The sequence below is a fragment of the Leiobunum rupestre genome, chromosome 1 (assembly GCF_980474605.1).
Source record: "Leiobunum rupestre chromosome 1, qqLeiRupe1.1.hap1, whole genome shotgun sequence".
Taxonomy (NCBI): Eukaryota; Metazoa; Arthropoda; class Arachnida; order Opiliones; family Sclerosomatidae; genus Leiobunum; species Leiobunum rupestre.
This window is the reverse complement of record NC_143384.1, coordinates 66257691-66321151: the sequence shown is the minus strand read 5'-3', so window position 1 is coordinate 66321151 and position 63461 is coordinate 66257691. Positions and strand designations below refer to the sequence as shown.

Below are 63461 nucleotides of genomic sequence, written 5' to 3'. Positions count from 1 at the left end.
CTATGGCCAATGATTGAGGAGTCTGTTAATCATGTGACCACAAAGAGATAATCACGCTGAAAATGCAGCATGTACAACGGCAAGCCTGCTTTTATTTCTATTCGGATAAAGCAAGAGACTCGGGCTCTATAGTTTCATGCGTGGTGCCTTTGATGATTGATCGCTAGATTGTTTTGAAAGCGGAAATGGCGGCACCCAAATTTCAGCGTTAATGAATTTAATTTAATTTTTAATTAATTATTAAGGTTCGTTAAAAAAAATTCTCACATGTATTTTCTTCTTAAGAGTGTAAATTAAACTTTATGCGCTGGAAAACTTGGAACCAAACTTTTCCTTTAACTTCAGTGAAAGGTTTTGTATATTCTGTTAACTATTCTTTGAATATTAATGGCCTACGTTTACTTAACACACATGTTTTAATCATTGCAGGACAGGTAGCCCAAGTGCACCAATAGGTTTTGACTTCGATTTAGTTTCTCAGAAAATTTAAAGCATAAGGTTAAAGCAAATTAACGTAACTGTAGCGCTACCGGAGTCGTTGTCTGATGAGCACCTTCTCTAAGCAAAACGACACATGTCAAGTTATATTAATATTTGAATTTAACCTTCTCTGAATATTTCACAAATTCTTAAAACCATTTGGGTGCTGTAATGCATCTGCATTTCTTCGTCGTTAAAGAAACAATAATTCAATACTCCTAGTATACTCGCTAATGCTCTAGGTTATAAGCACACGGCAGCAGTCGCGTAGGCAAGAGAGCATGTTACTATCGATGTAAAATATTTTCATTTTTTAAATGTGGAACGTTAATTTTTACAAAATGTACCTGGTGCGGCAGTCGGTGGAGGAACTGTCGCGATGAAAGTGGAGTTGACGGCTTGCCACCGTAAGTGCCATCGAGCCCGTTGAGAGGTGCTTGTTTGAAATTTCAAAGTCGCTACGTTGGAAGACGACACGACGGGATCCGGAACGCGCAAACCGCAAAACCTTCCAAGCGTTGGCCCTTGCTCGTCTGGCCCATCGAGTACCTGAAATATATTTCCTCTACTTGAATATCATTCATTATGTAAGGTTTCATTTAGCACTCATTAAATGTAAAAGTTGGCGTTATGAAATCTTATAAATTTTTCGAACTGTTAAAACAATGAAACTTAATTTACGTACACCCCACTATTTGGAGACAGGTTGTATTTTTCTACATTGGGAAATTTACACTGGTAAAAGTCTTCAAATTCCATGCGTCAATTTAAGACTCTGGTATGGTTGACAGATTTAATCAAGATGACGCTGTTGAATCGTACGATGCATTGTTTTAAAATGGCACCCTTTTTATTTTTAAATCATGTCGCATTTCCATATAGATACAGGACACCACTTAAGATTTCACGGTTATTTCTATTGTTTCGTAGATAAACCAGGATTCTAATATTTCATATTCAAAAAATATTTGTGTTCATTGGACGTTTTTTTTCAAATCTCCAAATAATTTCCTTTTCTAGTTGCTAAATTAGGTTAATTTAAATGGACTTATTCGGCCTTACCTTAGTAACCTTTCATCTAATATCAACTTAGGAATAGACCTATGACGCACATCAAATATGGCTGCGGAAGAGGCTTGCAACGGTGGCGCCACTTGGTAGCACAAAAGTTATTAAACACAAAATTTATAAATTTCAAATAAAGTTAGGCGCAGTTTAGTCTATCACAGTTCGTCGTGCTGCTTAAGCCAGAATATTTTTCAGCAAAGATATTAATAAAAAATAAAATTGTTGTTGGATATGAATTTGATTAAGTCTTGTCAGCGTTTCGAAAATGTAGGGTATGCATACGATTTTCCAATTATCAATTATTTACTCTAAGCCTAACTTCCGATAGTTAATCTGGAGCGGAAGATTTAAGTTTTAAGGTTTTCATTAAAAGCATTTCTGTTTAACCTGGTGGCGCCACTATCGCTAGTCGATTGCAGAAGCCATATTAAAATCGTGGTATAGCACATTTTTATTGCTTAAAACTTTCGCGTAATATAAGAAAAAAATTAAAGTGCGTTACCTCCAAGAAAAATTTGCAGTTTTCTCCTGTTCCCGGACCGTCGTTAATTTCGAACACTAAAAACGTCACTGAAACATAGAGAAGAGGATCCACCGTGATTGTCCATTTGTAGACGCCTCCGTTCAATGTTCTCAAAGGGTAAGTCGGTGAGGCTACTTCACCAGTGTTTCCCACCAAGTCCATTCCGTGTCCTTCAAATGACACAAACAAAATTCTTAGAAAAATCTGTCATTATTCTATGTTTCTTCAATATCATCATGAATGTTAAAGAACGAAGTATTGTTGATAGACAAAATTAATATAATATCTCAAATGGTTTAAAAATATTTCTTTATATCATCAGAAATAATTAATTATGAAGATTTGTACTCCGAGTCTCCGACTATGGTGAAGATGGGGCTAGACCACATTAGGGGATTTTCCTGCTTTTATTTTATAACGACGTCACCTGTTAATTGGACTATGCCAACGAGCGTGCGTCACAAGGTAGCGGTTAAGCCCCTTAATGCTGTATGGCGTCACATACAAGCCGTAAAGCCCCTTAATGCTGTGAGGCATCACATGAAAGTGGTTAAGCCCAATAATCTTGTGTGGCGTCACATAGAAGCGGTTTAGCCTCTTGATGCTGTATACCATCACATAGAAGTGGTAATACCATTTAAAGCTGTGTGACGTAAATTTCAGCATAGTCGGCTTAAATTTTTTTGTTATTTTTGGTTAACACATTTTAAAGGTCCAGTTCAGCATTTGCCAGAAATCTATCTGTTTTATAAATAATTGAAAACCTATCAATATTGTGAGAACAATGGTTTTTTTGTTTAAGAATTTATACACGCCATTTAGAATATACGCGTTTTTCAAAATGATTTTTTAAAGCTTTTCTTTGTTAATTGCCTGCCAGCACATTTTATTACAACGAAATGAATTGTTGTGAGTGTAAAGCATCTCTTTTTCGTAGAAGTTGTAATACAGAGAGCTAGGACATACAGGGCTATAAGTCACTCATGACTTGGCCATTAATCGAAATTTGTATATTTTGGAAGAAAGATTAAAAAAACTTGAAACTTGACTTGTAAAAGCGTCCTATTTTAAGACGCGTGCTGCTTTATATTTCAATATAGAACGCTCGTTCAAATTAGCACGCACCTCCTGAAAGAAAAATACTCGAGCGCTATCAACTTCAGTCTTAAAAATGAAGCTAATATAAACACGTAATTATTTTATTAAGTTACTCGCGCATGCGTGAAGGGGGGAAATAAAAAGCAAGTTGCATTTATGGAAAAGGATATGAATTTAATTTTATTTTTAATTCCTAGTATTATTCAACAAAACTAACAATGCATAATAAGTAAAAAATTTGTTTTAACTACCAAAATATTCCAAATAAAGAATTTTACAAGGAAAAGATTGCATCTTTTTTTCTAGTTGTTATATAAGGACCGAGTTGTTCTAGATCTTAGCTTCTTTTAACAACTGTAACCGTCCATGTAACTTTTTGCGACAAGTCCCATTTAAAATTGAATAAAATCAAATATCTATTAGTTCCTGATAAAACCAATGGCAATTGCAGCCTCATGCCGTTGAATAATAAAAATACGTTTATAAAACATGAAGGGATTTTATTTCCTAACTTGGAAGCCCATGTAAATAAGGTGTTCTGAGTTATATAATTATTTCATTGGAAATTAATTTTTAGGGAGTGTCATTGGGAGATCCACAAATGACTGGTCGATTTCACAGTAAAATACATAAATCCATTTTCTAAAACTACACGTAGATACATTATTATTAGTTAAGAATTGCGACACAAATATTGTAAATTATAAAAATCTTGAAATAACCCTTATTATGAAATTTTATAGACAGGCACCGAATACAAAAGTCATGTTATAGGTAGAAGTAGAAAATAAATGAAATTACTTAGAATGAAATTGGCTCGAAAGCCACCCGCAGATCCCGAATCGTCAGAACGGAACTTGAGCCAAATGACGTTGGCAGCACTGATATTGGTAGGGGCATTGGTTCCGCAATATCTGCCGAGTGATTTTCCAGAAGAGTCTCGTTCGTGTATCTCCAAGTAGTCTCCGTTGCAATTTTCACTCTCCTCCAAATCGAAATAGCTGAAAATATTGGTATTAGAGCTTTGAGTTGTAGACCCAATTCATTTTCTTTAATAAATGAGTTGAGTTCAGTAGTTCAGCATGGTTGGTAGCGGAGCAAAAGTTATAAAATATTAATGAAATGGTTTATCATATTTTACTTTACATCTTATGAGAACCGATCTATAAGATTTCTTTTAATTATTTACCAGCTCACATAAGGAATAATGAACTTAGTTCACGACCTAGTTATTAATCCTAACTATGAACTAAATTTCCGTAGCAGTGGTTAAGAATTTTCTGTAGACTTTCATAACGATAACCTCAAATATTCTAAGTCCCAAATTTATTACTAAACACACATCGTGATAAAATAATTACTCCTTACGCGCAAAATTTATTTTTGTTAAGAAACAGAGTTCACAACACGAATTAAATAAACAGGTTGTGTATATTTGAACGCACCAGAATTCGGAAATTTCAGGATGTACACTATCGGGGATGGTCGTTGTTATTTGTAAATTTTAGCAAAATCGTGACATTTGGCACTCGATAGGAGACTGTCAATCAACAAGTTGTAGATCATACTCGAGAACCTTAAATAAATTGTTTTGGTCGGAATAGGTCATTGTGTCACTAACATAAGGTCATGAAAAATAACAAGTTTGTAGTAGGTGTCCTTAGCCTTTTTACAACTAATTTCAAAGGAAACCTATCTAAATTGTAATGTTTGTACGACTGCTATAAATTGCCTTTATGTAAACAAATTTTTTATTGGTAATTAACTCTACCATCCGCTGCTATAGACGTTCGTGTGCGATTCAGCATTTTTTAAATGAACCATAAATAATAGCTGGGGTTTTGAGTCGAAACGATGCAATAATTATCTGGCGCAAGTCTTCTTAGCTAGTGACTAGAGTCTTATAAAATTTCTCTTTCACGAATCCCCACAGGAAAAATTCCAGCGGGGTCAAATCTGAGGGCCAAGGAGGCCATCGCACTGGACCATTCCGCCCAAGAATTGTACCATACCTCTTTGATAGTGAGAAGGTAGCACCGTGATGCTGCAATCAAAGGTGTGGGATGTCGATTATAGGTTCGTAATCCAACGCTTCAGCAACTTCATTCGGTAGGAATGACAACTAGTTGACCCCATTAAGCCGATTCGGTAGAAAAAATGGTCAAAAAACGTGATCTCTCAGTAGACCAGGTCAGACGTAGTTCCCGGACTGATTAAACGGTTACTCCTTTTCTTATAGACATTAAAAGTCACAAATTGACTCTGACTTAAGGTGGTATCTTCCGTATTAGCCTATATGTTTATTAATTTAAAGGTCGCTAGTTAAATAATAATAGTTATAATAATGATAGTTATTATCAGTATCATAATCTGCTATTAAACTTTCTGCTAGACTTGGTTTTGGGGTATTGTTCGACCAGAATTTTCACATGTTGGAGTTCAAATATTAAAATATGGCTTTGTCACGAATAAGACTGTTTTAATATGCACGTTGAGGCTTACACCATGTTCGAATTTAACTTCAGATAAGGTTAAATAAGGGAAAATGTTCAGGGATAATAATAATAATAATAATAATAATCAGCTAGGCTAATACCCAAGGCACCACCTTAGGCCTAAGTCATCAAGCGACTTTTGAAGCCATTAATTCATGGATATTTCTAATATGCTGATTTATACATATAATACCGTCATAAACTTTCAATTTATCCATAGTTAGTTAATATACATTGGTATATTGTTAAATATATTGATTTAAAGTAAACTCACTAAAAGGAGATCTCCACGAGATTTCCAACTGCAGCTGAAATTGTCCATTCACAACTTGTACTTGGCGAATACGAAGACGGGTAAGATGGGCTATTGAACGTTCCTTCAATGGCTGTTATATCTCCACCACAAGCTATATAATTATAACTCGATTAAACAATGTTAAAATGTTATCAAGAAATGCTTCTACAGAGAACTCGGGATAAAAATTGTCAGTGACGATGCTAGTATGTTAAAAAAACAAAAATATTGTGATCAAGAGTTTTGGGACTCCGAACATAATTTATAATTTTCAAATCTAATGGTACGATTAACATGAGTAAATTCGTCAAAAACATATTTCAAAACGTAATGATAAAATTAGTTTATACTTTATCGCTTTGGAAAATATTTTCAACAATATCCCTCGCATTTAAATGCCTCCCCCTGAGCATAAGCTGATGAAGTTAATTATAAAAAAATGACAATTATGGCCACACCGTTTAAAGGATCAAGGAACCCATTTCAGAGACGATCCTAGTATCTCATGTTTATTATTATTGAAGAAATTAATATTACATAATAAAAAAATTTGATTTTTATTAGAAGGGTCACCTACAAAGTATCTCCTGATCGATCTAGGTAAGTGAAAAAACAACTTAAGATGGACAATTTTCGTTAAAAACTGTCAACAATGAACAGATCCGAAATTCGACAGTTGCATAAGCACATTACATTTTTTCATGGCTCAACCACTTTCTTTGGTTTTTACCCTAGTTAGTTTTATGTGCAGTTGAGTTATGTGGCTAATACCAAAAGATCTAAAATACAAAAAATATGAAAAATGCATTTTTTACTCACCAGACGTCGATGTGGAATAGGTGGCTCTGAAGAGACCAAAACTGTAGAGAAATACGTGGAGTTCACTTCCCCGGGAAGTGATGGGATGAGGAATGGTGTTCCCGCAGAAGCGAAGGATCAGGGGGGAATCTTGGCTGTCACCGTCACGAATTTCCATAAAAGCGGCCGTGCAATTCTCAGAGTTGAAGATTACGATGTTGGTGAACGTCAGAGTTACTTGCTTCCCTAAATAATTCACAAATTTCAACAGAAAAATTAAAATATTATTAATACTATTAGAAGTTATTTGTAGAAACTCCAAAAGGCCTGATCCGATATAAAATAGAGTAATTCAACCACGCCAAGAAGATTTGTTTTTAGCTAACCTTTCGCGTCTCTTCATCAAATATTGCTAAACATTTACAATACTTAATAATGGGATTTCTATCCACCTTCTAGACTTACAGGTTTGGTTTTGCTTGAAAACGCAAACCAGCACATTCATATACGTTAAACGTTGGTAAAGTCAGTTGTTATTAATTACAAAGTGCCAAATGCGGTTAGACATTTCAATAATAATTTATCTTGCAAGACTATACTAAACCCATTGACCGAATGTGCATCCTATATGAATTATCTAATACCACCAAAGTCTTTTAAATCTGCTTATTTGTACAAGCTAGAAAGGAATAAAAATGAACTGATACGAACTGAAACTGAAAATAATATAAATGCTCACCTTCAGTCCCGTCCAGGATCCAACTGCAATTGTAATGACTGTGAGATCCGTGCGGGTAATTCGGTGAAGTAAGAACGCCTTCGCCGTTGTCGTAGTCACTTAAGGTTATTCGAGCGCCACACACTTTGCGAAAACGAATTGTTAGATTTAGTTACGTTTATGAGGGGTGTAAATTTAACAATTTCCTGATTGTAAATTTTGTTATTAAAATTTTAACTTAAAAACTGATAACTGAGATATTAATACAAGACTAAAAACCCCGTTGGGCCCGTTCCAGGAATTCTGGAAAGTACAAAGGGCATTCACTACACGAAGCCTATAAGGCAACATTCGCCACTATCATTGCCACGTGTATTATGATAAAGCCTATTTTATTAGAGATGGCGGCTGGAAAATGAATTTTTCCGATTCTTCGAAAAAACGACTTTACTAGAGTGCGTCATGCCATCTATTTATGGCAAAGGAAGCTTAAATTCGAAAACGCGAAACAATAGCGTTGTCAGAGAACCATTTTTATTATTATTTTAATTAGACAACTTTAATTAACTAAGGTGACTTTAACCTAAATTATATATCCCATACAAAATATATTGTTAAAATTTAATATAATTTAAATTGTTATCGAGGGATAATTTTATGTCTAACATTTTGCGTCAACATGTTGCTTTCTTAGTATCTTGTTTTTATTTCGACGCTAGGGACACACACTTTGCGAAAACGAATTGTTAGATTTAGTAACGTTTAGTTACGTTTATAAAGGGTGTAAATTTAACAATTTGCTGAATGTAAAATTACTAATTTAAGTTTTAACTTTAAAACTAATAAATGCTACTTTGAACTTTAATTTGTTCAGATTTCTAACTTAAATATAAGCAATGGATATATATATGCGTGACTGAAAACCCCGTTCCAGGAATTCGGTAAAATACAGCGGGCAAACACTTAAAGCAACTGTCGGCTCAATCATTACCTCTTGTATTATTATGAATAGACCTTTGTTTTTAGAGTTGGCAATGTATCTATTCGATTCTTCGATAAAAAGACTTTACTAGAGCGTGGTTACATCATTTAATAGCTAAGCAAGCTAAAATTAAAAAAAGAAGCAATAATAATAATTATTATTAGACAACTAATACTTCACTTACAATGTTAAATGACTTTAACCTTAATTCATTATCCCCCATGTCTAACATTTTGTTAAAATGACTATAATTTCAGTTGTTTGTCTAATTTACAAATGTCCCCGCTTTAGGGTCACCACGTAGCTTAAGTATCTTGTTTGTATTTCGACTCTAGGGACATATTTTGAAAAAAGAGCTACTTGACGTTGAGCTGACACTTGCTTTAAGAACCCTTGCTCTACCCAATTCCTTTATTCTTAAAAAATATTCTTGATACCCACCAGATTTAAAACTAACACTAAATCCTTTTCCGGTGATATTTCCGCTTGTGTGAAGTGTAAGAATAAGGTTTTTTCCAGAACTCGTTATAGAGCTATAGTTTGCTGGAACGGTTTTCCCACAGATTTTAAACAACGGATCACTGTCGTAGTACCAATTGTTTTCGGAGACCTAGCATGAAAGAAAATTGTTTCTATTAGTAAGAAAAATGAGATCGAAGAATTCTTTTAAATAAAGAAGACTATTTTGCGTGGTTTCCATATACCTAGAGATTTTGGATTTTTTACCCTCTGATGTAGAAAGCATGGGTTTCGATTCAAACGAGTATTTTTGGTAATTATTCTGCACAATCAATATATTTATTTCATGGAATTGGAATTTAATTCGTTGAATTGGAATTTAATTCGTTGAATTGGAATTTATTTCGTTGAATTGGAATTTATTTCGTTGAATTGGAATTTATTTAATTGAATTGGAATTTATTTCATTGAATTGAAATTTATTTCATTGAATTGGAATTTATTTCATTGAATTGGAATTTATTTCATTGAATTGGAATTTATTTCATTGAATTGAAATTTATTTCATTGAATTGGAATCTTGCTTCGCAGAGAAATAAGACGCCGAGTGATTTATACTCTTTATTGATTTTTAAATAATATTGGTTCTTCATAACAAAAAGGTATTTATAAGCCGTTGCACAGTCATGTGAGAACCGAAAGAATACTTTAAATAGCGAAAAAATTTCGTTCAACGCGTTTGCTTCTTCGTTTTAAGGAATAAACTATTAAACCTTTTTGAAAGGAAATAGAACCAACGATACTATTCGTTTATCATATTGTGTAGGCAGTTGCAGTGTGTCAGAATTTATAGCCCGGTGTACCTAGTAACAAAGACCATACCACCGGAGGCCTATCATCATAGTGCCCTACGCCAGCGTCCCCAAGCCCAGGACAGGTGACAAATCCAGCATGGGTAGCAGAACCCCACTACTGATGGTCTCACCTTTGACGCAAGCCACTAAACCCAGCAGAAGGTGCAGCAATGGGTGGACCAGTCCCCACTTCGCACACAGCAGTGGGATTTAGAATGGATGCTATAGCAACTCCAGCCGACACCCTACCTATGAAGGTAAGGAGCCAAACCCTTTGGAAAGAGCTCCTAAAGGGGAACGACGAGCACACAGCAGCCCAAGTAACCCGGCACAGCTGGCACCGGAGATCCCGGCGGGACCCAAAAGGCCGGGAAACAGGACCGCCGTGCCCGCATATGGAGGCTCGCCGCCCCACAGCAGGCTCCCAATCCGCCGAGGCGGCCAGTTTGCCTGGACCCTCTCCGTTAGCCTGAACTGAAGTTCAGTATCCAGCCCCAACCTGACCGAAGTCGGAGGTGGAGATAGGACCATTTGATCAGAGCTAACATCTCCCAGTGCGCCACCGCCCTTATGGGTTACAAGAGCCGGACCCCAACTCCCCGGTAAAGCCACCAGTTATTGCACACTCTAACCCATTTAGGGCCTGTAGGCAGTTGCAAACGTCATAGATACGTGACAACCACTTTCATGAAGTGTTTGATGTGTGGGTTCGAGATTAAATAAGTTTTGCTTCGGCCAATCAAATTGAGACATTCGGTATTTTCGAATCTCGACGATGATAATACACTGTTTCATATTTTTGAATAATATTCACTAGAGTGGATTTCGTTATTTTCTAAGCCTTGTTTTCAAATTACAAATCAAATGAAATTGGTTCTACCAAACAGACTTCTCAATTATTGTGGTTTACGCTGCATTTCCGATTTTGTTTGAAACCAGTTGTCACGGTGATTTTCTCTCAACTACATTGTTCAAAACTGACTTTCTAACCGACTTAAACTGAATTTTAAGTTATAGTGTTACCTGGATTTAGGGATTTTTTAAGTTAAAACAAGAACGGGAAATTTTTCTACAATACGCGTCCTAAAAGTAAGCTCCCCCGCTACTCTTAATGTGTTTCGGAACGAAAATTAATTTATTACCTGAAAATAGTTATTATCGCAAAAGGGATCGTAGGGAAGGTCCAAGTCTAGAATTTCTAAATGCACCAGATGGTTTTCTGCAACTCTGATTTTGTATGTACAATCAGAACCAGGAGGATAACTGTTCGGATAATCTTTAGACGTAATGTTACCCTCGTTTAAGCCGAAAAATGTATGAACGCACCCTTTAAGAAAATACAAAAAAAAACAAGATAGGTTTATGATTTTGCCCTTTAAGGGACGGTGAGCTAGACTTGAAATCCGATAAAATAACTCTCTTTTGTCTCCTTTCGAAACACGGCACCAATGATTAAAAGTCAAGTTAATATTTATTTAAAATGTAAATTCTGGGTACCCTTTGCTTTAATTAGGAAACAACTTATGTCTTATATATTAGGGGGGAATGTAAATTTACTTTCCTTCACTTCAATAAGCGTTCTATTCCCACAACTGTGGCCAGGCAACGGATAGGCTACATTAACTATATCCTACTTTTCAGTGAAGCCCACAGCTTAACATCAGCCAATTGACTTTTATTGACCCTTGGACATTTCCCTTGGTTAAGCTATTTAGAGTCAAAAGACGTTCTCACTATTGAAGATATTTTTACGCTACGTCGTACTGGCTCTGCTACTCTATGCTAAGCCAAGAGAAGAAAATAAAATTAACCATAAAGACCTTAAGTGGTGAACATTTAAAACAATTTAACAAGACCCCATTACGCTAAAAACAAATTATACTCACGGTTATCTCAATTAACCAAACTAATCATGAAAAATCTTATATTTTTCTTTGGAATAACCCTTGTTAACTACATTCCTATCTGGTCAACAAAGGAAGCAGGGCTCTTAGAACTATGCAGTTGCTCTTCAGAACAAAGAAAGACCGGGATAAGTAAGTTTTGTAATTATTCTCCACGCTGGAAAGTCTTAAAATAAGAATGATTTACTTCTTTCGGAGCGGTAGTTAACGCGGAATCCTTTTCCTATGCCGCTGCTGTCACTTTCGAACTTCAAAGTCATTTTATTCCCCGTTGAAGTTACAATCTGGGGTGATGTTAACGTCTTGCACACGCGGGTCAATCGAGGTGCCTTGTCATTTGCGCCGTCATAGACATACAAAGCGTCGAAAACGCAGTTTTGGGAAGATTTGAAATCGGCCTCATTGATAACAAGTCTCACTAAGGTTCCAAATTTCGTGGTGATGTGCCATTCGCAATGCAAATTGGGAGGGTAACCGAACGGGAAATTCGGAGAATATATCTCTCCGTAACCCTTTCTGAATTCACCGACGCAACCTGAAATAAGGAATTTGAAAATTATACATTTAAAAAGCCACAAAATTTGAGAAATCCAGAAAAGATTGCGATTAACTAACAATGAATGTACCCGAGGTGTTACCTACCAATTTGGTTCTAACTTGGGTATCATGTACCTCTCAATGTACTTTGAAAAACCTGCGAGGGAAAAGTTACGCTGGGCTTTCGTTTTGCCATGGCAACCGAAAATATTTTGACAACATCAAAAGAAACGTTACCCATTGAAAATAACATAAGAATCTAACCGATTATTTTGCACAAACTTAAAAATTTATAAAATAGAATAATTTTATCAAAATGGACAAAAAAATGTAATTGATCAACTTTGGATCAAATTTGATCAATAGGCCTATAGTTGGTTAAATATCTCATATTTGTTTTAAAATTTGAAGAAAAAACCAATTTGATCAATTTTTATCAAATTACCTTTTTTTAATAAAATTGCAAAATTTGATAAAAAAATTATGAGACTTCATTTATTAGTGTAAAATAAGGTTAAAATTGGTGAAATTGACGTATTTTATCAAGTTTTGGTTAGTTTTGGTCAATAACACACATTTTAAGAAAACAAATTATTGAACATTTAAATTTACAAAGATGATCAAAATTGATCAAGCTTGATCCGGATTGATTTTTTTGATAAAAAATTAAGCAATTTAATTAAAGACTGTTTAGACTTTATTAATAGGTTAAATTAAATAACAATTTGTTAATTTGATAATCTTGATCAACTTTTTATTAGATCTGTGCATTTTTTTCGTAACAGGTAGAAAAGGATAATAAAAATTAAAAATATAAAATAAAATGGTTAGAAAGGGTTGTACTTCAATCATTTATATAAATTGTAAAACTGATGAATATTATTAGTCATTGATAAAACTGAATTAATTTGATATATTTTTAAAATTTTTGATGAATTTGATCCATTTGGTCTAATACGTAAAAATTAAGCAGAATGGGGAATAAGTTAAAAATATAATAGAAACCTAGGCGCTATAATTTGAAAAACAACTCGAATTTGATATAAATTAATTATTGTGTTTTTCAAAAATATAAAATTAGTCAAATTTAAAATCTTAATTAAATTGATTAGTTTAATAGTTTTCTTAAATCATTCAATTTAGATAAATCAATAATTTATTTATTTAAAATTTTAAATTACCGCCTTTTCCAACCATTTCCTTTTATATTTTTAATTCTTCTTTTTTATCCTTTTCTACTTGTTACGAAAAATAAAAAGGTACACAAACAATTATGATCACTAGATGATTTAAGTCTTGAAAGTAGAAATAATATTAAATAAGTAATCTTAACGTGCAAAATATCTAGCCAAGCAAAGTTATTGACATATCTCGTGTAATTTCTAAGAGATTTCCTTAGGAAAAAAGATTGGCGTTAATAGGCCCTTAAATAAAACCCCATCACAGAAATCACCTAGATGTAATTTATTTGAGAGCCAGTTACTTTCTGGTCCTTGTTCTCCGAAATTTAACTTTATTGCGATTTCCTTGAACATGTTTTATTGAAGGTCCTCATTGATTTAAATTAATAAGCGAATATAAGCTAATTATTTCGATTTAAGTATAGGTTTCCATAAAATAAAACAATTAAAAAATTAAAGTTTAAAATGTTTTTCTCTACGTCACGAGCTTAAGCTTTATGGCACTTTATTGGCACGCTCGTTTCGCACGTGGACTTCAAATTACATAATCTTTATCGACTCAAGCGCGCGCTCTATATCTTCAATAACTATACCTAATGATGTAGAAAAAAGAACATTTACAAGTGACTGCCCGTATATTATAGAACACATATTTACTGGGAGGACTATCGTTGAACTAGGTTAAACGACGATAATCAAAATCGCGATACTTTATAGTGTTACCTTGCACGCCGTACTCCAGACGAAAGCCATGAATAGAGATCGAATCATCACTAACAAATCTAACGAATACTTTGGACGCATTTATTAAAATCGGCGGTGGTAGAGGAGTTGGAGTCCCGCAAAATCGTGCCACAGAGAAAAGCGACGGTGATCGAGTAGCTCTTTCGTTTTCATCCGCTCTAAGAATCTACATTCAATTAAAAAAAATTAGATTTAACTAATAATTGGACGGTTAATTTTAACACTATGTCTTAAACTTCTTCACAAAACAATACAGACGGTGTCCACTAAGAAATGATCCCGGGCTAATTATTGAAAAACTATTTCTCCAAGAAATTAAATATCGCATAGCACGTGGAGGTGGTCATTAGATAATACAAAACTCAATGACCTTGATCCATGTCCTGAAGGCCATACAAAATCTACGACGAGAACCATTGGAATTTGAGACTCGGATTCAATAAGAAAGGTGTGCGCCATCGCATTTTATGTCAGAGTTGCTCTAAACCGATGTAAAATAGCCAATAGGAAGCCCAGAAAATAACACCAAAAACCAGAAGGTCGTCAATAAAGATGTCTTAGCGTTCATGCTAAGGTGTTAATAATTTAGAAAGTACGTGTGTTAAGGCATCGACATTTTCAGGACAAATTCATTCTAATATGTTATCTTCGACTATTAAAATTTGGTTGGCCTTGAACGCCCTTCAAAACGTATCTCGAACCCTAAATTAATTTCAACCACCCTAATCTAAGCTTAATTTAAATATATTTTTATGTTTATAATTAGCCAGAGAACATTTTTATTTATGATCTTCTTGTTTCTCATTGTTATTTTATTAACTTCCTATTGACCAAATTACATTGGTTCAGAGCCACTTTGACATAAAATACTATGGCGCATACCTTTCTAATTGGAACCAAGGCTCTCAGACAAACTGTCCTCGATATTGATTTGGAATGACCTTGTGGCCATGGTTCAAGGTCATTGAGTTTTGTATCATTTAACGACCCCATGCATTTGCTATACTAAGAGAATATACTAATATCATTCGAAAAACATTCAACTATTTCCTCGGGATGGTTTTCAGTGGACAAACTGTATAATGTACGGCAATTGTTTAAGCATTTTAGATACGAGTGAATCTTACCTCAATTCGATCCAACTGGCAGTCGGTATCGTTCTCCAGTGCTAGAGTAGAAAATGCCAGCGAAATGTTGTTTCCTTGAGGAGCCTGAATTTCCCAAGTGCAATTGTAATTGTGCGGGTAGAAATTAGGGAAATTTGGACTCTCGATGACCCCCCGAATTCCTTTCAAGACATTATTGCAATCTAATTGAGAAAAAAAAATTGAATTAAATTTTAACACACAAAAATTTCAAATTTAGATTTGAAATTTTCCGGTTCTATGATTTATCTTTTAATCAATTTGGTTAAGTCACCCAGGAGAACATTCAAATGGAAATTACTAAGTGTACTTTTTATGTTAAACGTTATATTCAAAACATTTAGGGTTAATATTATTACCACAAGGTTAAAATCCTCACACCCTTAAACCATGTAACAATGACGTCAATTTTAAATTTCAATCTTGGTCCCAACATTTTTTTAATAGCTTATTCAAATTATACAAGAATTTATTTTCATTCGCCAGATATTGAAAATTATTACCATAGCGACGAAGCTTATTTACAACTAACAATACCAATTGAAGATATGAAAGCTATTTCTTTACAAAGATAAAAACACTTGTGGACTAATTTCCAACGCAAATGAGGAACATTTGAAAAACAAAAGAAGGTACTCACTTGCGTGATAGGCTAGACTGAATCCTCGTCCGGTAACCGATGGATCAGTTCTGAATATGACGTGCATAACATTAGTGGACGACGTGATTGTGCCCGGATTTTGGGTGCTGCTGCAAAGTTTCCGAGAAAGAGGAAGCGCTTTCTCGGAGTCTCCATCAAATAACTGCAAACATAACATTTCCTAAGAATTGAGCTTTTCGGTTGTGAAATTATCGAAGTCAAATATATAATTAAAAGGTTATTTGTTTTTAAAAAGTTGCAAATCAGATAAATCCCAGTATATATATCTATTCCGTACTAAATGGCTCTAGTACGGTGTTTGATTTCGTCGCTCATAAGTACTTTTATAACTGGTTTAAGTTGAGCATTCCAGAAACTCAACACGGTTTTGCTAAAAGTCGATCTAAAGACACCAACCTCGTTAACGTGTGCCCCCTGTGCCCCACCTGGCTACGCCACTGGGCCAGATAGACACTATATATATTGATTTATCGAAGGCTTACGGTAGGGTTTCGCACCCTCGGTTGATAGATAAATTCTCTCAACACGGCCTATTATAGTATCCCAATTGATTGGTTACATGACTATCTAAATAATAGATTAAATAATATTAACATAAATATATGTATTTTATAGTGTCAACTGCGGGGTTCCCCAAAGGTCCTCGATGGGTCCCCTATTATTCAACGGGTATGCGTACGACATTCCAGCACTACTCCGAGATGCATAGGTCTTTCAATTAGCGGATGACCACCAGTTGGCTAACGTAATAAATTTTAGCGCAGACATAAAGCTCTTCATAATGACCTTTTGAACTTGGATAGGTGGAGCACTGAAAATAATATACCTATCAATGAAACTAGAACGGTGGTTGTAACGTTTACTTGTAAAACTAAACAAGTAACCCGGCCACCTGAATTAAGGGCTTTAAAAGTCGCATGATGACTTAGGCCTAAGGTGGTGCCTTGGGTATTAGCCTAGCTGATTATTATTATTATTATTATTATTATTATTAATCATGTACGCTTCCCTTATAAATTAAATGGGTAACCTAGATAGTAAGCTCCTCTATACTATATAAAGCTAAATACAAAGCTAATAGACTTGTAAGTGCGTCATATCGCTTAGCCACCCAATTCAAATCTCCATTGTGCATTTTGACACTGTATCGTACATTGGTTAAGCCAGCCATATTATACGGCTCACTTTTATATACAAATTCTTGTAAGTCCAGCTTATTAACATTAGAGCAAACCCAAAAGAAATACATCTACCCATACAAAGAAATTGAATAACGGGTTTAAAAAACTCAAATACGAAGAAGCACTAGAGTCTTAAGTTATCGTTTATACTCATGTTTTATTAAAAATGACATAAAATGTATCTACCGTGTTATAATTACACAGATTTATTGCTCGTAAATAATAGGAAACCTAAATTTTAACTGTAAAGCCAAGAGTACCAGAGAACCAAATATTTTTTATCCTCCTTAACACAGCATTCGCTCGTACTAAATCTCGATCTATTCTCAACGACAAACTTAAAAACAATAATATAAATCTTAAATACACTAAACTGTTTCCTCTTCATTACGTATGCCGTTTAATAATGAATTATTGTTATTTACTTTTTTAAACAGAGTGTTTAATTGATACATATGGCTCTGTTTTTAACTTATTTTTAAATTAGCACTCGGTCTCTTGTTAATGTTTGGAAGTCTCATTTTGTCCATGAACCGTAAATGTATTTCCTTTACAACCGAATTGAACCAACAACGCCACAAATAACGTCATCATAATTATTAATTTAATAGTTATTTGTTTTTCTGCTATAGTGTATATAATCGGTTGCTCTCTCGTATCATAACTTATTGGTTTGACTGTTTACCGTTTTATGATACAATAAATAAAAAAAATTATTATGTTCTATACATTTATATATATATATATATATATATATATATATATATATATATATATATGTTAAATATAAAAATATATAAAATAAAGCATTTCATTTCATTTCATTTCATATATATACATATACTTATCTTAATATCTTTATCTATATCTATCTATACATATATCAATCTATATATACATATATCAATCTATATTTACATATATCAATTTATATCTATCTATCTATCTATCTGCCAACGAGTTAAACAATCATTTGTACTACGGGCACACTCGTGCATCGAAGCCGAGGCTGGTCATTTCGAACATCTTTTGTAATTTGTACTTGTTTTACGTTGAAGAATAAAAAGATTTCAATACAATTAAACTTTGAAGCACGTCCGTTTTGAGTAAAATGTACGGGCACATTTTCGACTCAATATGACCCAAAGAACAAGTCATTTAATTTTTAGCATAATTATCCGTAACACACTTTGTATCTGATTTTATAAGACTAAATTAATAAAATTGATATTAAATGAATTAAATAGATTTTATAAGACGTAATTAATAAAATTGATATAAAATTAAGTAATTTAATTTTAAAATGAAATTTAATTAATCATTTGAATTATTTTTTTAAATTTAATTAATTAAATCAATTAAATTAATTTTATCAAATTAAATTTATTAAATCAATTATTTGAATTTTATAAAATTGAATTTTATACAATTAAGTTTATTAAATGAATTAAATGAATTTTTTAAAATAAATTTATTAAAACAATTAAATTACTTTTATCAAATAAAATGTATTAAATCAATTATTTGAATTTTATAAAATTGAATTTTATAAAATTAAGTTTATTAAATCAATAAAATGCATTTTTTTAAATAAATTTATAAAATCAATTAAATTAATTTTATAAATTAAATTTATTAAATCAATTAAACTAATTTTAACAAATTAAATTTATTAAATTGATATAAAATAAATTAAATAGATTTGTTAATTAAATTAAATTGATTTTTTAATTAAATTAAACTGATTTGTTAATAAAATAAAATTAATTTGTTAATGAAATTAAATTAATTTGTTAATTAGATTAAATTAATTTTTAATTAAATTAAATTAAACTGATTTGTTAATAAAATAAAATTAATTTGTTAATTAAATTAAATTAATTGGTTAATTAAATTAAATTGATTTGTTAATTAAATTAAATTGATTTGTTAATTAAATTGATTTGTTAATTAAATTAAATTGATTTGTTAATTAAATTGATTTGTTAATTAAATTAAATTGATTTGTTAATTAAATTAAATTGATTTGTTAATTAAATTGATTTGTTAATTAAATTAAATTGATTTGTTAATTAAATTAAATCATTTTTTTAATTACATTTAATTAAATTGATTTGTTAATTTAATTAAAATAAATTGATTTGATAATTAAATAAAATTAAATTGATTTGTTAATTAAATTAAATTAAATTAATTTGTTAATTAAATTAAATTAAATTGATTTGTTAATTAAATTAAATTGATTTGTTAATTAGATTAAATTGATTTGTTAATTAGATTAAATTGATTTGTTAATTAAATTAAATTGATTGTTAATTAAATTAAATTGATTTGTTAATTAAATTAAATTGATTTGTTAATTAAATTAAATTGATTTGTTAATTAAATTAAATTGATTTGTTAATTAAATTACATTGATTTTATTAAAATGATATAAATTAATTAAATTTATTTTATAAAATTTAATTTAATTGGTATTATTTTTATTAAATTTCATTGATTTAATTGGTTTTATTTTTATTAAATTTAATTAATTTAATTGCTTTTATTTTTATTAAATTTTATTTATTTAATTGGTTTTATTTTTATTAAATTTAATTAATTTAATTGGTTTTATTTTTATTAAATTTTACTTATTTAATTGGTTTTATTTTTATTAAATTTAATTAATTCAATTGATTTTATTAAATTTAATTAATTCAATTGATTTTATTAAATTTAATTCAATTGGTATTATTTTTATCATAATAAATTAATTAATTTCATTGATTTTAAAAATTTCATTCAATTGGTAGTATTTTTATTAAAATAAATTAATTAAATTAATATTTAAATGATATGATATGAAACCGATTCCTGGAATTTTCTCGCTTAATGTTCCGTTTCACAAATATATATGGTGACAAGCGAGGAATCGACCATATTTTTCAATTTGGAAACTTGTTTATGTTTCTCTAATAAACGCTCTTCGTACTCTATTGAACTATTACACGACTGTTTTTCCAAGCCGTAGACTATATTTTTAGAAAACGATCTCAAACTTAAGTAGTCCAACTCGCAGTTAGTATTGTGTTCAACGTCAATATCAACAAGAACCGCCGAAATGATAGAGCCATGGGCCACTCTGATGGTCCACTTGCATTCCGCGCTGTTGCCGTAAGGGTTTGGGTAGCTCGGGGACTGAACAATTCCCGTTGGTGCAGTCAACGTTCCCCCACATCCTGTTAGATTAAAAAAAACCATGTCAGTGACTGAGAAATGAATGTGAACTTTGAGATCATAAGAACGTGGAAAAGTAAAACAAGGGTCATGTAGTTAGGGGTCTTTCATACACAATGCGTTGAGGATATAATAACTTTAACTAAAGGGCGATCTAGATAAGAGTCAAATATATTGAAAGCCTTAGTTCGTGTAGCTATAACATTAAAAAAATAAATTAAATTTTTTTTAATATATCTAATCCATTTTTGTTTATTTGTAGCAAGATTTCGAATCTCAAAGTAAATTGGAAAAACAGCATTTGTTTTGGAAAAAAGTTATTTGAGGTTTAAAAATGGGCATCCGTCATGGTATCGAGATTTTACGATGGATTTTCGCGGTGATTTTTTTTTAAATTTGAGTATACGCTTTTCTATAGATCGCAAGTGATTTGGACGACAATTCGACCTCCAGAAATGTATGCTTTAAAGTTAAAAACGAGTGCAAGTTATAATAAAACCTAACTTAATAACCTACAGTAAATTATGCCAAGTACATTTAAAATGTTAATTATACCATTTGTTGCTGAATCATAGTAAACTTTAAAACCAGGTGCAGATTGAGAGGAATCAGATTTGAATTTCAAGAACAGTTCGTGATGATGCGATATTAGAGGATTTAGAATTCGTGTTCCACAAAATTGTCCCATCGAAGGAGAGTTTGGCTGCCCTCCATTTCTAAAACAAAATATTTTTTAACTATTAAACTCGAGTTTATTCAGGTAATTTTTTAAACTACCGAAAATCAATTGTGCTTATGCTACGAGGTTTAATGGAAACTAAAAGGTGAATTATATTTTTAAGTTCAAATTTGAAAATATCCGGAAATTGGTGTTAACTATCTTCCACAATTATCAAACATATAGGCTGTTTGTAATAATTGTAAAGGTGTTTACATTATGGCATGTAAGCTGAGCTATATTTTTAAATTATATATTGCGAAATAAAAACAGTACTTATATATTTTTGTGAATATTAGAGATTTTTCGATAAATTTAGATCATGTCCTTGAACAGAAATATTGTACGTTTAACTGAACAAATTTTAAGTTAGATCCATGTTGTTATTTAACTTATTCCTCTTAAGCTAATAATCTTTGGAAACTAGAGCTTTAAAGATTTTTAAAAAATTAAGGCCTTATTTAAAAAAGGAGAAGAATGTTTTTATGAACATGGGCTTATTATTGGGGATTGAACGGTTTTCGGAAATAATTATCACCTTATTTCTAAGTAATCATATCGGCAGTTATCTTGATTTTCAATAGTAAAGTTTTCGAACTGTAGACGTATCTGTTTGCCAACGGCCACTTGAATAGTCCAAATACATTCTCTGTTGTGCGGATAGTGATCCGGGAAACCAGGAGACATAATGACCCCAGCATCTCGCTTGAAGTTTCCACCACAATCTGAAATGGTAAAACATAACGAATATAATATAAAAATGAAGGTGACGAAAGAGGATGGATGGTTGACATTGTGGTTCAAATGCTATTTTATTTATACGTTTGTATAGGTATTTCTACAGGATTTTATTTTATGTAAAGAACAATGTTCATGACTTGAAATGTGTAACAGAACCAAATTAACGAATTTTATTTTCCACTCGGGCTTATTGATGATAAAAGGTAGTTTAATTTTAGGTCCTAAGTATCGCCGCCTACCGACCGAGTTTTAAATTGAATATATGAAAGCCAGTTCCAAAATCTCGGTGCGCCACAGCTGAAAGTTTAACCGAAAAACTTAGAACTACAAAAGTCGCGTGTAATTTATTCTCATATTGACGGATATTATTTTATTATGCATTCATTAAATATCTGCAAAGCCTAGCAGACTAGCGCAAACCCAATTTGGTTGGTTTGAACTTACGACGGCTGTAATCCCTCAGTTCATATCGAGCTGAAAATCCTTGCCGATTAATACTCTCGTCTGCCACAAATTTCACATAAAGCTCCCGATCGGTGGACGTTAATTCCGGTGGTTTCTGCGTCCCGCAATACCTAAAGTAAATCAATTCATTAATTTTTTAAATTAAATTAATTAAATTAAAATCTGTATTATCAAACACTAACTGGTGAAAGGCGTCTATATTTGGGAGTTAAGGACAAGGGAAGATTTTAATTTCAAACCTTCCTTGTATGATCAACAAAAACCGAGTTTAGATAGTATATCTAGTAGGTGCCAAGAAGCAAAACTTATGTGAAGGTGGTAAATAAAACTGGAGGAACCGATATTAAATGAAGTTTCCATAAAACTCTCTTACATTTTCTGGAAAATCAGTGTGGCCTCCGGTATAGTTATATCTTCATATAAGTGTCTCATTAACAAATTTTCAAACGTATCCTATCTGTTTACCACTGCCTATGGCCTATTTTATCGATAGTACCTTAAAGCGTTAAATATTCTTGGGTCCAATATTCTCTGCAATTATTACGTTAGCTCGAAAAAACTCTTTGTTAGTAAGGTCTTTCTTCTTTGTATTGATTGTGTTTACGTTTGATTGTTTAAACGTGAATCGAAATGAAACGAAATTTCTAAAATGGCAGCCACTTTTTGGGGGGTTCCCCTCCACGAACTTTTCGAAACTTTGTCCAATAATAAACACCACTATTACTTGCCGAAACCGTTGGAATTAGCGTGTTCCAAATTTTTCTGTTTCGTTCTATTTTGGGTGTGTTTCTGTACGGCCTACTGTTTAAAATAAATCGAAATAAAATTAAATGTCCAAAATGGCAGACTTTTAAGGGGGGCTGCCCCTACGAACCTGTCTTTACTCTTTTACCTGTAAAAAGCAACAATATAACCTGCCAAAACCGTTATAGTTAGCTAATTAAAAATTTGTCCTATGCCAAAAACTAATTTCCCTGGACTATATGCACGAAACCTGCATCAGAGCATTTGTTTATTTTTATACTTCGACGAAAGCAAAAAATTAGGGCACCTTTAGGGAATAATCAGCTTTTGTGCTAAAATGACTGTTCGTAGAATAGATTTTTATAACACCATTTTTTGTAGAGAGTTGCGTATTCCACATCTAAATTATATGCGAAAAAAACAATTTGGTTAATTTTTTGCGCCATAAAAAAGTGTGCATACAGCTAAATTAGAAGTGGGAACACCAATTGAAAATTCCGACAAGCTCTAAAAAAATCCCAATTATTATATTAATTATATATTATTATTATTATTAATGTAGTCAAATGAACTAAGTAATGCAGCGAGAAGTTCGTCAGTGTGATCAGCGTTTGCAAAATATCATTGTACAGTCAAAGCTTAAACCAACGAAATGAGTGAGGTAAACTCGAAAACCTCTTTCGGTGAAAGCTACGGATTATAAATAAATCTCATAAACATTTTTCGTCGAGTGGTTCGATCCAAGACAACCATTTAAGAAACTCTAAGTATTTAAAATATTTTCATTTGTTTATCACTGTTGATTCTATAAAAAACACTGAATTATAATTTATTTTCCCTTTGTCGCTTATCTTAATGAATCAGAGCCGGCCACCTAAATTAATGGCATTAAAACTAGCTTGATCACTTGGGCCTAAGGTGGTGCTTTGGGTATAAACTAGCTGCTTATTATTATATTATACTACGTTGTAGTATTTAAAACTTAATTTTAAAATTTCAATCCAAATGGTTATGTTTTTAGATTTCATTTAAGTTTTGAGAAAAATTTGGTTTAAGCGATAACGTCGTCGCTTTCAGAAAAACCCAAACCAAAACCTAAAATTTCGTGCTTTAGCGAAAAAACTTAAGAATTAAGAAACAGAATAAAATTAACTGTACCTTCCCAGAAAATGGAAATCGGAATCTCTTATTTCGACGAAATCGAACGAGCAATTGCTGTGATTTTCAAGATCGAAAAATCGGAAAGTCAGATCTACAACAAACCCTGGTGGGCCACGGATCAACCAATTGCACTCAGCGCCGTGAGGGTAATTTACAGGATGACTCGGGGTAGAAAAGGCACCATTGGTCTCAGTCAACACACCTCCGCAACCTGAATAATATTATAAGTATATCAGATATACTTCATCCATAAATGTATGCAAAATTTTCATTAAAGAAACCCCCCTTAAATGTTTATGAAAAATTGCCAAAATTAACAATTAAGAACATTTTATTCAAAAACTAATAATTTTAAAAGGTGTGAGGGTCTAAAAAGATAAATGGATACAATTGGCAAATTCGTATCGTCTTTAAATAGAAACGATTTCAGTAGAGGTCGTTGAAATATATAAATTAACCGCCAAAATTTCAAATAATCATAAAAATTTCGGTTATTTGTTTATTTATGGATTGTAATTGCGGCTATAAAACAATTTTTATTCAAAACGATTTTTTAAAGGATAATTTTCAGATATAGATGTAAAAAAATTAATGGGAAATTTGTTATCCAAAATACTTTTCGGTATGCCACTGGTTAGTAAGATACATGTGAATAAATAAATGATAATCAATATACCAGTGTCGATTGCCGAGTAATTGGCCATGAATCCTTTATTGTTTAGAGACGAGTCCGTTCTGAAAACGACCAAAAGATGATTGTATGTCGAAGTAATTGGTTCAGGAAGACTTGTTCCGCAGAGATGTCCAAGAGACGTTCCATTGGGTGAACCATTATCAAGAATCTAAAAGTATAATAAAAATTAATATACATTTATAAAATAAGAAATTCATAAAATTATATTATTTATTTTATAAAATTGTTTATGCTTTATTTTCACTAATTTATTTCATCCGATATCCATGTTCTCACATGTTTTCACATTCAGATTGTACCGAATTTTGTACATGACGATAAAAATTATGGCCCCGAGAATCTTCAATTCACTATTAACCGCTGGATTTTTTCTTAATTTGCTATTTCATTTGTTATTTAACAACTGCAACAATTAAACGAAATACCTTTATTCCATTTTCAACTACCAAAAGGAACTTGATTTTGAAAATGTGAATACTTGATTCTAAAACCCAAATAATGAGACATCGAATGTATCAGCATACCTAAGTTTATCACGCTTGAGTAAATAGTTTTCATTGCTGAAGGTTATGCTTCAATTTAAATTTATACTTTTAGTGGCCCAATGTAGGTTAAAATAAACATTGGTACATTATTAGAAATCAACCATTAAATACTTTGTATCAACATCCAGTTCAATATTCGACTATTTATAATTGCTCAATAATCGATTTGAGTTTCTTTCAATGATCTTTTCTTTATTCGGTTTTCTTGAATAGTTCCGATTCACAAAATCTTTAATTTTGGTAGAAGATAATAAAGAATCGAACTGGGCAAACGTCAATTTATTCTATAATTTGTTTATATTTATTAACTCTTTAAAAATTAATAAATTATTTTCATTTAAAATACCGTTAGCTGAGCCATGGACTTCCACGTTTTCAAATTGTAAATAAATAATATCATAGGCAAACCATCGAGGAAAAACAGGAGTTTTTATTGGCCGCGCTATTATGTACAGCACGACAGCCAGGTGACGCTGGCATCTCCTTTCAAAATAAACTTACATAACCCAAAGACTGAGTCGACCCTCCTTTTATTTCTCCATCGACAAACTCTTCCGAAGAGAGGAATATTTGGGCTTGCCAACTTCTTGTCGTAGCCAGGGGAACCCCCAAAAGAAAGTGGCACAATCCCACAGAATAGTACGGTTGTATGTAGGATAATTTTATATTTAAAACTATGAAATTGTGTTTTCCTACCCCTTCCCCAGAGCTAAAACCTGGCTACCAAACTGGTAAAGAGTAAGTGGGTTTTTACGTTTAATTAGGTTGAGTTAAACCATATTCGGTTAAATTTAAAAGTGTTCAAGTTTATAGTTCTTTTAATTTAGCATGTTGTCTGAAGTCTATAATATGCTTTACTGTACACACAGTAGAGTGAAATTTAACATTAACATAAACGCGAGTACACAATAAGATGAATTGAAATTTTTACCTCAACACAATCGAATTGACAGTCATCATCTCCTTCAACGTCAAAATCCAAAAACTGTAATTCAACCAGTTTCCCAACAGGTAGTTCAATTCGATAGTTGCAGGTCCTATCGGAAGGATAACTATCCGGATAATACGGTGATTTTAAAACTCCGGTCAGGGAAGTGAACAGGCCTCCGCAAGCTGAACCAAAATGATAAAATTAAAAATAAATAAACAACCTATATTTATACACTTAGGCGGGAATAAAGAATTTGGTTGGGTACAATATAAAGATGGAGCTAACAGACACCAATGTTTCTACTTACGGTTTAACTTAACAAAACTTTTACTATCTTTACTGTACTACAACTTATACTCTCAAGTTTGCAGCTTTATTTAAATAGACAATTATAATTCTTGAATAGTTAACTTTAATTACTGGAATATCAATAAAATTCAAATAAAAATAAATGAAATCGCAAACTGTCGAAATTCGAAACGACCATTAACGAATAGCCGGAAATTTGATTTAGGTTCTTTACCATAAAATGAGTGTGACGCATCAATTCAGTTTGAGTGAAATATTATAACTATAACTAAATATTTTTTTTACTATTGGAACAGGAAAGGGTGTTTCATCTGCTAAGAATGTGTTTGTTCTACAGATCTCTTAATAATCAGTGGCGGCGCCAGGAGGTAGGTCAAGTATGTGTTGGCCTACCCTGAATTTTAAATAAAAAGAGTCCCCAAATCTTGTCAAGAAAGCCCAATGAATTTTAAATAGTTGAAACTTTTGGTAGTAAAATTTAAATTCCTTGAGATTCTAGTCAAATGAATAGCATATAATTTGAAATTTTCGGATGAATAACTATATTTTATTAACTTTAGGAAATAAAATGGAGTCTTAAATTATATTTAAGGGTTCAAATAATAAAAAAGGTCCCCTACATTATACCTGGCCTAGCTAACCCAAATTTCCTAGGGCCACTGCTAGTAGTTAATATAGAGAGTGCAAAATACATTTTTTTATTTAAAATTAAAATATTCCTAATGTAAATAAAGTGGTTTTTAATTTCTTTCAAGAACGTTTTACGTAAGTTACCGTTCTTTAATATTTAAGAACTCATACCTGTTTTGTATCGAGCCTTAAAACCGTCCCTCGTACGGCTGTAGTCGGAATTAAACTGGATGAACAGAGTGTTGCCGGATGACATAATATTTTGAGGAGCATTTACTCCACAAAACTTTCCAAAAAAATCAGCGTTCTCATCCCTACCATCAAAAATCTTCCAGAAAAGATAAAAATAATTTATAATTTTTAAACATACGGAACACATTTAACTAAAATAAGTTTTATTTTTTAAATAAAGTTAGATAAAAAAAGGTGCCATTTTTATTCAAAATAAGGTTTAAATTTCAATTGGTTTGCTTCACGAGTCCTACCTTCAAGTAATCGAAATTGCAATTCCTGTGACTCTCTAAATTGAACTCTTCGAATTCCAGTTGAATTTTCTCGTCGGGGTGTACTCTGATTAGCCACTCGCAGTTCAAGTCGTCTTCGTATCGATCGGGATAATTCGGGGAAACGATGAGGCCTTGATCTCGGGTAAAAACCCCTCCGCAACCTGGTATACCTAAATTTAAATAACGATAAAATATAATTTTATATTTTCTACTTTCAAATTTCCATATAATGTAACCATACTTGGTAACGAGGAATATGTCAAACTGAACCCTCTATCTGTTTGTGACTCATCCGTGTGAAAGTGAACCACAGCGTGAGATCCCGAAGTTTGTTTCGGTGACGGAGTGCTCGTGTTACAAATGGTTTCCAGCACTGGACTTGTGGTAGATCCTCCATCGTAAATCTATAAATCAAAATTCCATTGAATATTTTACCCAAGCATTAAAAAGACCTGTGGCTTTGGCCTTAGGAAAAACATACCCTTAGAAAATCAAAACTGCAATTGGCATGCGTTTCTATGGCAACGTGTGCAAATTGAAAGTGCAATCTCTTTCCGGGTTGGACCTGGAGGAACCAATAGCAATCCCGATTACTGGGATAAATTCCGGGATATCCGGGAGAAGTGATGGAGCCGTGGGAACTGGTGACGTTCCCTCCGCAAACGGGATCAGTGGTGTTCCAATGCAGTTCGAATCCGTCGTTGTTGACGCTCGAGTCGGAATGGAACAAAATGTAAAGCACGTTGTGAGTGCTAATTAAGAATGCAACGGGCTTTTCGGTGTCGCAGAATTGGTGGATTCGAGGAGCAGCAGCATTTTCTCCGTCGTGGAACGCCAGATAGTCAAACTGGCAATTGGGAGACGCTTCCACGTTGAAGGACGCAAAGGTTATGTTGAGGACCTTATTAGAACAGAAACAAGAATAATATTCCTTTATTGCATTGTTTTACGTGACTAGCGTAAATAGCCACAACTTCATTTAAATTTTGAGTCATGTTGTTTAAAAAGAGAATGCCCGAAGAAGAGATCTTTCAAACTATTCTGCGGAATATTTAAAAACTAATAAGACACATCTCGCCTAAAGATTTCAAAAGAGTTACAGAAATCTTTTAAACCTGTTATTTTTGTAAAGATACAATTTGTATTAAACTCATAATTAATGTTAATGTAGCTTAAATGAAACGTTTAATATTATGAATTTTTTTTAAATGTTTACCTTTCCAGGTTGAGTGTAAATTACCCAAGGACAGTCGACCGAATGAGGATACTGTTCTCCATGGTTTAAAGGATAACGAATTGTTCCCATCTCCGATACCATTCGTCCACCACAGCCTACCAAATGAAAGATATATTTAATTTGATCAATCATCAAAATGTAAGAATTATAATTTTATATAATAGAATATTAACTTTCAAGTTCTCGGTCGCAAAGGTTTCCCTGCCAGCCTAAGGCGCAGTTGCAAACAAATTCTCCGTCTGGTCTGTCGAAGCACGTGGCTCCGTTCTGGCAGGGATTACTGGAACAGGCCCTCAAGGGCTGGTCGCAGAGTGGTCCATTAAATCCGTGGTAGCACACGCAAGTAAAAGATGACTGATGTGGCTGCACGGATATGTGTCAATTGATAAATCTTATTTGTGACCAGTTTATTTCGTATTATTTTTATATTTGGGATAATTATATCTTCATATAAGCTTTCATTATATCAATTATGTTTTAGATCTTTTTAAACCCCTTAGATTCTTTAAAATTTGTAAGATAAACAAAATATTTGGAATCGACTAAATTTTTATCTAAAAACGCATAAAAACTTAATAATAGAGCAGATATATTCCAATTAGTACACCATAGGTCAGAGATACATGATATTACATGCCAGGTTTTCACTAAACTTAACACAGTTGCGAAGGTCAAATCTAATCAAATCTCCGTAGGTGTCAAAATATTGATCGAAGTAAAAATTCTGAAAATCCCGAATTGTAGACTTGAACCCTGAAACGACGCTATAATGAATTATTAAAGTTTGTGTTTTCGTTTCAGGTTATTATTTGAAACAAATCATCAGGCTAAATTGAATACAGTCTACTAAGATTTAATTTTCGAGGAACAAGTCGGTTTTCGATTGCAGTTAAATTAGTATTTAAATTACTTCTTTCCTTATTACATATATCTAGACTACTATAAAGAATTTCTTGAAAATTCTTTATTTTAATTTTTCCGCTAGTCAAAAGAAATTTTGTTTTCAGCCCTTGAACAGCAACGATTAAAACTATTATTGATTATATTAACGGAATACAAACATTATGAAATAATGTTAAACTGATCTTACTCGGCAAGATCCATGAATGCATGGGCTGCTATCACAAGCTGTTCCAGTTTCTCCACCACTACCCCCACTTGAGGAAGCAACGCATCCGTTTGGTCCGACGCCGTTTCCAGTATACCCGTGAGGACAACGACATTCTCGATATCCAGCATAGACCGCTAACACGTTAGGTAAATAAATAATTTAAGAAATTTTAAGCATGACGTCAACTTATACAATAAAAAATACCATTGTTTTCAACGCATGTAGCGATACGATCGCAACCTCCATTTCCTTGGCTGCACACGCCTGGCAAACACGTGCGCCCATCACCAACGAATCCTATTAAAAAAAAATAAAACTTTTCAACACGTCCTTTCCTACTTACTGTCACGATTAAATCCACTATCAAAATTAAATCGTTTCTATGGCTTAAACGATAGTGGCAAAAAAAGCGTTACGAATTTTGGTGCGTAACACTACAAGAATATCGTTTGACTTCTAATTCCCAACGCTATCATCAAGGGCGAATTATAATATTTTCTACAGCAAAAATGGGGCAATGGTACCAAACTATTTGTAAAGACTCATCCGAAGAAGATACAAAAAAACATTTACAGATAGGGCTGTCCGAGTACTCGACATTTTTACGTCGGGTACCAGAACTCGTAACTCGATTATGAAAAATGCAATACTCATCGATTATAGAAAATAGAAAATTCACATACTCGGATACTCTGCTGAATTCGTCTGGTAATTATTTTTAACCCCCCCCCCCCCTTCCATGACCTTGAGAGAAAGTACAGTAGGCATTCGACAATCGTTCCATATTGCGGCGGCGCAAGTTTCCTAGATCGACTAGTCTTAAGTTTTAGTTTTGGTTTTGAGCGTCTCCTTAACACGTTGCTTTTCGTCTCCTTGAGTTTGGATGGTGGTTTAGCGGTTTCGGCGCCGTTAGGTTACTTAAGTATTTATTTAGTAGTTGAAGTGTGTTAAATACAGTTAATCAGTCAACTTATCGATGAAAAATTAAGTTTTTAATCGTTAATTCGTTAATTATCATACATCAAGTTTAATACGGTTATGAATAATCAAATATACCGTTATGAATAATCAAATATACCGTTATGAATAATTAAAGATAATTACCCAAAAAAAGTCGATCAAGTACCCAAACGATTTTCTTAACTACTCGACTACTCTAATAAGGAATGTTTTGGCATAATCGAGTACTCGATTACCTGACTCGAGCCAAAAAGTACCCGACTCGACGAACTAAAATTCAAATACTCGGTACACGATTCGATTGCCTAAATTAACTACTCGCACAGCTCATTTTATTGCTCACTAATGATAACGGTACAACTGCAATTTTAAATTCTCATGTAGAAATGTTAACATTCATTGAACATTCGTAGTAGTGAGTGCTTATATTATTGTTACGAAACTAAGATAACAATAATAATAATCAGCTAGGCTAAAATCCAAGGCCCCACCTTAGGCCAGGGTCATCGAGAGACTTTTGATGCCGTTAAACAGGTGGCCGGGTTATAATGCCAAGAAGGGTAGTGGCAAGCCCTTTATGCTACTCGAGGCTTAGCTTATATCAGCTCCCTACACTAGCTATTACCGTTAACCACAAAAGGCTCGGGGGAAACCCTTTAACCAGTAAGGAGATAACTTGCAATCTCCACGCAGAAAGAAATGATCACAGTTTTCACCCTAAGTTACAAGCTGGGATTGAACCCGCTCCTCTTGCTGTGAGGCGAAAGTGCTAACCACTCCGATACCCTGCGAAAGCTCGGTTTTTATTAGGCCTTTTGACGGCTCTTTAAATTCCCACGTTCAGTGTTTACTCACCTACAAAATCGATATTTTGCGCGCTATTAAAGATCGGTATTCTTTTTCCACTGTTTATTCGCGTTTATTGAGATTTACCTGGAGGACAAGGTCCACACTTGAAAGATCCGAAAGTGTTTTCGCAGGCCACACGTGGAACCAGGGAGCAGTCGGCGTTGTTATTTAGGCATTCGTTGACATCGTGGCAGCTCTGACCATTCCCTTCATATCCGGCTGGACAATGTCCGCATTGAAATCCGCCGTCGTAGTTGTAGCAAGGAACCCTCGGGTTGAGCGAGCAGTGCCAAGGGCCATCTAGCGAGCATTCGTTTATGTCAACGTCACAAGCTCCGGTTCGGTTATTTACTTTCCACCCTTTATCACAAATGCATTTGAAGCGCTCCTATTAAGACAATTCAGAAATGAATGGAAGAATGAGCAAAATGTTAAAAACCTAGACAAGAGAGGGTTTAGTGTCATGACTCAATCTCGGTTGAGTCTTGAAGCTTAAGCATTATTAAATTATCATAAAAGTTATAATAATTCTGACTTTCTTTAAGATTTTAATAAAAAAGTGAGAAAAACGTGTTTGCTACATATTTCAATATGACTAACATCGTCTATGGCTAACGAAAATCAGAATGAAATCATCCTTAGGTTTAGGAAGGATATGAAAAGATAAGTTCCCCCCTCCAAGTTAAATATCTTAAATTGACACTGCTCCCATGTTACTGTTTCTACGCCCCTGAAATGTAATTAGGTAAGGTTAATGGTAAGGGAAGGGGTCAAACATTATTTGGTTAAACCTAAATGATTTACATTATATTTTTTACAAGGTAGATAACCTTATAGGTGATAAAAATGAAACATATAGATTCGATATATTGAAATTAAAGTCCACTTATTGTGCAATAAAAATTAGCTTAGTAACATGTAGATTCGAAAGCTTCCGAGTGACTTGAATTTCCCGTGGAAAGGTTAAATTAGTTAGAGACTGCGAAAGTACGTTTCAAACAAACAACATTAGCTGTATAGAGTTGGATACTTACCACGTTAAAGATGAATTGTATAATAATAGTTATGAAATCGAATAAACCTTTAGAAATATGGATAGCAATTGACTCTACGGCCAATTTACTCACGATATTATGAAATTTCCTCTGTCCTCTAACGCAAGTACCGTGAAGACACAAATCTCCGTCTTTTCCCGGATTGTTGCAGTCATCGTGTTCGTTGGTGCAATGGACACCATGCCAATTTGGGGCGCAAACGCATCTGAATTTAAAGGAGTCCATTAATTTATTTAATGGCGTTGAAATGTGGCAAATTATTAATTTATAATCATAGGCAGGTTTTAAAAGCCTTACTTTGAAGTAAATCGGCTACGTTAAAAATTAATCATTATTCTCGGTTATGCGTGTATTGCACTTACTCGTAGCTTCCTAGCCGGTTAAGGCAAGTGGCTGAATTTTGGCATCCCAATTCCGTTCCGGCGAAAAGCGCACATTCATTAACATCCTCTTCACATCTACTTCCCTTTAAATGACGGTAACTATTAAACCAACTTGATATTTCAATTGAACGACTTATTGGCTGACAGAGCCTGAAGGCCGTAGTTAAGACACAGAGGGGCGGCTCCAGACAAATATTTGGGGGGGGGGCATCTTCTTGAGTTTCTTCATGATATAAAAGTGCAGACACATGTGGATTTGTATACCCATGCACCGTAATGCTAGTTACAGTACAAGAAAGGTCGTGTATGGGAAAAAGGGATACCGAGCTTTGATTAAGGTCAAGATAATCCACCCATGGCACTGTATATATAAGTGCCTCACACCTTAAGAATGACCTTTAGCCCCACGGGTCAACTTCCTTTGAAGTTGATCGCGCTACATTATCCCTCTTTCTCCATACGCCACTTTTTTCGCGATTTAATTTACATTTCTGAATAATAAAATGTGCTTAGTTTTAGTTAAACTGAAAAATTCAAATTATTTTAAAAACATTTATTAATATTAAAGTACAAATTCCAAGCGGCGTTGTTTTTTATTCGAAAAGCGGTTTATTATTGAATGTACGTTTAATGAAATGTTTCGGTAATTATGCATTCGTGATCTGAGCCACGACTTCACCCGCTGAAGAGTTAAAAAGGTCCTTTCAGCTCTGGCGTTACTTATTGCTAAAGTCGCAAGAATCTGCAACAATATCCGAATTGTTGGCTACATATCTTAATCACAAGAGCTGATTATATCCAATGCGGTGTGGGTCTTTTTTCGAGAATTTGGAAATTTTGGGACTTTTCACTTTCCTTTTTCCAATATATCTTCCAAAGGCTAAATTCGACTTGGAAGTAACTCATCAAAGAACCGTGCTCTATACCGAAAAGATAATTAAACTTCTTTAGCAGACATTCTAAACGGTCTTTTATTTCAGCTTCTACAAATTGGAGGAGAAATGATGGCCACCGTAATTGAAGGTATAATCCTTCTAGATAATCGGTTGATAAACGAGTACTTAAATCCAGATTAATTTCATCCAGTAATGGGATGTACAGTGAAATGCTGTAGTAATGTTCGGCTTCAGAGTTCTCACGGTCAATTTGTTTTTTCACTATTGTAGGTAATTTTACTTCAAAGCCCAAAGTTTGCTTCAGTTTGCAAGCTTCTAAGTAAATTTGTGAAAATACGGATTCAGAATTTTCCCTTTTTTCACGCCAAACCGATTTGGTATTATCAACGGCTTGAACTGCTCGGATAAAATCTAAAGATGGAGTTTGAAGTACTCTGCTCAATGGAAAAGTGTGCTAAAGGAGGTCGATTAGACAAAATAAAGAAATAACAAATTCGATAGAACACACGGATGATATGAGGGTAGACCAAAGAGCGTTAACAGTTTCACCAAGAATACTCCGGAATTGAATTACGCCATCATGATTTTCAATCCAGCGAGTTTGACACAGTCCGACCATTTGGCGACCTAAGACCGATTTCTTTTTACCGAAGCGTTAATGAATGCAATAACTTATTTCATGACTCCTATAGCATTTCTGGTGGTAGTTAGTTCTGAAGACGTCATTAATGAATTATTAAAGGTTTTGTTAAAATAATAATACTGATATTTTGATTTTGGGAGAGCTTTATAATATTTTTCTAGCCGACTGAACAAACTAGGCTTAACACCGGTTTTTCAAACGTTACGAATACCTTTTTTTATTAAAACGATAATTTTAACAAACCGAACGAGATCAAATTCAAATCTCCAATAATTCGCATGCTTTTATTTACGCGCTCAAACAGCAAAAAAATATATAATTTCGCACGATAAATCAAGTTCGTTTTAAAACAATGCGCATACCGTTACGTAAGTACCAAAACTTCATATAATACAATATAATACATGTTGCGAATGCAAAATACATGTAATTAATTTTCGGACACTTGATATTTTTTCATGCAAATTTTCAAATATCGTTAAAATGCAAATATTGCTTATCATCATTCTTTAAATATGAACCTGTATAATGACTATGGTTTAAAACTTGAGTAACAATTGTAACTTATTTTCGAACACCAATTATTTATTTCGTGCAAATTTTAAAATTTCTTTAAATGATAATATTGTATAAAAAGTTTATTTAAGGATATGATCTTGTATAAATAGCTCTTTTACACCTTTCATGTACAACTTTTCGAAATATATTGTAAAATTACCATTTAAAGCTACAAACCTATGTTAAAACAAACAAAAAACTATATCACACCTTCCGTGTACAACGTTAATAAAACATTCCATTCCATAACGCAATTTTCTATTTATAAGACCGATTTCTTTTCGCCGAAGCGTTAAAGAATGCATTAACTTATTTCATGACTCCAATAGCATTTCTGGTGGTAGTTTCGAAGACGTCATTAATGAATTATTAAGGGTGCGAATAAAGTATGGGCATCGCATTGCACCACGAGCGATGTTCAATATCTCTGTTACAGCTCACCAATTTTCAGATGTCATCACGGAATATCCGTCTGTGGCAATTATTTATATCCAGTTAAAGGTTTTGTAAAATATTCAACACAATTTTTCCTAGTACTCAAACTGACAATTTAGTTTATTTTTCATTTTCAGTGGTCCCTTGAATCGCAGCAGCAGAACGGAACGCGTCAACGAAAGTGATGAAATCTTTTCGTATGTTAGACAAAGCTTCTCCATGTGAGATATGTCTGTGGTTCCATCGAATATCACGCTATATATAACCGATTGTTTCTTTTTCCTAAATATGGAACTTAATTTCATCACCACAGCAATTGATTAATTAATTTTGGACATTTTCCCCAATATACGTTGCGCGAGAAGACGTCTCTAAGAACTTCGTCTTCGGACGCAGTGTGTCAGCCCGGTGTACCTAGCAACAGGGGCCATACCGCAGGAGGCCGATCATCATAGTACCCTATGACAGCGTCCCCAAGCCCGGACAGGGGACAAATCCAGCATGGGTAGTATTACTCTACTACTGATGGTCGCACCTTAGACGCAAGCCTCTCAACCCAGCAGAAGGTGCAACAACGGGTGGACCAATCCCCACTTCGCTTACAGCAGTGAGAGTAAGAGTGGATGCTATAGCAATTTCAGCCGACACCCTACCTACGTAGGTAAAGAGGAGAGGGCTCCTAAAGGGGAACGACGGGCACACAGCGGTCCATATAACCTGGCACAGTTGGCACCGGAGATCCCGGTGTGCCCCAAAAGGCCGGGAAACAGGACCACCGTGCCCTCATGCGGAGACCCGCCACCCCACAGCAGGCTACCCAATCTACCGAGGCGGCCAGTTTTCACGGACCCTCTCCGTTAGCCTGAGCCGAAACTCAGTTTCCAGCCCAAACCTGACCGAAGTCGGAGGAGAAGATAGGACCATTTGATCAGAGCTTATATCTCCCAGTGCGCCACCTTCTTTATGGGTTACAAAAGCCGGACCCCGACTCCCCGGTTAAGCCCCCAGTTATCGCACACACTAACCCATTTAGGGCCCGTCTCCAGACGCAATTCGATTCCGCAAATTGCCATTATTCGATGTACCGGAGTCCTCCATGGGTCATCTCGGCGACCTCGCAGTGGTATATTAAGCCGACCTAAAAATGATTTATTCCAAAATTGGTCGCAATCTGTCCCAGTTTTCTTGTACCGGTATTAAACTTTGTACGTTCACTTAGTTACATACGTCTTTCATTGGCTCTTTTAAAGTGACTAGAATTTGTTTTCCCGCTTCGACTGCCTGTATATGATATAAATGTTTACCATGTATAGCGAGATCACCATCTTTTCTAAGCAGTTTGGCAAAAGATTGTAAAGGTTTGGTTAAATGTTTTTGTAGCGTTGTGTACATGTGTCGCGGCACACAAAACGCAGTACAAACCTTCGTTTTTGTCAAAAAGTGCTAACCAGTGGTATTGTTTCAGATGACTGTTGTTGACCTAACGCTTTACTAGTGGTCCTTGCTTGGAATGTTCGAAATATGGGAACACGTTGTTCTCATTTCGCGTCCAAGGTCTCTCTAATATGGTGCACTTGGTAATGTGATCTACTTTCTTGTTCACATAGAGCCCTATGTCACTTGGCCTGGAAAACGGTGGTTCTTTCAGTTCGTACGGTTCAGCCACAGAAAGGTTTTCTGATTTGGAAATAATGATTCATATCATCACGCGCGGTAACGCTGTTTTCTCCGGTGAGCGCATCGGAAGAAGGCCCGGATTTATTTATGTTAATTCTGGTGTCCTCATAATCCTCCGTCATTTTCAGAGATTTAGAAGGTATTTCAAGAAACGAATAATGCTCCCCTAGATTAAAACATTTATTTTTTTCTTCGATACCGTGTTTTGATTTATGCTAATAAAATTATTATTATTTACCAACTAGCTTTGTCAAGTCGTGCAATCCGCTTACAAAAATATTCTATAAAATGACTTTGAAAGAAAAACCGTTCATTATTTTATAGTTTTTTAGAGCATTTGGTCATTTTTCTATAGCTAATAAAATTATTATTATTTACCAACTAGCTTTGTCAAGTCGTGCAATCCGCTTACAAAAATATTCTATAAAATGACTTTGAAAGAAAAACCGTTCATTATTTTATAGTTTTTTAGAGCATTTGGTCATTTTTCTATAGCTAATAAAATTATTATTATTTACCAACTAGCTTTGTCAAGTCGTGCAATCCGCTTACAAAAATATTCTATAAAATGACTTTGAAAGAAAAACCGTTCATTATTTTATAGTTTTTTAGAGCATTTGGTCATTTTTCTATAGCTTTTATCTAAAGGAAAATCTATGGTACTTTTATGGAAAAATTTTAAATTAATTTTAGAATAATGAAAGATCTATAAATAGTCTAAATAATGTCTATAAATATTAATAAAAAATCTTAAATAGAATATTTATACAAAATCTTAAATTGAATATTTATAAGAATCTTAAATAGAATATTTATAAAAATCTTAAATATAATATTTATAAAAATCTTAAATAGGATATTTATAAAAAATCTTAAAAAGAATATTTATAAAAAATCTTAAATAGAATATTTATAAAACTCTTAAATAGAATATTTATAAAAAATCTTAAATTGAATATTTATAAGAATCTTAAATAGAATATTTATAAAAATCTTAAATATAATATTTATAAAAATCTTAAATAGGATATTTAAAAAAATCTTAAAAAGAATATTTATAAAAAATCTTAAATAGAATATTTATAAAACTCTTAAATAGAATATTTATAAAAAATCTTAAATAGAATATTTATAAAAATCTTAAATAGAATATTTATAAAAATCTTAAATAGAATATTAATAAAAAATCTTAAATAGAATATTTATAAAAATCTTAATTAGAATATTTATAAAAAATCTTAAATAGAATATTTATAAAAATCTTAAATAGAATATTTATAAAAATCTTAAATAGAATACTTATAGAAAATCTTAAATAGAATATTTATAAAAAATCTTAAATATAATATTTATAAAAAATCTTAAATAGAATAGTTATAAATATTAACTGGAATGTTTATATACATATATTATATAGTTGTTTATAAATATGGTAAAGAATGCTTATAAATATTCTATGCAATGTTTATCAATATTATATAGAATGATTATATATATTCTATAAAAGTCTATAAATCTTTATTATAATAGTCTATAAAATGTCTATAAATCTTTATTATAATAGTCTATAAAATGTCTATAAATCTTTATTATAATAGTCTATAAAATGTTTATAAATCTTTATTATAATAATCTATAAAATGTCTTTAAAACTTAATTACGAGGATTTAGTTGAATCTACGAGTTTAATAGTCAAGTAATAGTTTTACCAATCATTAGTGGAAAATTTATGAAAATAAAACACAAAGAAATCCACTACAGCAAACTTCTAAAACATTTTATAAAAAATTGATTTCGATAATTTAATATAATGTTAAAGTAAAAGTTTACCACATATTTTTGGAATATTTTTGAATTATACATAGAAAAACGATCGAGTAAACTTGTGTCTTGTTAAACATTAAAAAAACCTTTTAAGAAGTCTACAGAATACTCTTGATTAACATAAGACATTCTATAAAACTCTATAACGCATTTTAGACTTTTTTAAAGGTTTTTGTAAGGGAGCACTCGCATTTTATTTTCTAAATTTCCCACAAGCCGAATCATTAATTTTGTCCCTTATACATACAAAGTTTAGTTTCGACGAAAATTTAGACGCCATCGCTGAACGGTTGCACCACAATCGTAATTCCGTAGATATTAAAATAATTTTATTACTTACCGTAATCGAATACGTCCACACAAGCAAGCTGAAGCAGCGATAAAAAGTAATTACAACAAGGATTTTGTGTAATGTGTAGTTATAAGTTGTAACTTACTAACTGTAACTAACAATAAACATTTACCGAAGAATAATAAAATAGCGCAAAATTTATCGCACATTTTTCATTGGAATGGCTTGCGCCCTTGGCTTCTGTAGAAGACAGAACGGAAGTGGCTGGTAACTGCCGCGGCCTTGAAATTTATCTCCGAATTAGCTCCTCGATTTTCCAGCAATGACTCTGCCTGCAGCTGCAAGAACTTTAGCATATGGATGACGGTCGAAGATCCGCCGTTAAAGCTCTGGTAGTCTGTGGCAGATTACTATTTTATCTCCACAGGACCGCATGTATACGTTACGTAGCTCACTTAGCTCTTCCGTAGCTCCAGTATCTCTTGCGTGTAAAAGACCGGGCCGACATGTTAGCTGTATTGATTTCTTACACGGTATATTAAAATTAAACTCTTGTGAAATATAAACTGTTTTGGGGTGGGGGGCATGGGAGCCGCCCCTGAAGCCACGGAAGTAAATACAACTACATTTTCCGACCATTGTTTATGAGCTACTATAGCTCTTACAGTCTATCTTACTCACGAGAACCATAAGTTAAAAATATAACTTATATATCACATTTTTTGCAGTCAAAACTATTCGGAACTGACTCTGTATCTGGCTTCGTCGTCGTTGTTTAGGTTTTGCGTTACCTCGACATCACCTCTATAGTTGGAATTGTTCTTTACGTTATGACGTCACTGCCAATAGTTATAATTCAAATTGTTCCTAAAGATACTATCAAAAGTAGCAATAGACCCAAAAGCGTGTCAGCTGTACCTTCGCGCCTATTAAAATTTCTAGTGAGGCCTAGTCACACTATAGACTACATAACCTACTAGTTGGAATAGTAGTAGCAACTTTATATTTAGTCTATGGTCTGGCGCGATTTTTCTCTCTTCGATTTACTGGCCCGTAGACATACGTTTTAAAATTCCTCACTCGGCGGCGCTGTAGTACCTCGATTTTGATGACGCATTTTCCGACCCCCCCCCCCCCCTTCGTTTCCCTTTCTTACTTTGCGACCAACTCTCATAAACTACTATACCGTTCTGACACACTTTTGGGTCTTATGCTACTTTTGATACTATGAATAAAGTTGTAAACTTCCAATTGAACGTCATTGGATTAGCTACTTTTTGTATTACCCACGCTATTAAGGCCGCTTAAATCAGTCTCGCTCAGGGTGGCCTTAACCGATAGGCCGATCACTTTGGGTTGGCCAAACACTGAGCCGATATTACACAAAGAGTGCGCGTGGTATTCTTACGCCAAAATTAAATAACGGAGGTGTGACCGTGTGAACACCGATTACGCAGAGTAATCAGCCCCTTAGATAAAGCTTCAAGACTGTTTTCTTCTGGGGATATTTACCTGCCAGTTTTTAGGGCACAAACAGGTGAAGCCTTTGAAATGATCTAAGCAGCTCCCTCCGTTTTGACATGGGTTACTCTCGCACTCGTCTCGCCTGAGATCCTGTCGAATTACAAAAAAAATAGTTTACGCTTATTTTACCCTTTAGAAAAAATTTTTACTTTCTTACTTCAATTATTAAGCTAACATTCAGCTCCAAATTTCGAACCTAAAAATTAAATGCGTTAATATTGACAAACAAAATCGGTAGCAAGACCAAATGAATAATTCCAATGCCAAAATAAAAAACTTTATAGTTTCGAAACTCGTTTAAAAATCAGAGCACTTTTAACGGTTTCAACGACATTAACTTAAATTTAATGGACACATTTTATCGAAATCTGTTTTTCTTATTAGATAGTTATTTCGAAATTATTCAAATTTCAGTATATAATAGTGCCATCTAGTGGCTTGAGCCGCGATAGATTATCTGTTTTATCTTATTAGTCTTTTTTCAATTTTATCAAAATCCAGTTAGCTTTATTGCCAGCTGCTGATAACTATTAGGTGTTCACAGTTAACTAAAAAGATAAAATAACGATTAACACGATTTCATTGTCCAATATCTTAATATGTTCCTAAAAGAGTCGCTTTTAAAATTAAAGGTAGTTCAGTTAACAACATCCGATAAGGCTTGCAGAGTTTGCCTGATCATAAGAATAAGTGGAGTAAATGTGATTTCTCCGCTTTGTTATTCCACCAGAAGAAACACCTATCGTGTTTATAAAGCGTTAAAGAATTGAAAACATTATATTAATACTTTTTGCGAAAGAACTCCCAAATTCCATACTTGGTCTGTTAGTGTCGATCGACCACCAATGATTTCATAAACCTAAAACAAATTTCAAAAAATATTATTACTGCTCCTTTTTTTTTAATAGTGGCACTAATAGGCCCTATAAATTGTAAAATACCCCCCCATAAATTTCCGACGAATCATCAAAGCCTAGTCTGGAAAAAAAATGTACCCTGTTAACAAAATGATTGGAAAGAAACAATAGTTTGTTGTGTAAACACCAATTTTTTTGTCTAAATACTTGGTTACATGGTTTAAACCTAGTATTCAATATCAACATCTTACCATGAAGAAAAATAATTCAAAACAGTGGAGCGATAGATTGCTTTATAAATCACATAAACACAGTTTAATAGAACAAGTTAACAAAGACTTCTAATTTTAAGAAATACCTTTCCACTAATCTACCACCAACAGTTTAAATTGTTTTTCGTAATTGTATTTTTTCCTGCAGCTTAATAGTTAAAAATATAACATAATTGTCATGTTTGCCCAAAGTTATCCCTATCCCCAAGATAAAAATCCTAGCGACACCCCTGATTTTTTATTTTCTGCCTAATAGGCCAATCGGATTATCTTTTGGGACAACCTTAGTAAGCCTTAGTTGTAGTTAAACTTACTGACTATTACTGTTTATTACCAACCTTATCTGTTAAGTTCTGGAGACGATCTTTCAATTGGCGAAAATTGTCCGTCACTTCGCCGAGTTGTTCTATTCTCCCTACTATGTCATTTATCTTATTTGTCATGGCAGTCTGCAATTGTTCCAAGCAATACGCATTAATTAAACATTCATTGCTAAACCACTCAATTGTTTTTAATTGTTCATTTGTATCACGTCAAAAATTGATAGCAAACTTTTCAACTTAGATAAATGTTTTGATTTCTACTCACTGCATCTACGGAAGTATAGGTTTCCAAACTTGCAACCGAATCTTGTGCCTAAATACGAAATAAAAAATAGATTCCAAGAAAATATAGTTATTTCCAGTTTCATCGTAAAGAACTTGCCTTTTTGACCAATTCTTCCAAATCGGCATTATTAACTCTAATCTTCCCGGAACCGTACGATCGGAAAGTTATATTGTTGTTTATGGCTGTTTGGAATACCAAATTCCCTTCTTCCACAATAATCCTTGGCCTTAGGAGAAATATTATTTCCTTATTTATATGACTCGTGAAATTGGTGGCGCGTGGGGTAAGGTATGGATTGCACGTCTTTACGACGACAAACCTACCACCGACGGACAATAACGGCGTGGCAGCAGCGCCGAAGAATGTCTACGCCGAAAGTGTTAACGCCGATGGAGACCTACGCCGTAGGTCCATACGCCAACGGGCCCCAACGCCGACAAAAATTTAAGTCGATAATATTGTTTGGCGACATATTGCCACGTAGGTAAAACATTAAGAGCAACAGCGAAATCTCTAACGCAGGGATAATTAAAGCAAAACGATTTATTCAATAACAAATAAAACAAGAACAATTGAATTTATGAAACAGTAAACAAGCACGAGCGAGGTTGCCCCAAAATAGAATTAAAATGACAACACCATTCGATTAAATTTTAATCTCACGAAAGAAAACTAGAATAAACAGAAACGTTTCACGAATTTGTTAGCCCATTTCGCTATTTCACACCAAACTTGAAACGCGTCCTATTTCTTAGACCTAGGCAGTTCGTTCCCATCAGCTAAAATAAAAAACAGCTGAAAGCAGAAACCCTTGGGCGAAAACCCCCCTCGACCAAAAGACCACGGGCGAAGATACAAATATCGGCGCAAAAGCCGTCGTCGTAAGCCCCAATCGCCGTAAGCACCCGTCGGCGCAATGACCAACGACGTACCAGCCGACGGCCAAGACGCATCGGCGTAAACGCGTCGTCGCAAAAGCCGTCGTCATAAAAACCAACGGCGAACCGACATGATACTAAGGTATGTCATGACCTACCTCGAAATTTATAAATGGGGTCAGGTGTTCCACCAAATTTATTACGGGGAGTAAATTAATGCAAATTGTTACTTTTAGAAAATAAATATAGTACCAAAATTGTTCAAAGATGTCAAAAAAAATTAACTAGGAAGTGCCACCTACTTGGCTTATAATACCACACCACCCTAGCCCCACCACTTTTTACCACACCACCCTAGCCCCACCACTTATTACCACACCACCCTAGCCCCACCACTTATTACCACACCACCCTAGCCCCACCACTTATTATTGAATCTGAGGCACACCAAAGGTACTGTGTATCCTATGAAATCCAATTTTTTTAAATCTATATTAAATTTTAATGTTATTTCTTGTATTTTAATTTGTCATAAATGTAGGTGATGTTTCCAAAGTATTTATTTATTTATTTTAGTAAATCGCTACGATCTATTTTGGCAGCCGATGAAAAATTGAATGTTGTGCTCAAGCGGACGCTATGAAAACGTATGACACATTTAAATTAGCTTTTGTATAACTGCAGCGCCACCTATACTTATATCAGGTTCGAATACTCGTCCAATATTTTTGCCGAGATTCTAATCTTAAACCATTTTTTGAGACCAATTAGTTTGATATAATCCCAGATAACCAAATTTTGTTATCCTTATAAACCTTTGAATTAAAGAAAACAAACCTATTTTCTTCGAAGGAATGTACAACTTTTAAACCCACAATTGGATACGTATTTGAAAAAGGAAAAAATATATTTTCAACATTCAACAGTTGAAAACGTATTTGAAAACCGAAAACTGGAAAAAAAATTATTTCCCACCCCCATTTGGATAAGTATTGTTAAACAAAAAATATTGGGTTTTCACCAACACTCTTCAATTGAAGATGTATTAAAAAACAGTTTTTTCCTACCACCTTAACTAAATACGTGATGGAAGTAAAAAATTGGGTTTTTCACAACCAAATGGATGTATTTGAAAATGGAAATAATGGTTCTTCACCCCAAATGGATACGTAATTAAAAATTAAAATAATTGTTTTCCACCCGATTTGGAAACGTATTTGAAAATGGAAATAATGGTTCTTCACTCCAAATGGATACGTAATTAAAAATTAAAATAATTGTTTTCCACCCGATTTGGAAACGTATTTGAAAATGGAAATAATGGTTCTTCACCCCAAATGGATACGTAATTAAAAATTAAAATAATTGTTTTCCACCCGATTTGGAAACGTATTTGAAAAAAAAAAAAAAACAGTTTTTCACCCCAAATGGAAATGTAATAAAGACAGATGAAAATATTATACACGTTCAACAGCTGAACACGCGTATTTGAAAACTGAAAATTACGGCTTTAAACCAACCTAAATTATATACGTATTTAAAATCAGGAACAATAATTTTACACCATTAATTGGATAAATGTTTGAAAACATATTGGTTTTTAACCACTTTCCTTCAATTGAATATATATTTGAAAACATAAAATACTGTTTTCCTTCCTCTTCCCATTGCATACGCATTTCTAAACATTAAAAACGGTTTTACACCTCCATTACCATTAGTTACGTATGTATTTGAAAACAGAAAATATTGTTTTTTTACCACCAACTTTCACTTGGAGTAATATTTGAAACATAAAAAATTGTTTTTCGCACCTTCCCATTGAAAACGAATTTCAAAACCTAAAATGCTGTTTTTCACTAACCTTCCCCATAAATACTCGTTTTAAAACATAAAAATACTGTTTTCCCGTTCTTTCCATTAGATACGTTTTTGACAACAGAAATAACTAATTTTCAACCCCATTTAAATACGTATTTGAAAACAGTAAATAACGATATTTCCATCCATCTTTTCAACTCCGCCATTGTCTAACCTTTACTACATGATCTTTAGAATTTGCATTTGAACATAATTTTTCGTTTAATTTATTTTAAGATTTACTTTTTATAAATTTAATAAACCAGTTTTTAAATAAAATAAGTAATGTTTAATTTTAATTTATGCCACTAGATAATTTAATAAATTTAGGATTTAAAAAAAAACTTATGCTACAAAAAATTTAAATTTTGAGTTTTAACCAAACAAAATGTTATACTTACTGGTTTTGGTAAGGATCCTGAACACACTGTACAAAAACCATTAAAAACAGTAGAAAATGCGCTATATAAAGAACACTACGCATTTTTTTCTTTGAGTGCACAATTGTTCAATATAACATCTTATTTAATGATACTGTTCAAATAACTACGCTCTCTCCTATGCTGCTTTGAAAGATGCAAAGCCTTAAGACTGGCACACAGTTATGACTGGTACAGAGTGCTCTATCGAAGGTGATTATATGCATTTCTAACAAGGTAACGCGATATTTTCACACTTGTGGAGAAACCTCCCCTTAATGCCTTAGTTAGAGTTACAGCTCTACCTTTAGCTTCGAAAATCCGCTCGGAACGTGGTAACCTTATACCCAATTAAAATATTTTCTTAGACATAATCAATACCAATAGTTCGATTTTAATAATTTCGTTAATTCCTCGAATAAATAATATTTTTAAATCTTCTCTAGCTTTATCTTTATACAGTTTTATTAAAATTGATGACTTTTTTAAAATCTATATAATTATATTTAAATAAAATTCTACCCTAATAGTTCTAACTGCGCGGTTCTGAACAGAAACAGGCTAGAAAGATTAAAAAAACTGAAACACCAATAATATCTATCAACTTTACAGGGATTTCATTTAAATTCATTTTCATGCTTAGACTAACTAATGTATTTCCAACAGTAACATCTGGCAACTCCAAATTTCTTCATCATAAAACTGTGTATTAGTATATTCTATATCGATAAAATAGTAGCTAAAAATGTCTATTGTTAAAGTTATTCCTTTAAAATCTGATTTATTTCGGCAGCTTGTATGGAAGCAGGCAAAGTGGTTCCCTTGATTACCGAATGATTCCCAACTAATTTGAACCTGTGATGTATGTATAATGGTTAAATTGATAATTAAATATTTTTTTGGATTTTTATATTCCCACGTTCTATCAAAATCTAATTATTCGCCACTAGATGGAGCTGGAGAAGGCAAACGGTTTCCCAGTAATTCCTGAAAAACCATCTTGAATGAAATATCAAGCTCAGCTAACTCTTTATGGTAATTTTGGGTTTATAATCTTGGTAAAATTGATAAAACTAATGTTTATATTTTTGGTTCGAAACTTTTATAGGTATAATAATTGTAAAAAAGACTTAGCCCATAAATGTTATCTAAGTTCCCAGAATAGTAAACATCTATAAAAAACCTCCTATTCAGTTTACAAATCGATAAATTATCTTTATTTATGTTTTTCTTTGGAAAAATAAACAAGATGTTACTTAAATTGTCGAAAATAGTGTAATGCAACGCGTTTTGAAATTTTTCTTAACTTATCGTATATACTTTTCTCCACCACACTCCCCCCTTTTCGGCTTTTCGTTGCTATGCAACGCGTTTTGAAATTTTTAATGTTTAGGCTTAGTTTCTCTTTTCGATATAACAGTCGCCAACCAGATTTCCCGCACGGTACTGATGAGTTCCAAAGAGAACGAAACCGGTCAACCGTTCGAATTTCTGGCTATTTTATTTAATTTAGTTTTATGTAGTTTATTACTCGAAGATCTATTTGATCCGAGATTCGCGTCTTTTTGTTTGCTCGAAGACCTATTTGTACCGTTTGTACGAGCTCTTAGTAAGTTTTAATTTTTTTAATTTCTTCAAATATCTTTAGGGTTTAGCTTCATTATCCTTTTTCATAATGGACTAATCTACTTATTCGCTAATTTTATAATCATTGTACTGTGTAGTTGCTAGTGACATTTACAAATGATAATTATTTCATAGAGAATGAACAATAACGTTGAACTATTTGTTTCCCCAATATTATTCAATTAAAATTCCAACCAAAACCAATACATTTTGGGGAATGTATACAGTGAGCTAAAATGTTATATAAATAATTGAAAGGAAGCAGTTTAATGCTCACTGCAATTTGAATATGTGCAGATTCTATAAAATATTAACCATCATCAATGAAATTCTTTATAATTTAACGAAAGGAATTTTGAGCTGTGCCCAAAAGCAACACCGTCTTTTAAAGTCCTCTACATGCTTAACAAAAAACAACTTAATTATATATTCGAAAGTTAAACACGGGCGTATCTTATATTTATTTTCAGTGACGAAACTAGGATTTGTAGAATTAGTTGGCAGTTGGAACCGCCCCTCTCCTGATTTTCTACATCATTTTACAATCGGTGACGCTTTGTGTGTCTCTCTGTCTAACAGAACGAACACGAACGAGATCCTTTGCTGTTATAGGGCCGTGTTCCAGGTCTGTCGTCCGTTACTTAGCGAGTGGTTGGCAGAGGGAGAGAGCACGCGACTTTTAATTTTTTTTGCGTAAGCGGAGGCGCTGTTTGAGTTCGTTTGGCTTGTCTGTCTTCTACCTTTCATTTTCATTAGCCCAGAGACACTTATTTCCTTTTGGTCTGGGTTCCCCCCTCCTGTTTCCTCCCACCCAGTGACTCACCAATGATTATGAAATATTGGAAATAACATTATAGAAATAGCAAATGAATGCGTTGAAGAGAATGATTTGATCGAATCCACCTCTTGCCTTCGATGACGAAATTTTAAAACGGTCGTTTGGCGAAATTGTTACGTATTACAGCATTTACCCCTTATAATTTACATTAAAATAAATGGAATAAAAAGCTTCTGCCTCCTACGATCAACGGTTTTTTATGACCTCGTAATTTAGTGGAGCTGTACGGTGGTGCCTTGGTTATTAGCCTAGCTGATTATTATTAATTTATCTCGGCGGAATTTAAGAGGCGGCTGGCATAGGCGATGACGCGTTCTTGGTTTTTGATTGTTTGTTTTAATATACTGGCAACTCCATAGGCGGAGGCGTCAACTACATGCAATTCAAAGGGCTCGTGAAATTGGGGATGATGGACTGGACATGTGTCAGATTTATAGCCCGGTGTACCCGGTAAGATTTAAACCACACCACCGGAGGTCTGTCATCATTATGCCCTACGCCAGCGTCCACAGACCCGGACAGGCAGCAAAACCAGCATGGGTAGCAGAACCCCACTACTGATGGTCGCGCTCTTGACGCAAGCCACTCAACCCAGCAGAAGGTGCAGCAATGGGTCGACCAGCCCCCACTTCGCACACAGCAGTGGGAATAAGAGCGGATGCTCTGGCAACGCCAGCCGGCACCCTACCTAGAAAGGTAGAGATCCAAGCCCGCTGGAAGGAGCGCCTAAAGGGGAACGGCGGGCACACTGCAGCCCACATAACCCGGCACAGCTGGCACCGGATATCCCGGTGGAACTCAAAAAGGCCGGGAGATGAGTCCGCCGTGCCCTCATACAGAGGCCCGCAGCCCCACAGCAGGCAACTCAATCCCCCGAGACAGCCAGTTTGCCCGGCCCCTCTCCGTTAGCCTGGGCCGAAGCCCAGTTACCAGCCCACACCGGACCGAAGTCGGAGGTGGAGATAGGACCATTTGGACGGAGCTAACATCTCCCAGTGCGCCACCGCCCGTGCTGGGTTACAAGAGCCGGACCCTGACTCCCCGGTAAAGCCACCAGTTATTGCACACTCCGACCCCTCGTGGGCCAGGGGATGATGGACTATAGGTGCAGACACGAGACAATCACGGGGGTGGTCAAATGCTTGTTCCGCGGCTGGTAACGTCCGTCCAGGGTTTAGCAATACCAGCCAAGTTTTTAATGAACCGGCGGTAGTATCAGGTCAAGCCCAAAAAGCGTTGTCATTTTGGACACTGCTTCTAGATTACGAGAATCAGGAGAAATACCTGACCGTCGATGATATGGCCTAGATATTGGATGCGAGGTTTCGCAAATGAGCACTTGCTTGATTTTTAAATTGGCCTACCCAGGCACGCTAAAACTTGAACGAGGTGATGTAAATGTGAATCGAAGGAACGGGAAAATATGATGATGTCATCGAGGTACGCCATTGTAAATTGCCACATCAGAATACCCAGAGTTTTATACATCAACCGCTGAAACGTTGCAGGGGCGTTACAAACGCCCATCCCTAACACGTTAAACTCAAACTGGCCATCCGGGTACACGAAAGCGGTTTTTTCTTTGGTGGATTCATCCAGCTCCACCTGGAAGTAGCCAGAGGCCAAGTCCAAGGTGGTAAAGAGTATGAATCCCACAAGGCGGTCCAAGGTGACGTCAATTCTTGGTAGCGGATGTACGTCGTTTTTGGTGATTGCGTTTAGTTTACGCCAATCAACGCCAAATCTTCAGGTGTTTTTAGAAGTATTACAAGAGCGGCCCAACGGCTGCAAGATTCGCGGACGATACCGTGTGCGTAAAGTTCGTTTACTTCCTGCTTTAGGATTTCTTTTTCTTTGAGTTATTTCCGATATGGGTGGCAGCGTACAGGGGCGGAATCTCTTGTATCTGATGTTTAATTAACGATGTGCGGCTTATATCTTCTCAATGTTGTTTGAGAAGAATCAGTATCTGTTCTCTTTGGCTGGACGAAAGCTGGGTTCCTATGTCCCAGTTGTCCTGGAGATTTTCTGCCGTGATCGGGCCATCACTGTGGAGGATGAACACCTGGATGACCTCATGCGCTTGTGCTAGTTTAGCGCCCTGGGGTAGTTTAATTGTTTGCTGATTTGGGTTTCCAACCCGAATGATGGCTCGGTTGTTGCGAAACGTCCTGAGTGTTTTAAAGATGAGTAAGCCAAAGAGCTGGTAGGCCGACGGAAGAGGTGCGATCATAAGGGAATCAGATATTTGGGAGGCCGTTACCACAAGGGAAAGTTCGGAGAATGCAGGGATGTTAACATCTTCTGTATTTCGTACAAGATTGGAGTGCTCGAACAGGGAATCTGGCAGTGGAAAATGAGTCATTGCCGATGGTGACAAAACGGGTTTTAAAACTGATTTCGACTTCGTTTTCGTTGCAGAACTCAAATCCCAGTAAAGTCTCATATTCAAAGTTGTTGATTATCAGGGCTTCGATTTAATAGTTAGCCTGACCAAAATGCAGGTCTAATGTGGTGATGCCAAGAGGCGTAATAAGAGAGCCGTCTGCTACACGCAAACGAATTGAGTCAGCAGGACCGATTGGTAGTTGCAGGGTTTTGACTAGAGCGTGATTGAAAATATTTTTCGTACGGCCAGAGTCGATTATGAGGTCTAGGTTGGTTTGGTTGATGGTAGTGGGTAATGAGACTAGTTTGTTGGAGGGACTAAGGAGGATAGGGTGAGGGAGGGCGGACGGTGCGGTGCCTCCGTCTCTAATCATCTATCCCCGTTTCCCGAGGTGTTTCCACGGTATCCGTTACGGTGCGGAGAAAAACTGGGGCCCCAGCGCCAGTCGGATGAAGTACAATCTCGTTCAAACGGTGAAGGACTTCTGTTCCGGTTGTTGTACCTACTTGTCAGTGGCCGGCCGGAAAGATGTCTGTCCCCGGTATGGTGAAGATCCGTGGTTCCCTGAGTGGGAGCGGTCACCCTGGGGCGGGAAGGTTTCCTGGCAGTAGGACGCGTAGTGATCCTTCCTCCCATATTTATAACAGGATACGGTTGAGAGGCTAGGATCTCGGTGACGGGCCGATGATCGAAAATTATCCACGTCACGGCACATTTCCTTGATTTCCTGGCGAAGGAACTGTCTGGGTTATAGGAACGAGATTTTCCGGCTAGTAGAGTAAGGAGTTCGAGGATTTTTCCATCGGTGCTGCTGGTGGTCACTGAAGTTGATGTTGATGCGGAGATCAGCAGGTGAACTTTGTTCAGGAAGTCCAGCGGCGTAGCTGCACACATCAAAACCAGCTTTTCCCGAAGTTCTGGAAGCATTCCTCTGATGAGAAAATTAATATTCTCGGAGTCAGCCATAGTGGGATTTGCCAGAGAACACAAAGTCATGGTGTCTCGATAATTCTTGACAGCGTCAGTTCCAGGAAGCTGTTGGTGAGCCAGTTATTCGTTAAAAAGGGCCGCCAAATTCGCTCAGAAGTGCAGCTTTCCATTCTTGCCAAGTAGTAGGTGGTGAGTGTGTTGTTGTACGAACTTGCGTGGAATACCACGAAAGAGATTGTCCTTGAAAAGCCAAATAGAGTAGGCTAATGCGTGTGACATCACTTTTTCCCGCGGTTTTTTTTCAAAAAAAGTTATGAAGTCGTTGGCGTCCTGGGTTTCTGGATCAAATTTTGGTATGTCACGTTGGAGAGTTAAAGCGTCGAGGGCGGCTGAAACAGCGGTCGTAATATCGGCGGCGGAGGCCATGTTCGTGGTAAATCGCAATGGCTTGCGGCAAGTGGGTGGGTCTAGGCCGTTGAATTCCGGTGCTAGGTGGAGCGTTCGGCGGGAGAGCCAAGGTGGAAGTCCGGTGAATTCCGAGGTTTCAGAGAACGTTGGAGAGTCAGCTACGTAGTAGATCTCGGTGTCGGCCGGAGAAGCAAGAGCGTACGTTGCGGGGTGTAGGTTGTGGCTCATTAGCGCGGTACGATCGTTGCCCTGCGCCTCCACCAGTTGTCAGGTGTATTATCGACGAAACCAGATAAATACGAACTGAATGATTTTTATTACGGGTATTACAAAATATATAATGTACATAAACAATAGTGAATCGCGCGGATTGGCGTTAGCCCAGGTTTTCCTCTTCTTGTTTCTTTCTAAATATGGATTGTTCTATATGTTCCATGACCAAGTTGGCAATTTGGGCTGATAATGGATTTCCCATTGCTATACCTTTATCCTGAACATAAATATTACCGTCATAAGTAAAATAAGCGTTTTTCAAGCATATTTAACTTAGTCTAATAGTTGTGTTAATACTTAGGCTTGTGCGCGTCTTTAATGTTTTTCTTTTTTTAAAGTAACTCCTTAACACAGTAAGGGCCAATTCTACTGGAACATTGCCATACAAATTTACCAACCTACCTATTTATTCATCATTTTCAATAGAAGAAGCTCGTAAACAATCTACAAAATGGAAAGAGTTCTTAAAAAAAATGGCCATTATTTCTTATTAAAGGAAGTATATTATTTTGACTAGTTCTTTTATTAAATTTAATAAAATAGCCAGAATTTCCAACGGTAGACCGGTTTCGTCCTATTTGGGACTCGTCAGTACTGTGTGCGAAGGCTGGCGTGCGACTATTACACCGAAAAGAGAAACTAAGCCTAAACATTAAAAATTTCAAAACGAGTTGCGTAGCAACGGAAAGCCGAATAGCGGGAGAGTGGTGGAGAATAGTATATACGAAATGTAACGGTAAAAGGAACCACCTATGGACTGCAATGTAAAACCTTACAACCGCTTCGTTAATAATACCTTGAATCTCTTTAACTGATTTATCGGTAGGGTCATTTTTATTTTTTCTGGTGATTTAAATAGCTCCCTCGCTTGCTCGTCATAATCTAATGCATTCAATACTACAATTTTTCCCCTTTATCTGCCTGGACAATTTTTATGTATTCATTCCTTCTTAATGCTTTAAATGCGGTTTTTTCTAAAGTCTTTAAGTTCATTTCTTTGGTTTTAAATTTAAAATTGTTTTTATAATATTCAGAATATCTTGTATTATTGGATCTTCTAATTTGAGACTCAGCGTCCGCGCAAATATCTAAACTAATTGGATTTTAGGACGTAATGCCAAAATTTTAACCTTTACTTAAAAGTGCCAATTCCCCTTCTGTTAAGCCATAACTCGAGATATTAAAGGCCTAAGATTTATTCTTCCTGTTTTCCTTTAAGTTTTCTTCCCGCCACGCAAATATCCTGGTGGTAGGCCAACCGCAGAACACGTTGACCTACCACCAGGATATTTGCGTAGTGGGAAGTAAACTTAAAGGAAAACAGGCAGAAGGAATCCTAGGCCTTTAACTACATATCACCTAATTTTCTCTCTTCTTCTCCATTTTTACTCGTTACTAAGTTCGTTTTCACTAATCTATTAAAGTTTTCTACTTGATTTCTTTTAATTTCTTGATTCCGGAAATTGTAAACATGTTCGATTTCTTCAATTAGTATTTTACTTATCTTGGCTTCAACTAATCCTCGTAGTTTCTCCCTCAACATACTCTGCAGTATGTTACATTTTTGATAATGTAAACTATAACAAGGGAAAGCTGTGCCGTAGTGAAACAACCAAGGATAAATGCTACTGTAGGAGCAGAATTCCAACTTTATATAAACAACGTCGATAGTACAAGTTTGTGTTTAGGCATAGAAATGAGTTGCTAAAAGTGATCTATTATTCTAACAAATAAAATTTTTAAAATTAAGAAAGCTTTTCGGCCTTTTTAATATCATTTGGCTACAACCAAAGAAGTGGGGAAAATGTACTTCCATATTGGATTATGACAAAAGCTCAATAATAAGAGTCAATGACAATTACATTACCATTCCTAAATGACTGCTTTCACTTTCCAGTTTGATTATACTGTCTGTTTAACAATGGGAAAATGTGTGGTCAAATAAACACTTGACTGTATATGCTGTGTGTCACTTATACTTAAAATGCAATAAAACCACTTAAAATAAAACTAAATGTACATTGAGTTGTTTTTATTTATTTTTTATCGTAAATACACACTTAGATTTGTTGAATTGATGACCCTCTGGACTATGACTAAATGTGCCGCGCAAAATACGGTTCAATTTATAGTGGGAGCTGTCGTTAAGGTTGCCCTCCCTTTATTTACTATTTTCATGACAGCATCTCGTCACGTTGCGAAAGAATTCGATTGCAACTGAAAGTATAAGATTAAGGGTAGACAAATTACTCTACTCTAAATGCGCTAGCATTGCCACGAAATGCAACAAAAATAAAATATACCATGAATTTAAATATTTGCATGCATGCATGCATTAGTCAGTATCGCAGTCAATAAATATATTATCTCATTTCATAAAAATGGTGTCGCATTCAATAAATATATTATCTCATTTCATAAAAATGGTGTCGCATTCAATAAATATAATATCTCATTTCATAAAAATGGTGTCGCATTCAATAAATATAATATCTCATTTCATAAAAATGGTGTCGCATTCAATAAAAATAATATTTCATTTCATAAAAATGGTGTCGCATTCAATAAATAGAATATCTTATTTCATAAAAATGGTGTCGCATTCAATAAATATAATATCTCATTTCATAAAAATGGTGTTGCATTCAATAAATATAATATGTCATTTAATAAAAATGGTGTCGCATTCAATAAATATAATATTTCATTTCATAAAAATGGTGTCGCATTCAATAAATATAATATATCATCTCATGGAAATGGTGTCGTATTCAATAAATATAATATCTCATTACATAAAAATGGTGTCGCATTCTATAAATATGGTCTCAATAAAGACTCGCTTTTAATTATTCCTTGTATCTTACATATACTAAATTAACTAGTCACATTCAATATCAATAGTGTCGCGATAAAATAAAAATATGTTTCAATGTAAGATCCTCTTTTCGGGTCTATATAGTACTATCCTAAACGAGAAGCCCACCCTACGGTACGGGCGGGGCCCCACACCAGGATTACCGGGGTACCCTTTTCCCCTCCCAAAAATAACTTAAAAACTCGCCTTTATCTCTCGTCCCAAACCCTCCAGTAAGGCACCCCTCCCCCTTTTCCCCATGCCAGAACTACCGGGGTACCCTTTTCCCCCGAAAAAAATAACAAAAAACTCACCTTTCTCTCTCGTCGCCAACCCCCCTGTACCCCTGTAAATCCCCTGTATAAAATGGCAGATTTGCTCCCCCTCATGACGAACAGAAACAAATACGCTCGTCCCTGAGCCCCGATTCCCCTTTAACCCGCGCTGTTGATAGTCGAACCACCTCAGTAACGAAGTGAAAGGCAGTCACGGTTTCCCTCCGTGCCGTGCCGCTTGTGTCTTCACCCGGTTCGCCGCCCCGCCTTTGGTACTCTTACTGACTAAGGAAAAACACAAAAAAGGCTATATTTAAGCCACTAACGAAGCGAAATGCAGCAGCTTATCTCTCCGTCTCACGCGGGCTTAATGACAGACTAAGCAAATATTCCTGAAAACTTGAACGTAAGACCGACGTACCAAGCGTTCCTTATAATATAGACTAGCCGAGAAGCCCGCCTGTAAGGCGGGCCCTCAGCTAGTTGTGTGTTTCCAGGCACCCCTTCCACCCTTTTCCCCATAGTCGAACCACCGCAATAAATCACCCTCCCCCTTTTACCCATGCAAGAATTTCCGTTGCACCTTTTCCACATAGTCGAACCACCGCAGTAAGGCCCCTCTCTTTTTTCCATGCGATAATTTCCATGGTACCCTTAACCCCATAGTCGACCTCTCCCCGTAAGGCCCCCTCCCCCTTTTCCCATGCGATAATTACCGGGGTACCCCTCCCCCTCTTGCCCATGTGATAATTACCGGGGTACCCACTCCCCATTTTCCCCATGTGATAATTACCGTGTTACCCACCTCCGCCTTTTTCCCATGTGATAATTATCGTGGTACCCTTTTCCACATAGTAGAACCACCCCAGTAAGGCACTTCCTCCCCCTTTTGCCCATGAGATAATTACCGTGGAACCCCCTCTCCGCTTTTCCCATGTGATAATGAACGTGGTACCCTCTCCCCCTTTTCTCCATGCGAGAATTTCCGTAGTACTCCCCTTCCTTTCCAATGCGAGAATTTCCTTGGTACCCTTTTCCCAGCAAAAATAGCTCAACCCTGTATCCCTTTAAACCCCCTGTATCCAATGGCTGATGCATAAAGGCCACGGGACTAACGCACGCCGAGAGCGCCACAGGACTTTCAAATCGGAACGACCCCAAACCCCCCCACACCCACCTCCCCGTTTCCGAAACTGCCACATACGATCCCTCCCCCCTCCGAAATTCGCGGGAGAAAGAGAGAAAATTTCGGGTGCATTGCATGTTGGGACAAACACGGCCCAACTCTCAGGGGCGACAGATTTTGATAAAATAGATGTTCGAACCACCTCAGTAACGAAGCGAAAGGCAGTCTCGGTTTCCCTCTGTCCCGCGGGTCACTATTTCCTCGCTGCCCCGCCTTTGGCTTCGTGACAGACTAAGCAAACATTCCAGAAAGCTCGGACGTACGACCAACGTACCAAGTGCTCCTTATAATATAGATGCCTTCCTAGCTCCGTAAACTTGGCCCCTCCAATCCTCATAATCAAAATTTACTTATTCCATCATTTTGCTCTCATTTTGCTCTATTACGCTCCGTGTCGTAACCATTTTGCTCCGTCTCCATTAATTACTTATTAACATTTTAATTGGGGGGGGGGCTAAGTTTACAATAGGCCCCCTCACTTATGATAAAACAACGATTAAATAGATAATTAAATTGGCTTTGTTTTGCTCCATTATGCTCCACAAAAATCAAATTTTGCTCCACATTGCTAATCGAGATAACTAATTTCTAATTGGGGGGGCTAAGTTAACGCTTTCCCCCCCCCCAGTTCACCGATCTCTTTTAAACTTAGAATATAATTTTTTGCTCTAATGCTCTAACGATTGCACTTAGTTAGAACTTTTGCTCCATATGCAATAGGGAGTTAATTGCATTTTAATTCCGGGGCCAAGTTAACATTTGGCCCCCCCACCTGTTCCGATTAATATCAAAATGTGAATTCTTTAACTTCTCATCTTGCTCCGACGACCGCTTATTTCCAAAACATTTGCTCCATTTTAAAACTGAAGTTATTCAAATTTTAATTGGCGGGGCCAAAGTCACGGTCGCCCCCCCCCCCCCCCAATCTCTTCGCAATTCAAAACGCAAATAGCCATTATTTCGGCATTATTTTGCTCCACAGTATTTTATAAAAAATTTCATTTGCTCCACAATTAATCCGGAGATATAAACCATTTAATTTTTCAAAAATTACGATCGACCCAAATTTATTGGTAATTATTAATTATAAATTTACTTTGCTTCGTAATATTTCGCCGAAAATTTAAATTAGATTGAATTCATCTGGAAAGTGTTTATTATGGGTGGGGTCTCTGTAGAGGCTAACGGTTAATTTGAACCAACCAATAAAAATAATGAAGTGTTAAAGAATAATCTCTTAATTTATATATACGATAACGATAAATTATTTTTTCTATAAAATTACTTAATTTGATAGTTACTTTTGGTAAAGTCAGGTAATTTTTTCAGAGTAAATTAATCGATATTACTTAATATTTTCGAACCTATAAAATCACCTAATGTGATAGTTATTTTTGGTAAAGTCACTTAATGTTTCAGAGTAAATTATTGGATATTACTTATTATTTTCGAACCTTTAATTGTAAATATGTTCCCTAATAATTTTATCAAAAACGTTTTAAACGATTTGCTTCATTTTACAATGTAATAACAGTTCATCTATAAAAAAGTTATAAAAAAAGGTTAAAACAAGACTTTTTTCACTGACAAATAACTTAAAATTCTAATGAAATTGAAAGCGTTTAATTTTAAACTCCATTCTTAATTCTGATTAATTTAATATTAATTACATTCTACAATGTTCAACATTTTATCTATAAAAGTGATACGAACGTGTTAAAAGAAGTGCATAAAAGATTAGTTTTTTTTTACAATTCTAGGTAAATTTAAAGCGTTTATTATAAAATCCTTTCTTAATTCTGTGTAATTTAATTTTTAATTGGTGGGGTCCGAATCACGTTCTGCCTAACCCATAAGCCACTTCGTGATGAAAAACTCAACTGCACATTAATTTGCTACGAAATATTCCGACGAGATATTCTAAGATATTAGGCAAAAACTCATTAACTGGAGGGGCCAGTTTTTCTTCGCGATGTAGTTTGTGGGGGCTGACCGTGATTCTGGCCCCGCCAGGTAATTGATAAGTTTTAGAATAATATCTTAGAATTAAGTATGGAGCAATTTGATATCTTATCGGAATATTGCTGAGCAAAATGAGATTAACATAATGGGTATTTTAGTTTTTCTTCGCGATGTGGTTTGTGGGGGCTGACCGTGATTCTGGCCCCTCCAGTTAATGAGTTTTTTTCCTAATATCTTAGAATTAAGTATGGAGCAATTTGATATCTTATCGGAATATTGCGGAGCAAAATGAGATTAACATAATGGGTATTTTAGTTTTTCTTCACGATGTGGTTTGTGGGGGCTGACCGTAATTCTGGCCCCTCCAGTTAATGAGTTTTTGCCTAATATCTTAGAATATCTCGTCGGAATATTTCGTAGCAAATTAATGTGCAGTTGAGTTTTTCATCACGAAGTGGCTTATGGGTTAGGCAGAACATGATTCGGACCCCACCAATTAAAAATTAAATTACACAGAATTAAGAAAGGATTTTATAATAAACGCTTTAAATTTACCTAGAATTGTAAAAAAAACTAATCTTTTATGCACTTCTTTTAACACGTTCGTATCACTTTTATAGATAAAATGTTGAACATTGTAGAATGTAATTAATATTAAATTAATCAGAATTAAGAATGGAGGTTAAAATTAAACGCTTTCAATTTCATTAGAATTTTAAGTTATTTGTCAGTGAAAAAAGTCTTGTTTTAACCTTTTTTTATAACTTTTTTATAGATGAACTGTTATTACATTGTAAAATGAAGCAAATCGTTTAAAACGTTTTTGATAAAATTATTAGGGAACATATTTACAATTAAAGGTTCGAAAATAATAAGTAAAATCCAATAATTTACTCTGAAACATTAAGTGACTTTACCAAAAATAACTATCACATTAGGTGATTTTATAGGTTCGAAAATATTAAGTAATATCGATTAATTTACTCTGAAAAAATTACCTGACTTTACCAAAAGTAACTATCAAATTAAGTAATTTTATAGAAAAAATAATTTATCGTTATCGTATATATAAATTAAGAGATTATTCTTTAACACTTCATTATTTTTATTGGTTGGTTCAAATTAACCGTTTACCTCTACAGAGACCCCACCCATAATAAACACTTTCCAGATGAATTCAATCTAATTTAAATTTTCGGCGAAATATTACGAAGCAAAGTAAATTTATAATTAATAATTACCAATAAATTTGGGTCGAACGTAATTTTTGAAAAATTAAATGGTTTATATCTCCGGATTAATTGTGGAGCAAAATAATGCCGAAATAATGGCTATTTGCGTTTTGAATTGCGAAGAGATTGGGGGGGGGGGGGCGACCGTGACTTTGGCCCCGCCAATTAAAATTTGAATAACTTCAGTTTTAAAATGGAGCAAATGTTTTGGAAATAAGCGGTCGTCGGAGCAAGATGAGAAGTTAAAGAATTCACATTTTGATATTAATCGGAACAGGTGGGGGGGCCAAATGTTAACTTGGCCCCCGAATTAAAATGCAATTAACTCCCTATTGCATATGGAGCAAAAGTTCTAACTAAGTGCAATCGTTAGAGCATTAGAGCAAAAAATTATATTCTAAGTTTAAAAGAGATCGGTGAACTGGGGGGGGAAAGCGTTAACTTAGCCCCCCCAATTAGAAATTAGTTATCTCGATTAGCAATGTGGAGCAAAATTTGATTTTTGTGGAGCATAATGGAGCAAAACAAAGTCAATTTAATTATCTATTTAATCGTTGTTTAATCATAAGTGAGGGTAGTGGTCGGAATTTCTCTAACTTTTGTACATCAGATAAGGCTTACAAATATCGATATTTATCTATTCATATAAAGAAACGTTGATATTTTTCTTTATGAATAAAATTATCTGTAAGCAAATTTAACTTTCATACACTTATTCATTTAAATAATATTTATCTCTATATTAATAAAAAGTTGTTTGTTTCTCTTACATTTTCTATTTTTGAATAAAGAATTTTTCTTTGTTTGAAGGACGTAAACAATGTTTTACAATGTTTTAAGAATTGGTGAAATTCAACCGTTAAAAAAAATATTGTGCTTTTAGATGTTAAATAAATAGTAGAAATAGATCTTTGTTCATATACTCTGAAAACTACCGATAAAATAAAATTTGAACAAAATCTCACGTTTTTTAAACTAATCGATATCTACGTGTGTGTGTTAAAAAAATATATTTTATTTTGTTTATAATTAACCGTTTTCGAATGGTACTTCGAAATCGTGATGTAAATTTCGGCTTAGCGCGTACCTAACATAAAACCTGTTTAAATTTAAACGCAATCATGGCTGAAGGCCCACAAACCACTTCAAGTAAAATACCGCAGTCGCGAAGCGTTGTTTGGAATCATTACCGCCGCTCTGTTGAAACATCGGCGGATGGTATTTCTAAGCAGGTTGCAAGTTGCTTATATTGCCAGAAGTATGTAAAGATGGTATATGTTTATTTAAACTTCCACCACTCTTACGCTCCCACTTTCTTTTAACAGCACCTCCTATACCCAAGGTTCACGTGCAAATATAAGTACTGGAAACTTGTGGTACCATATTGAGAAGAAACATCCAGACAAACTATCATCGAATAGAGCGTCCGGTTCGGTGAGTCATGGTTAAATTGTTATAAGAGGTTACAGTGGCGGACTGGGTCCAATATTTTAGTTTAACAGGACATTAAGGGGCCCAGCCTTAACAACTATAACGCTATCATGTTTAGGAGGCCTACTTCATGAACGGTCCACGGGGCCCACCTGCCATCGGGCAGGTTCTTTCTATGGCGAGTCCGCCACTGAAAGGTTACTGCCTGAGGCTTATTGTCACTATTGTTCATAAGCTTACCAACCGGTGACAATTGTTTTAAATAAATGTAAATGTAAAACAATAAATTATAATTAGAAAATGTGCCACGTGTACGTTAGCATTATGCATTTGCAGGCGCGTAGGAACGTTGTGAATTAAGGGGGGTACAGCTAGTTATTTTAGTTAGGCGCCCCCCCCCCTCACCATCCAGCTTTTAGCGCTCCTCTTAGCACAATTTGGATCCCTTTTTGAGCCCATTTGGCGCCCCTGTCCAGTTTCAAGGAGGGTACATTTTACGACTGTACCCCCCCCCCTGTTCCTACGCAACTGTGCCTTTGCAATGTATACTGTACAAAGGACGTCCTGATTAGAAATCGCTCCTACTTTCACTATGAATTTCTCGAAATTACCCATGATTAAACAACTTTAATAAATACCTTAAGAACTACACTACGCATAACTGACCGCGACAGAGAAACATAGACAGTGGTAGACTGGGTGTAATATTATTGGTTGCCGCTATCATGTTTAACGTTGCCCAGTTCATGAACGGTCCATGGGGCCCACCAGCCATTGGGCAGTTCACTCTAAGACCAGTCCGCCATTGACCATGAAGTGTTGTAACTGTATATTTAAGGGTACCGGTAATATTTATGATTCCATACTTTAATTCATGTTTTACCGGAATAAGTAATTTTTCTGACCTACGCTTTAAAACTGAAAAACGAACTGTTCTGATTAAACTATATTTAGTAAATTTGGAAGAGTTAAAAAGCCGAGAAAAATATTTTTATTGCTAATTTTAAAATAAAATGACTTATGGCTTATGCTAGATAAATTCGAAGTACATTGATGATGCCCGAATGAAGATGTATAAGTGGATAGTATCTTGTGATAAACCATTCGCTATCGCTGAGGACCAAACTTTCCAGGCGTTTTTGCGCTCTGTTAATCCTCACTGCACAATTATAGCCGACCATCTTATACAAAGTGCTAAAACTATCAAGACAGAACTTCTAAAATTGTATAGAGATGAAGAGCTTAAAGTATCCGATAGTTTTCAGGTAAGTTATTTCTACATTTTCTCTAACTATAGGTTTCAAGTCCTACTCAAACATTCATTGAAGTTCTAGTTAATTAGTTCCAAGTCCAGTTAGACCATTAAGACACATTCGAGTACAAAATTTTATCGAGTCTAGGTCGAGTCCTACAGAAAGACTCGTACATTTAGGTTCAAGCATAAGTAACATAATAAAATAAGTATGCCAGTGAACGATGTCGGTTAATGATAATCGGTTGCGGGGTGATTGCGTAATCGGAGTATTCTAAAGCGGAAATTCGTCGAAAAGGGTAAATTTACGGCAATATGTACGAACTTGGATCCAGGTGCGTGCCAACTTTTTACGAGAGTGGGGGCAAAAACAAGATGTCTAAGCCTAAATATAGAAAAAAAACCAACTGTTATATATATTACTATATATAGTCAGCTAAAAGTAGCGGGGGCAAGTCGCCTAAGCTGCCCCCGTGCTTGGCACGTGCCTGCTTGGATCGCAACAATCCAATTCGAACAGATCTATTTTCAAAAACCAGAATAAAGTTTAAAATGTGTTCCAACTCGCGGAGAGTTGTCAGTCCTTATTTTGTAATGATTTATATGGTCATTGCCGAGACGTACTATCATTAAAAAAATTATCAATGGGTGAATAGGGAGTGACATACTTATTGTAA

At 34.8% G+C, this 63461-nt stretch overlaps 1 protein-coding gene and 1 long non-coding RNA gene across 2 annotated transcripts; both read right to left on the bottom strand.

The window, feature by feature from the left end:
• Positions 1–7580: 7580 nt before the first annotated feature.
• Positions 7581–28781, bottom strand: LOC149966171 (cubilin-like). Its single transcript, XM_090167447.1, has 19 exons — positions 28737–28781; positions 28268–28687; positions 28028–28190; positions 27766–27956; positions 27452–27608; positions 26342–26523; positions 24848–25013; positions 24169–24382; positions 22246–22376; positions 21599–21785; positions 20898–21058; positions 20064–20344; positions 15922–16084; positions 15264–15445; positions 15019–15141; positions 14116–14302; positions 11862–12209; positions 10913–11097; positions 7581–7619 (listed from the first exon to the last, which is right to left on the bottom strand). The coding sequence occupies exons 1-19, from the start codon at positions 28779–28781 to the stop codon at positions 7602–7604; spliced, it is 3504 nt and encodes a 1167-aa protein (XP_090023573.1). The 3' UTR covers positions 7581–7601.
• Positions 28782–29195: 414 nt separating this feature from the next.
• On the bottom strand, positions 29196–30395 carry LOC149966170 (uncharacterized). The gene is made up of 3 exons (XR_016480253.1): positions 30339–30395; positions 30114–30268; positions 29196–29386 (listed from the first exon to the last, which is right to left on the bottom strand). It is a non-coding gene; the product is annotated as an uncharacterized LOC149966170 (long non-coding RNA).
• Positions 30396–63461: the final 33066 nt, after the last annotated feature.

Coding starts and splice junctions, on each gene's coding strand:
- LOC149966171 (XM_090167447.1), bottom strand. CDS start 28,781: ATGACTCAAAATTTAAATGAAGTTGTGGCTATTTACGCTAGTCAC. Junction 22,377..24,168: donor GATTTCCATTTTCTGGGAAG/GTACAGTTAATT, acceptor GATTTACTTTAG/GTATTGCGGGACGCAGAAAC. Junction 20,345..20,897: donor CTATGATTCAGCAACAAATG/GTATAATTAACA, acceptor TTAATCTAACAG/GATGTGGGGGAACGTTGACT.